This window comes from Mandrillus leucophaeus, unplaced genomic scaffold, assembly GCF_000951045.1.
Source record: "Mandrillus leucophaeus isolate KB7577 unplaced genomic scaffold, Mleu.le_1.0 Scaffold338, whole genome shotgun sequence".
Taxonomy (NCBI): Eukaryota; Metazoa; Chordata; class Mammalia; order Primates; family Cercopithecidae; genus Mandrillus; species Mandrillus leucophaeus.
In genome coordinates, this window is record NW_012103565.1 from 2,865,287 (window position 1) to 2,935,711 (window position 70,425).

The 70,425-nt window shown below is 42.5% G+C and overlaps 2 protein-coding genes across 4 annotated transcripts in view; both read left to right on the forward strand.

Annotated features, from left to right (window-relative positions):
* Positions 1–18,433, forward strand: part of KPNA3 (karyopherin alpha 3 (importin alpha 4)) — a 103,432-nt gene extending 84,999 nt beyond the window's left edge. For both annotated transcript variants that reach the window (XM_011988777.1, XM_011988778.1), the window contains 7 exons: positions 7,205–7,336; positions 8,535–8,663; positions 11,453–11,557; positions 11,658–11,729; positions 12,015–12,177; positions 15,261–15,355; positions 15,829–18,433. In XM_011988777.1, the coding sequence (XP_011844167.1) occupies positions 7,205–7,336; positions 8,535–8,663; positions 11,453–11,557; positions 11,658–11,729; positions 12,015–12,177; positions 15,261–15,355; positions 15,829–15,927 (795 nt within the window). In that variant the 3' untranslated portion in view covers positions 15,928–18,433. The remainder of the gene's footprint in view (positions 1–7,204; positions 7,337–8,534; positions 8,664–11,452; positions 11,558–11,657; positions 11,730–12,014; positions 12,178–15,260; positions 15,356–15,828) is intronic.
* Positions 18,434–26,361: 7,928 nt separating this feature from the next.
* Positions 26,362–56,737, forward strand: EBPL (emopamil binding protein-like). 2 transcript variants are annotated; one of them, XM_011988779.1, is made up of 4 exons: positions 26,362–26,693; positions 47,853–47,922; positions 54,260–54,398; positions 56,252–56,737. In XM_011988779.1, the coding sequence occupies exons 1-4, from the start codon at positions 26,523–26,525 to the stop codon at positions 56,490–56,492; spliced, it is 621 nt and encodes a 206-aa protein (XP_011844169.1). In that variant the 5' UTR covers positions 26,362–26,522; the 3' UTR covers positions 56,493–56,737. The 2 variants fall into 2 exon arrangements, with proteins under 2 accessions (XP_011844169.1, XP_011844170.1); XM_011988780.1 differs by lacking the exon at positions 56,252–56,737 and adding an exon at positions 55,550–55,574 and having other exon boundaries at positions 26,491–26,693.
* Positions 56,738–70,425: the final 13,688 nt, after the last annotated feature.

Here is a 70,425-nt window from a genome sequence, read left to right on the forward strand (position 1 = left end):
TTGTCTCACATCATATAACTAGGATGAATAGGATCTTGACAGGTTGAGAGAAAGTCATTTCAAGAACATGGGGGAAGATACTAAGGACTCAAGAATACATGGAGGTTTAAGAGAATACAGGTAGATAATAACCTAATATATTTGCTAAGGAGTTGATTTGCAGAGTCTTTGATTCTTTTTTTTTTTTTTTTTTCCCCAAGATGGAGTCTCGCTCTATCACCTAGGCTGGAGTGCAGTGGCGCAATCTAGGCTCACTGCAACCTCCGCCTCCCGGGTTCAAGGGATTCTCCTGCCTCAGCCTCTCCAGTAGCTGGGATTACAGTGTACACCACCACTCGCTGCTTATTTTTTATATGAGTTTTTTATTCTATATTAAATAGTTTTAAGTTTATCTTGTAACAAGTACAGAGTCATTGTATATTTTTTAAATTGTGAAATGATATTTCTGTTTTATACAGATAAAATTATCTGTAACAGACAAATAACACATAAAAGGTATGGAAGGTTTGGAGGGGGGTAAGTTTGAATGTAGGTAGATGTATTTTGCTATCATAATAGGTTTAGGGAAATCGATGAAGGCATGGGCTCTTATTAAATTGCAATGGTAGGAATGGTTAGGGGAGAAAAAACTTTGAGTGTTAGGAAATAGAGTAGAACTTGGAACTTGTTCCTCAGTGGTGGTATTTTGCAAAAGCAAAAAACAATACAGATTTTGGATTAGTCAGTATTTAAGGGATTGATGAAAACCTGGGCATTGAATGAGATTGCCTGGGGGAGGCTGTATTTTGGAAGGAGGGCTAAAAATGTAACTGAGGAATTCCCTGCATTTCAGCAATGGCAGCAAGGGAAGAAGAACCAACAAAGGAGTTTTTAAAAGTAGTGTGATGATGGCTGGGCACGGTGGCTTCCGTTTGTAATCCTAGCACTTTGGAAGGCTGAGGCGGGCGGATCACTTGAGGTCAAAAGTTTGAGACCAGCCTGGCCAACATGGCAAAACCCTGTCTCTTCTAAAAATACAAAAATTACCTGGGCATCGTAATGCGTGCCTGTAATCCCAGCTACTCGGGAGGCTGAGGCAGGCGAATCGTTTGAGTCAGGGAGGTGGAGGTTGCAGTGAACCAAGATCTTGCCACTGCATTCCCGCCTGGGCAACAGAGCGAGATGCTGTGTTAAAAATAATAATAATAATTAAATTAAGTAGTGTGATAGAAGCATAAACTATGGAACAAAGAGTGGGGAAAAATAAGGCAGAGATTTAATAGGTTCTAGGTCGTATAGTCTTGTCTAAAGAACTACATATCCTTTTTATGTAGCAGATAAGGAGCCAGAGAATAAATGGTCAAATTTTTATTTTGGGTTGATAGCTCAAAGGCTAATATAGCTCAAAGGCAAGAAAATCGCTTGAGCCCAGGAGTTCAAGTCCAGCCTAGGCAACATACTGGGACCCCATCTCTAAAAATAAAAAATTAGAGACTACAAGTATCTGCAGTTTCAGGGTGCCTAAGACCCAGCTGTAGCTTACCTTCTCCCAGCCTTTGAGATATTGTCATGGAGTCCCCACTGAAAACGGTTAATTGATCTCAGTCTACAATTTCATTATTAGCTAGAAAAAAAATAGTTTTCTGCTAATAATAGTAACCATGTAATAGAGAAATATCTTAAGATACCATGTCGTTTTGCATAGGATTCTGTTTTGTGGACACAGTTTATTTAAACACACTATTATGGATAGGCATTTAGGCTATTTCCTGAATTTTGCAAATGTAAAAGTATTATACCAAAGACTAATACTTATATATGTGTGTTTTCATATATTGGAGGTATATCTTCAGGGTATGTTCTTAGAAGCAGGATTGCTGGGTCAAAGAGTGAATGCATTTGTAATTTCGTTGCATACTGACAAATTCCCTACTGTAAGGGTTGTGCCATATTGCCTTGGTATTTGGGAAGGTTTGTATTCTTGTTCTAGTGGTAACTTTTATTCTTTTATCTTTTCTTTTGTACTGTTTTGACAGTTTTAAACAACCTTTTTCGACTCCTTTATCTATTATGTAGTGTATGCAGTGATGCATAGCTTACTGTGTGCATTCAGAAGTGAAAGTGGCTTTCTCAGTATCCTTGCCAAGAGTGTGTTGTCACATTTAAAATTTTTGATCATCTGATAGGTGAGAAATAGTATCTCAGTTTTACTTTGCATTTTACTTTTTATGAATGAAGTTGAACAATTATTTCATTTGTTTAAGGACCATTTTAGTTTGTATCTTTGCGAACAGACTAGTCATATTTACTGTCCGTTTTTCTGTAGGATTTTTGGTCTTTTTCTTAGGTTTTAAGAGTTCTTTATATATTAAAGATATTCTCTTCCATACTTAAAATACTTCCCTAGTTTGTCTTTTGTCTTTGAGCATGATATTTTGCCATGTGAACTTTTTGTATATAATCAAATTCATCAATCTTTTTTTAATTCTATCTACATTTTGTCTGAACTATAGATGTTTTATGTTAGAGAAATATCTATACATTCCTTTTTTTGGGTGTTCTATCAAGGACACTAAAAAAATGTGATGAATTTTTCAGTGTCTACAGAGAAAATTATATTATTTTTCTCCTTAAATCTACTATTAAAACTTATATTAATGATATTTTTAAAAACTGACCCATCCTTGCATTCTTTGAATAATTTCACTTGATCATTATATGTTAGTTTCTTAATGTAGTACGTGATTCTGTTTAATATTTTATTTCAGATTTTTACATCAGCATTCACGTTAAGTGATACTGGTTTGCAGTTTAGCTTTTGTTCAATTTATTAGGCAATAATTGACATTAATTACAAATACTAATATTAATTTTAATTATATTAATACAGTTAGTTAATGGTGCTATCATCTTGATGTATTAGGTTTTATACTTTTATTGTTTTATTAAAGTTTAGATGTTAATGTTATGGTTCCTTCATTTTCTGTACTCTGGAACAATTTATATAGCATCGAGTCTATCTGACCTTTGAAGATTTGATAGTTTCCCTCTTAAATCCTTTGGGGTTTTGGTACTTTTTTGTGGAATTAGTTTCGTGATAATTTTCTTTATTTTTGATGTGGAAGTTGGCTTGTTTAAGCACTCTTTCTAAAGGAGGTCAGTTTTTATAAACTATTGTTCTAGGAAATTTTTCACTGCATCTACGTTTACTTGCATTAAAGTGTGCAGGGTAGTTTTTATACGGGTTTTGTTCTAATTTATTATTTTAAGAGTTATTATCATTTCTCATTTTGTGTATTTGTGCCCCTTCCCTGCTCTTTTCTAATTAAATTAGGTAGGACTTTTTCTGTGTTTCTTAGTTTTTTGTGTTTTGTTTTGTTTCAGAGAACCAGGGTTTCAGTTTATTAGCTAGATCTGTGATTTTTCTGTTCTTTATCTCATTGTGTATTTTTCATTGACACATCATAATTACCCAAAATCCGTAGTTTGCACTGTGGTTCATTCACTCTTGCTATTGTGCATTCTGTGGGTTCAGACACATTTGTATAAATTTTTAAGGCTGTGAATTTTCCTTTAATCACTGTTTTAAATAAACCTCATAGATTCTGATGTGTGGCATTTTTGTTTTAACTTTTTAGAAATTTTGTTGAGTTTAGTCCAGGCATTTTGGCTCATGCCTGTAATTCCAGCACTTTGGGAGGCTGAGGTGGGCGGATCACCTGAGGTCAGGAGTTTGAGACCAGCCTGGCCAACATGGTAAAACCTCATTTCTACTAAAAACACAAAAATTAGCTGGGTGTGATGGTGCGCGCCTGTAATCCCAGCTACACAGGAGGCTGAGGCAGGAGAATCACTTGAACTCAGGAGGCAGAGGTTGCAGTGAGCCAAGATTGCGCCACTACACCCCAGTCAGGGTGACAGAGTGAGACTGTCTCAAAAAGAAAAAATAGAAATTTTGTTGTTGGGTTTTTTTGTTTTTTTGTGTATTTTTTTTTCACCCAAGAGTTGTTTAATATAAGGCTATTACATTTCTGTATAGAAAAGGCTTTTTTGGTTTTCAGTTTAGTTTAGTTTAGTTTACTTTAGTTTAGTTTAGTTTAGTTTGAGACAGAGTCTGGCTCAGTCACCCAGGCTGGAGTGCAGTGGCACAATCTCGGCTCACTGCAACCTTTGCCTCCCGGGTTCAAGCAGTTCTCTTGCCTCAGCCTCCCGAGTAGGTGGGATCATAGGCACGTGCCACCATGCCCTGCTAATTTATGTTTTTAGTAGAGATGAGTTTCTCCATGTTGGTTAGGTTGGTCTCAAACTCCTGACCTCAGGAGATCCACCTGCCTCAGCCATCCAAAATGCTGGGATTACAGGCGTGAGCCACCACGCCCGGCCGGTTTTCATTTTATTAATGTATAATTTTGTTGCTTTGTGATAGGCTTATAATGTTTCTGACTTAGGTAATTTATTAATGTTTTCTTTGAACCTAATGTGATATTTGTACATGTGCAAGTTGTTGCCATTATTGGGGTATAAAGTTCAATATACATTCATAAGAGTTATATCTTTAGTTTTTGCCAATTTGACTTCTCTCATATGACAGTAGTATGTTAAAACCTATTATTAGTATGTTTTTGCATATATTTGTGTGTGTGTTTATTCTCTGCTTGAAAACAGTGATTGCAAGGTTATTTGATTAATAGATGTTTATAATTGTTGTATTTTCATGATAATTTGTGGGATTTAACTTTGTAAGGTATCTTTTTCCTTTGTAATGCTTTTTAGCTTAAATTCTACTGGTCTTTTTACAGGATTACAACCTCAGCTTTCTTTTTATTGTTTATTTGGTATACTTTTGCTCATCCCTTTATTTTTAGCCTTTCCAAATTCTTTGTTTTATGTGTGTCTCTTGTATACAGCATGGAATTGAGTTTTGTTTTGAGAGCCAGAGCCAATTTGAAAATCTTTTTTTTTTTTTTTTTTTTTAAAATAGGTGAGTAGGCCCATTCACATAAGTTGATAGATTGATTTGAACTGTCACTTTGTGAAATAATTTCTATGTGTTTTTTTTTCTCTGCTTAGCATACTTTTATCTTTTTCAATTTTCTTTTGGTATTTGGGGAGATTTGTATTTTTGTTCTAGTGGTTACCTTTATTCTTACGCCTTTTTGATGCTCCTTTTTTACTATCTGTTTTGACAGTTTAAAATATGTTTTTTAACTTCTATCTCTTACCTGTGCAGTGATGCATGAGCTTATTCTATTTTCTCTTCTCTTGACTCAGCCTCCCATTTTTTAATCTGATTCTAGACTTACCTATTTTGCCAAATTTGGAACATGTTTCTTCACATTTTTTTCAGCTCCTCGTTTCCTTGTAGGGACTCTGAAGACACAAATATTAGATCTATTTTCATTGTGCTGGAAGTTCCTGAGAGTTAATTTCTCTTTAATTTTTTTTTTTTTTTTTTTTTTTTTTTTCTGTTGTTCAGTTTGGATGATTTCTGTTGAAATGTCTTTGGGTTCGTTGATTTCTTTTTCCCCCCTCCATCATGTCAGGTTTTTTTGCTGAGAATTCTCATTTTAAATTTGTTTCAAATGTGTTCATAATTGTTCACCAGTGCATTTTTATGGTAGTTACTTTAAAATCTTATCAAGTCTTTGTCAGATAATTCCAATATCTGTGTCGTCTCAATATTGGCATATGTTGACTGTCTTTTCTCTTTTGAGAAATTCCTGGATCTTGGTATGAAGGGTTATTTTCCATTGTAGCCTACACATACTGGTGTTATGCTTTGAGACCCCTGTTTCTAGATAAATCTAGTTACCTGTTACTGCCAGGCTGGGCAGTAGCCAGACTTTGTTCTCACACACAGCATCTGCAGACACCTCCAGCAGGGAGGCCTCCTCACTTCCAGGATGGGAAATGGGCTGGTAGGTGGGCTCTGCTCTTAGGCCCAGCTTCTATCCTCCAATTTTTGAAGTTGCAGTATTTCTATTTTTCTAAAACCTATAACATTTACAAATTCTTTTTCCACTCTTATCTCGTTTGTGTTAGTCCTTGATATACAATTAACGTATGTTATATACTCATTTATCAATCCTGTTGCTGAAGTTGCCCCAGTCATCTGTTGAATGAAGCTCATGCTCTAGTTAAGGGATCAGTAAAATTTTCTGTAAAAGTTCAGAGAATATCTTAGGCTTTGCAGGCCATATAGTCTCTTCCACTGAAGTGGACTTCCCTCTCCCTTTCTCTGCTCTCTTTTACACAGTCTTGAGGCAAGAGGTCCAGACAAAAGCTAGAATTTAATTTTTTTCTCCTCTTACAGGTAATGGAAATTTTTAGTGTTCTCTGACTCTTAGTGATGCTGAAGGGGTGTGGGTTATATGTGTGGTTTTATTTTATTTATTCATCTATATGCTTTTTTGAAGGGTATGTGAATTCAGGTGCCTGCTATTATTTTAGGGCAAAAAGATGTGATGTCTTCAATTTGGATGACCTAATAGGAAACATCTTGATTTTGCATAAGCTACAACCAGTGCTTATATTCCTCTGTGACAATACCAAGCAGTGCCACATACAAGATCTGTGACTTTGAATGAATCACCAGATCTCTGAGCCTGTTTTCTTCTATGTAGTTGCAAAGTTAGGATGGGCATAGGGCATGGTTTATATTCCAGGCTTTTCAGTTGGGGACACATTTCAGGAGATTTTCAAACAATTTTTTCCCCAGATGAAGTTAAAGTGCCAAGTCATTTCTTTTATTAGTTTACTTTAGTAGTCTGAAAAATTGTATTACTAAATATGTTGGAAAACCAGTAGAGTATATAGAAGACCTTTCTGTTCTCTTCTGAACTTAAAACAGCATGGTGTGTTGGCCTCATTCTTGTAAATAGTGTTTTTCTATGTGATTATTAGGTAGCTAATTTGTGAGGGCAGGGAGAATTACTTTTCTGCCTGTTTTTAAATGCATCTATCTGATACATAAATGCAGAAGTTGGAATAGAAGTTTTCCCAGACTTCTGTGTCTCATTTTTTGTGAAAAATGATCTGAGGTAGGCATTGAGAGACAGATAAGGTACTTTCTACTTAGTAGGTTAATCAGCTAAGCAGATATTTTTGCCGCTAAGCTAAAACATGAAATTTGCTTACTTTTTCTGTCACTACTCCTGAGGCGTGTTGAACATGTAAAGCAGTCAAACAAATATGTAAAATGGTTTTTCTTTTGTGTTTCCTGTAGATTCTTGTAGACACTGTTTGGGCTCTGTCATACTTGACAGATGGAGGTAATGAGCAGATACAGATGGTTATTGATTCAGGAGTTGTGCCATTTCTTGTGCCCCTTCTGAGCCATCAGGAAGTCAAAGTTCAAGTAAGTATTTTTAAATTCTTCTTATTTGTATAGAATTGTTTGCTATAACCAGTTAACTTGTACAACTAGGCTTTAATTCTATCTGTAAGTGCTTATCTTCCAGATTTCTTCTGCTAGTCCCTGAGCCTCATTTTGTTGATTTCCAAATCTTTATCTCACCCAAATTCATTGCTGAGTTCCACCCTGTATAGCCAATTGTTCTTGACCCTTTATACATACCATCTAAGAACTCCTTCAAGCTTTCCATGTTTTACTAGACAGAAATGAAACAATCATCTCCCACATACCTGCTCTTCTTCCTTGTCTGCTTTCAGTGAACAGCATGGCCTAAGCTAGAAATTTTGATTCCTCCTTGCAATTCCCATTCCATTACAAAATAATTTCAATTCTTCTTATATAGGTTCAAATCTGTCTCTCCTTATCTATCTGGAACCACAGATTTAGTTCAAGACTCTGTCTTTCCCCCAAATACTTGGAATAACCTAATTTCATTTCTACTTTCTCTCCCACTCTAATTAGGGGTAGGCACTTGCTAGATCTGTTCATCCTACTTCTACCAAAGTGACTTTCTAGGTGGAAATGTGTGCCCATTCCAGGCCTTTATTAAAATATATATGTATTTTTTTTGAGATGGAGTCTTGCTCTGTCCCCCAAGCTGGAGTATGGTAGTGGGATCTCTGCTCACTGCAGCCTCTGCCTCTTGATTCTCCTGCCTCAGCCTTCAGAGTAGCTGGGATTACAGGCATGCACCATCACACTCGCTAATTTTTGTATTTTTAGTTAGAGATGGAGTTTCACTATGTTGCCCAGGCTGGTCTTAAACTCCTGACCTCAGGTGATCCCCTACCTTGGCCTCCCAAAGTGCTGGGATTACAGGCATGAGCCACCATGCCCAGCCTTAAGAAACTGGACTTCTAGCATTTTAATTTAGATTTATTTTTTTTCATTTAATTTCCTTTTATTTTTTGAATCTTTTTCCAACCAATTTTCACACAATTTTTTTTTCATGAAGTTTCAGTTTTTCACAAGAGACTATTTAAAATTCAGAATTGCTCTCAGACTTCTTGGTGCTTTGTGAAAGGATGAAATAAGTGTTATTCACGCCTTGGCATTTTTACTTTTTCTCAGGATTATGAAAAATATAGAATCAGTCTTATAAGCAAATAAATTTATAGAAAACATTTTATCCCCACCCTAGACAGCAGCCCTCCGAGCAGTTGGCAACATAGTGACTGGCACCGATGAGCAGACCCAGGTTGTTCTCAATTGTGATGTCCTGTCACACTTCCCAAATCTCTTATCACACCCAAAAGAGAAGATAAATAAGGTAAGACATATAATGTCCTCATTATGCTATTTCTCTTTCTATGTCTCATTTTTAACTGTCTCCTTGTTTCTATTGCTGCTTGTGTGTTTTTCTTAAAAACCACTGCAGTGAAGATGAGAATTATTAAATCATCTCTGCAAATGTTTTTCTTCAACTTTTTTTTTTTTTTGAGACAGAGTCTGTCACCCAGGTTGGAGTGCAGTAGCACGATCTCGGCTCACTGCAACCTCTGCCTCCTGGGTTCAAGCAGTTCTCCTGCCTCAGCCTGCCAAGAAGCTGGGACTACAGGCGTCCGCCACCACACCTGGCTAATGTTTGTATTTTTAGTAGAGATGGGGTTTCACCACATTGTCCAGGCTGGTGTCGAACTCCTGACCTTGTGATCCGCCTGCTTCAGCCCCACAAAGTGCTGGGATTACAGGTGTAAGCCACTGCACCCAGCCTTTTTCAACTTTTAATTGCTTCTGGTAGGTGCTGCCCTGATCATCACAGAGTAAAAAACATTTTTAGACTACCTGTGTTTCTATTTAAATAGACTGAGCATAGCAACAATCATTAAATTGTAGCCACTTGAAAGTGCAGACAAAATCTGCCATTTGAATGGGCTGGTATTTTTGTTAAACAAACAGATCATAAAAATTTGATCTCCCAGCAAAATTAGATTGAATCCAAAGACGAGGTGCCTAAATTCAAGGATCATAAAAAATTACTCTTTTTAAGATTTCAAGCTTCATAGACAAGTTTATTATTAATTGTGTAATATGTACTTACTAGTAAAAAGTCTTCATGTCTGGCTTATTTCATCCAGCATGTTTTCAAGGTTCATCCATTTGGCAGCATGTGTCAGAACTTCTTTCTGTGGCTGAATAAATATTCCCTTATATGTATACACCACGTTTTGTTTTTCCATCTTTCTGTTGATGGACACTTGGGTTGTTTCCACCTTTTCACTGTTATGAATAATGCTGCAGTGAACATTGGCATACAAATACCTATTTGAGTTCCCACTTTCAATTTCTTTGGATAGTAACTGAGAGTAGAATTGCTCGATCATATGTTAATTCTGGGTTTAGCTTTTTGAGGAACCACCAAACCGTTTTCTATTGCAGCTGCTTTACATTCCCACCAGCAATGTTACTAGAATTCTAATTTCTCCACATCCTAGCCAACGCTTATTTTCTATTAAAAAAAATTATTGACATCCTAGTAGATGTGAAGTGATGTCTCATTGTGGTTTAAATTTACATTTAGTTTACTGAAGTTTTGTCTGCCTAATACACTACCATCACCCAAACCCAGCAGAACTGATCATTTCTTCTTCGTCGTCATAACTATATTTATGTAGTTGCTTGACTATAATTTGACTATTGAGTTCTTATAGAAAAGTATGGTGTCAAAAAACACATTTTAAAGATACATTTGTTCCAGTGAAGAGAAAGAAGCCAGAGACTTTCAGACTCTGAACCAGTTATTTTTACTATAGAAATTTTTAACAATATAGGTGATTTTTTTTTTTTTAGTTAAATAAATGTATTCCATAACTAGAAACAACTGAGAAGTGAGGAAGCTGAGTAGAAGTCAGCAGAGAAAGGTTTCGGCCTGTGATGCAGTATGTTCTTAAGTGAGGGTATCGAAGGGGTAGAGGAAAATTTCATAGAAATGCTGTCTTGGCTTCAGCAGGCAATTAGTTACTTCAAAAATTTTTTGCCTTGAAAATTTGTTACTTGCATCTTGAGACCATCATGGGACCCCGGAAGTAGAAGTTACCAACTTGATTTTCTTCCCTCAGCATTTTTGTTTGAAACTTTTTAAATCTAACTGTGCAAGAATAGTATAGTGAACACCCATGTACTCTGAACACAGATTCAGCAATTATTAACAACTTACCACAGTTGGATGGCAAAATAAATTCAGTTGTGGAAGAGGAAGATACACATGTGATACTGACCTATAAACAGCTCACAGACGTGTTGATGACTTCTAAATCCTTTAGTTTTAGAATATTTATGTTATGTAGACCCATGCTAGTTAGATGGTTAATTTCTATGGAATACTTGAATGACTATATCTTGTGAGTAAATGTTTTTAAAATAAAAAATTCACCTTTATTAGAAGTAGTTTTTAAGTAGTTTTAGAAATTCAGTTGTATAGTGGCTGGGCGCAGTGGCTCACGCCTGTAATCCCAGCACTTTGGGAGGCTGAGGCGGGTGGATCACGAGGTCAGGAGATTGAGACCATCCTGGGTAACACAGTGAAACCCCGTCTCTGCTAAAAATAGAAAAAAATTAGCCGGGCTTGGCGACAGGCGCCTGTAGTCCCAGCTACTCAGGAGGCTGAGGCAGGAGAATGGTGTGAACCCGGGAGGTGGAGCTTGCAGTGAGCCGAGATCATGCCACTGCACTCCAGCCTGGGCGACAGAGTGAGACTCCGTCTCAAAAAAAAAAAAAAAAAAAAAAAAGAAATTCAGTTGTATATTTATTTGTGTCTTTTAGAGGAAGCTGCTTTGTTCACTTCTGTATCACCATTTCCTAGAATAATGCCTAGCTTATAGTAGGCCTATATACTAATGAATGGATAAATGCCAGGTTATTAGAGCCCAAATATAATTAATGGAAATTTCCTTATTGTTTAAAATGGAAGATTTTGTATACCTAATCAGTTTTTAGATGCAGTCTGTTTAATGTAATTTAGGTGATTTCGTTATTGTCTATATAAAATATATTAAAATAGAAAGGCATTAAAGGTATTATTTTTCAAATAAAGGTGCCCTATATTTTGTTCAATTATAGGAAGCAGTGTGGTTCCTTTCCAACATAACAGCAGGCAACCAGCAACAAGTTCAAGCTGTAATAGATGCTGGATTAATTCCTATGATTATTCATCAGCTTGCTAAGGTTGGTCATATTATGAGTTCACTGAGTCTATTAATCTGTTAATAACCAAGACTTTTTGGATAAAGAGTCCATTTTATGATCTCTTATTTTTAACCTTCAGGGGGACTTTGGAACACAAAAAGAAGCTGCTTGGGCAATCAGCAACTTAACAATAAGTGGCAGAAAAGATCAGGTGAGTTTGAAAACCTGTAACTGTCATGATTGTTAATACTGGAAAGCATGCTACTCTCTTATGTTTAGCAGTTACTGACTGTGTTGTGTTGTTTTTGGGGAAAAGATAGCTGTGTTGCCCAGGCTAGAGTGCAGTTGCTATTCACGGGCGTGACCATAAAGCACTACATCCTCCAACTCCTGGGCTCAAGATACCCTCCTGCCTCAGCCTTCCAGGTAGCACGACACCCTGCTGGGGAATAGATAATTATATAAATAAAAATATGTCTTCTCTTTTGTTGTCTAGGTTGAGTACCTTGTACAGCAGAATGTAATACCACCGTTCTGTAATTTACTGTCAGTGAAAGATTCTCAAGTGGTTCAGGTGGTTCTAGATGGTCTAAAAAACATTCTGATAATGGCCGGTGATGAAGCAAGCACAATAGCTGAAATAATAGAGGAATGTGGAGGTAAGAGTGGATTGATTGAAGAAGAATATTTGAGCACTGGAACTCTGAAACATTAGTTCTTTAAAGTCAACTTAGTAGAAAGAAAATTACTAGGATATGTTGTTTTTAAATGATCACAGTATGTTGCTTTTCTTTATTCACTATGTTTGCATTCCAAGAGGATTTTCCAGAAGACAGTAGTCCATACTTTGCAAAAACTGGTTGTGAAGGTCACTGTGTAACCTTCTAGAGATTGACAACATAGTTTTTTTTTTTGGAGACAGAATCTTGCTCTGTCACCCAGGCTGGAGTGCAGTGGCACAAACTCAGCTCACTGCAACCTCTGCCTCCCGAGTTCAAGCGGTTCTCACACCTCAGCCTCCCAAGTAGCTGGGATTACAGGTGCATACCACCACACCCAGCTGATTCTTGTGTTTTTAGTAGAGACAGGGTTTCACCAAGTTGGTCTCGAACTCCTGACCTCAAGTGATCCACCTGCCTCGGCCTCCCAAAGTGCTGGGATTACAGGCATGGTCCACTGTGCCTGGCCTGACATTGCATTTTAGGAAACACTAATACTTCTCTTGAAGTCACAGTGCATGACAGCAAATTAAGAGCCCTTGCAACCACTACATAAATTTTAAAGCTTTATTTAATCCAGCATTTCTTAAACTCCTTAACAATGAAACACTTTTGTGTGTGTGTTATTACCATGTAATTCTGTGGACCCCACTTTAGGAAATACTATTCATATACTTGGAAAAGGTTACTGACTTCTGAGTCACCTAGATATTTTGTTTCAATCTCGTAATGGTTCTTATGATTGCCACAACTACATGCCGAAGTTATTACCGTGGCAGTTACTTTGAAATTTTAATGAGAAATAATTGTGATTTGACATACTGTATTATTCTTTAGTAATGACATGTGAAACATATGTTAAAATTCTATTTTTAAATGTACATGTTCAATATGTACTAACATGTCTAAACCTTAGTTTATCATAATGTCATGTTTTAGATTTTTCATTGACTACTTTATATGAATATTCTATTGTTTATTTATTTTTTAAGAGAAAACAAATGCAGTAGGATCATAGAATACTCAAACCAGGAGGATTTCTTTTTGTTGTTGTTGTTGTTTTTTGGTTTTTGGTTTTTTTGAGACAGAGTTTTGCTCTTGTTGCCCAGGCTGGAGCGCAATGCCTCGATCTCTGCTCACCGCAACCTCAGCCTCCCAGGTTAAAATTCTCCTACCTCAGCCTTCTGAGTAGCTGGGATTACAGGCATGCGCCACTACGCCGGCTAAGTTTTTATACTTTTAGTAGAGACAGGGTTTCTCCATGTTGGTCAGGTTGGTCTTAAACTCCCGACCTCAGGTGACCTGCCCACCTCGGCCTCCCAGAGTACTGGGATTACAGGCATGAGCCACTGCACCCGGCCGGGAGGATTTCTTGAGAAGTTATTCCAGAGATTTTAAGGAGTTTTGTCCAAGGTCACAGAAGTAGGTTGTGATAGAAGCAAAATTAAAATCCAGATCTTCTTACTATTAATTCACTGCTCATTCTGCTTTTTCAATATTTTAAGATAATTAAAAATTAGCATTGTAGTCAGGTTCATAACCCAGCAAGTTTGAGCAACTTAGAGAATTATTACTCTTCAGCTTTTTATCAATATAGTTACTTCTGTCTATAGGAGTAATAATTAGGATACATATTAATATTTTATAATTGTATAAAGCACTTTGGCAACAATTTCCCCCATTCTTCTGGTTTATTAGTATATAAGGAAAAAAATGCAACTATTTTAAAATAACCTTCAAAAAGACATTTCAAGGAAGAACATTAAAGTTTGAAATTGGTAAACTTGTGTATATGATGTGTGGAGTAAATATATTGGAAATATAAATGAAGCCATTCTATGGTATCTGTTCTGGAAATATTTTCCCCCAGGTTCAGTGTGGCTATAGGACATAAGACCTCTATTCATTTTTTAAAGAAAGTTTTTCAAAATTTAAATCTTTCTCTTTTATACCAATTATAAGGTTCTAAAAACTTATTTTGTGGTTATATAAAAGTACTAACATTTGGAAAACAAAGAGAAAGATACAAATTACTTTATGAGGCAGTAAGATTAGTAAGATTGGCCGGGCGCGGTGGCTCACACCTGTAATCCCAGCACTTTGGGAGGCTGAGGCGGGCAAATCATGAGGTCAGGAGTTCGAGACCAGCCTGGCCAACACGGTGAAACCCTGTCTCTACTAAAAATACAAAAAATTAGCTAGGCGTAGTGGCGAGAGTCTGTAATCCCAGCTACTTGGAAGGCTGAGGCAAGAGAATCACTTGAACCCAGGAGGTGGAGGTTGCAGTGAGCCGAGATCGCGCCACTGCAGTCCAGCCCTGGGGACAGAGTGAGACTCTATCTCCAAAAAAAGCGCCGGGCGCGGTGGCTCATGCCTGTCATCCCAGCACTTTGGGAGGCTGAGGCGGGGGCGGATCACGACGTCAGGAGATCGAGATCATCCTAGCTAACACAGTGAAACCCCATCTCTAAATTATCCAGGCATGGTGGCAGGTGCCTGTAGTCCCAGCTACTCGGGAGGCTGAGGCAAGAGAATGGCGTGAACCCAGGAGGCAGAGCTTGCAGTGAGCCGAGATCTCGCCACTGCACTCCAGCCTGGGTGACAGAGAGAAACTCCATCTCAAAAAGAAAAAAAGGATTAGTAAGATTATATTAAAGCAGTGTGGGGGAGTCAGTTCTAGTACTGTCACAAACTTGCCATATAACTTGAAATAAGTCTCTTTACATATTTATGCCACAGCTTCCCTCTGTCAAATGGATTGTTTGGGTGTTTTTTTAGACTGCCTGCCTCAGGGATCCGGGTACCTCACGGGCTTCTAAGAAGGAAAAAAATTAGTGGGATTCTGGTCCTCCAACTAGAACCAGCCCCGTGTTTTATCTGTATTTTAGACAAACCACCATCTTAAATGGGGGAGCAGTGTGTTCTGAGTTCCTTAGGATTTCTGCATGATCAAAATGAGCATGGTTTTGATTAGTATCTCCTTATCAATTAACCAGTTATTTTGATTATTTTATTCTTACCAGGTTTGGAGAAAATTGAAGTTTTACAGCAACATGAAAATGAAGACATATATAAATTAGCATTTGAAATCATAGATCAGTATTTCTCTGGTGATGATGTAAGTAGATATTAAAATAGGGTGTGTCTTCATGTAAATGAAAACCTATACACAATGTAAATTTACAAAGAGTTTTATTACTAGGATGACCTAAGTTTGTACTGTATTTCTATTAGACATTCCATCAGTCACTTTCTCTTACTTTGAAACTTCATTATAAGGTAAAGTTGTAAAAACAGTTCTTGTTTCATTTGTAATCTGTTAACTAAGAAGAAATAGTAATTATGTAAGTGATGTATGTTCAGATAGGTTAAATAAATCTACAGATACAGAAACTTAAGGATGCAGTTTTGAAACGTGTTAAATTTTAAATTATTAAATTTGTCACTAAAATTATTGATCTATCCGAATATTTTTAGGTGATTAAAGCATTCACATAGAATTATTTGCTAAGAGGTAAAAAGTCAGTTCCACTTACATCATAATGTATGGTATCATAACCTAATAAGGATTTTCTTCTTGTTTTTTTATAGATTGATGAAGATCCCTGCCTCATTCCTGAAGCAACACAAGGAGGTACTTACAATTTTGATCCAACAGCCAACCTTCAAACAAAAGAATTTAATTTTTAAGTTCAGTTGAGTGCAGCATCTTTCCCACATTCAATATGAAGCACCACCAGATGGCTACCAAATGATAAGAACAACAGCAACAAAAGGCTCCAAAACACACATGCCTCTTTGTTTTGATGCTTCTAAAGCAAGCCATGTCTCAGTCACTTTGCAGTTGCCAAAAGTCACTATCACATGGACTGTAAATGCATATGCATGATTTCCTAAACTGTTTTAGAACTCTCCTTAACAATCTCAACTACCCTATTTTTCCCTGTTCCCTGGTGCCACAGGCTGACAACTGCAGTCTCCAATTTAGAATAAATATTCCATAGTGGTGACATGTCAGCTGCCCACTGATACTCCTTTGGAAAATGGTGCGCTGTGGATCAAGACACTTTGGTATGATGCATATACAAGTTGGAAGACTAAAGAGGTGCAGTGTGATCTGAGCCTCCATCATTGTCCTCCACAAACATATTTTCATATTCTTTATGTGGAAGAATAGATTTTAAAGTACAAGCCAAATGATTTTCATTGGTGGAACTGACACAAAAAAAGTAACTTAAAAACAAGGAACTTGGTTATTGAATAAACAGATAAGTTTAAAAAAACAAAACAAAACTGTACTTCATCTACCAGTAATTGATGTGTTTATTATCTGCCTCAGAAGCCAGGGTTGGAGGAAGAACTTTAGATATGGATATTAATGCTTTTGCCATTATACCTAATTTTTGAGAACAGCAAGCCCTATTTGACCACTCTCTTCAGCCTGTGTGTTCCTGCTGTTTTGAAGTAATCAAATGCTGTGCATGGTATTTTACCTGAGCTGCAACCTGTTATGGACTTGAACTTCTGTTTAAGTTGAAAGCAAGAGTCCCTGACTATAAAGGAAAAACAGCAAAACAAAAAACAAGACAAAAAAAAAAAAAAAAAACTACAAAAGTCTAAAATACCCATTGGTGATGTTTTTTAAAAAATCTTGCTTTCAGCTTTCAGGAGTTAATATTCTTTGTTTTAATTTGATAATTGGATATGGTTGATTTATATTGGGTTTAAACTGTGGAGCTTTCATGTTTACTGTAATTTAGTCTTAAAATATTTTTTACTTAGTAACCAGTGCTTTTGATAATGTGGTTGGCAACAAACCAGCAACTATTTAGAAGTGTCATAAGACTTCATTCTTTGAGTATTGGGAAAGTTAATTCAGATCCTACTCTAAAAGCATCTTCATATATTAAAAGATTCAGACAGGGATCTGTGTAGAGGAGTAATTTGCAGTTATTTAACATAAACCTGATTTGCAGTGATCTCTAAGTAATTCTGCAAAATCCTATTACTATGTCAAGTTATTGCTTTTGGTAAATTGTCTGGCCCAGTTATTAATGAAAGAATATGGATTTGAAAATTTTTAAACTAAATAATTTGTGCTGTCACAGAAATGGTATTGTTGCTCTTGTTTACTGGGTATAATTTCCCAATGCATTGATGTGAAGGGATAGAAAATCTAAACTAATTTAGTTATCCATAGGGGGTGTATTTACTGTGATGAAGATGAGACAGATGCCATCAGAGCTTTGTGAATCAGCTGGGGTGTTTTCACTGATAAACAACACATAGCAGGTGTGCATTCATTACAAATATATGTATCTGCCAAGGTGGAGCCACTTTAAAGAGTGAGTTTTGTCTTGTATCTAAAGTGGATACAAGCGTATGTTTAAACTGCAAGATTTTTACTTGCTAGAGAATCTGTTTTAATATAGTGGTTTGGCCTCTGATTATTTATAGGTTTTATAAATTTTAGAATCAATTTCTCTTTAAGGTGGCTCAGATTTTTCAACTCTTGTGCACATAAAATTGAGTTGAAGTTCATTGTGCCTTTTTTTCTTTATCCAAATTTTGAGTTAAAGCTTCATATGGTAACTGCATCCTGTTTGGACACTATAGTCTAAATTTTTGAAACTGCGTGGTGTTCACTAAAAGTAGGAATAACAACGTAAAAGCTAATTAAGGTCACAAACTTCGGTGAAACCCTTAAAAGTCCAAATCTTCTTGATATTGTGAACTGTACCCCTTCCAGTTTAGTTTCTTCTGGACTTTCCTTACTTAACTGACAGTTACCTTTTAAAATTTGCACACATTATGATTAAAATTGGGCCTCTACTGTGATGATTCCTATTTCCTCTCATGTTTTAAAGTGCAAACTAACATTTAAGTGAACATTAGCATCAAGTAGTGCAGACATTTGTATGCATTTCCTTGATTCAATTTGTGACCTCACCAGTTTTGAATTGGAATTGCACCATTTCGTAGATAAAGGAAACTAAGTATATTGCTGCACTTTTAAGTTTTCAAAACAGTGTTTAAAAATTGCATTGTTTTTATTTTTTTTTAAACTCAGTTTAAAAAGACTAAAACGTTCTTTCAAAAGAGGCATCTAAATGTGTTCCTAATTTTGTATATGGGCTTAGGTTTTGTAACCAATAAAAAAAGCTGCTATCAAATACGATAAAACACTGAAAACTTATTTCTGAAAATAACTTGTTTGTTTTCTGTATGGTTAAATTTAAATTTGGAATTATTTTTTAAAAATCACAATGGAGGTAAATCATGAATTACTCTTTTATTGTATTTTAATATCTCCTTCACACCATTTTACTGAACTAAACTGAAGTCTGTTCACCTGGCACAGTTAGCCAAACATTCACAGCAAGGTTTTGCAGCAGGAAAAAGGAGGGCATTTATCTGCAGGCAGGGCACCAAACAAGAAAAATGAGGCAGCTCACGCTTAAGACCTAACCTCCCTCATGGCTTTACAAGCAAGGGTTTTTAAAGGCAGGGGTGAATTTCAGGAAAGCATAAGTTACAGGCAAAATTGTACATCAATACACAATGGTTTGGCCTAAAAAGGTGGCCTGTCTTGAAGCTCGGGGTGGCAGGGGGTGACTTACAGGTCATAGGTGAATTTAAAGATTTTCTTATTTGCAATTGATTAAGGAATCAAAGCTTTGTCAAAAAACTTGGGGTCAGCAGAAAAGAATGCTAAGTCTGCCCCATGGGCGTGACTTCCTATAGGCCCCTCAGGAAGACATTGAGAACAAAGAATGGCAGTCAGAGCTCAGTCCTCAGTTCCCCCTTCCCTGGCCAGTGGATCCATTTGGTGGGGGTCCAGGTTTCTGAAGAACAACTCAGGGACATATGTTAAGATGTTATCTTTAGTTTCTATAAGGAACCAAATATCCTGTGACTTCCTTGCTTATTGTTTTAAGCTACTATTACTCTCTTGCTTATCAAGTTGCTTATTTATTCATAGGACTAGCTAGGTGCCTGGAATTTCCCTTGAAGGAACTCAAAATTTTCCTTTATTTCCATGCTTGGGGGACACCTGGCCCCTTAAGAGGGGTTCCTGCTCCATCTCAACTCTAACAAACCAGGATGATCAATAATAATGCTAGATTTGAGACTATTTTGTGACAAATAAGAATTACCAAAATCTATATTAGTTTCCTAAGCTGTCATTACAAAGTACCACAAACCAGGTGGTTTCAGACAATAGAAATATATTGTCATCCACTTCTGGAGACCGGAAGTCTGAAATCAAGGTGATGGCTGAGCGAGGCTCTCTTTGGGGGCTCTCATGGGGGTGATCCTTCCTTGCCTCTTCCTAGCTTCTGGTGGTTCTTGGCAATCCTTGGGTTTCCTTGGCTTGCAGCTGCATCACTCCAGTCTCTGCCTCCGTCATCACATGGCATTTTCCCTTTGTGTCTCAGGTTTAAATACTATAACTTAGGAAAAGCCCATTTTTTTGAGATGATGGTACGATATGACTTTCATGAAACAAAAACTCTTAAGACCTGGCTAACCCTTGAAAACATGTGACTATGGAAAATAGTAATTAGAGCCAACCTAAAAGTTTTAACCTGTTAGGTAAAGTTATGGCACTAAGTGAAATCTTGCATTAATTAAAAGAACAAACGAGCAGCCACTTTTGAGTGTAGAAATGTTTACTTTTGTATAATGCCACTTCAAATTATTTTTAAAATAAGTTGGTATATAAGTAAATGTGATAGTACTCATAGTCTTGCCATCATTTCTTTCAGAAGGGTCATCCTGAAGGGCGTGGTTGGTGGCAGACACCTGTAGCTCCAGCTACTTGGGAGGCTGAGTCAGAAGGATCACTTGAGCCCAGGAGCTTGGGAGCAGCCTGGGCAACATAGCAAGACCCCATCTTTTAAAAAATTCTATTTTTATATGAAAAGAAAATGTTTAAAGAAGGGTCATTCATCCTTTCGGGATTAGTTAATGCGGATAAACAAGTAAACAAGAGCAACTGACATTCACAAATGTCCGTTGTCTTACAGTGGTGGTTAGTTTTTTAAACGCTAGTTAAACTGGGGAAGTTTACTTAACTCTTTTGGGGGGAAAGGAAATACAATTTCTGTATATGAAGCTGTGGGTATAAATGTTGTACTTGTTTAGATAGCTGAAAAACAGTGATAGAATGATTCTCCAAAAGTGTACTATATACAATGTGTGGGAAAAGGGATGTGGGAATGCAACCTAATCCCACTGTTTGCCCATAAAATCCCTCAACTAACTTAGGCCTAAATTGTTTTTTTGTTTTTTGTTTTTTGAGATGGAGTTTCCCGCTCTTTAGCCCAGGTTGGAGTGCAATGGCATGACCCACTGCGACCTCTGCCTCCCAGGTTCAAGCGATTGTCCTACCTCAGCCTCCTGAGTAGCTGGGATTACAGGCACCTGCCACCACGCCTGGCCAATTTTTGTATTTTTAGTAGAGATGGGGTTTCACCATGTTGGCCAGGCTGGTCTCGAACTCTTGACCTCAAGTGATCTGCCCGCCTCGGCCTCTCAAAATGCTGGGATTACAGGCGTGAGCCACCACACCTGGCCTAAATTGGGATTTTTAAAACCCTGCACTATTAACATTTTCGGCGGGATAATTCTTTGTTGTGTGTCATCTGCCCTGTGCAATGTAGGATGTTTAGTAGTTATCCCTGGGCTCTACTCACTAGATAGCAGTAGCACCTCTCTCCTCTCCCCAAGTTAAGACAACCAAAAATGTCTCCAGAATTGCCAAACATCTGGGGGCCCAAAACCATCCCTGATTGTAAACCACTGTCCTAAATCAATTCCTATAGAAAACTCCACTCAAATGAGACAGCCTAAATCATGACTTTTTTGTGTGAACAGTCCCAGGCTTTCCTCAGATGCGTAAGATGAAAAAAGGAGATACAAATGTGCCTTTTCTTCATTCTGAGTTTTAGGAAAAATTGGAGGCAGGCCTAACCTAATTTCCCAAATCATATGTAGGAAACTCCAGGTAGTACTGAACACCTATTTCAAGGGACTTGGGATAACGAAGTAGAAATATGGAGCAACTAGTTACCTCTTAAATTTATCCTGTGGCTAAAATACAGGGTTGTAAAACAATCAAATGTGTTCATTGCCCAAATCTCAACAAGTGTTTTTGAAACACTTCTAGGTGAAAATTTCAAGTTATCTAGGGAAAACTGGAGTTGGACTAGAAAATCATAGCATAGTTTGAAGATCACTTCTTGAAGCATTGTTGAGAGATTGGCCCCATCAGAAAACTTAAAATCATCTATTAAATTATTAAAAACAGAAACTATGGCTGAGCCATGCTATAAAGAAAGTATTCTCTGCAGGGAATTTCTTCTATAGCATCCCCCTTCCCTACGCTAGCAAATTGCCATACACCTTCTTGAGGAATTCTCTTAAACTGTGGTACCCAAAGATGCATGGGGCCTTGTGCCAAATAATGTGAGAAGCCATGAGATAAGGAACATCTTCGTGGGACAGCAACTTTACTAGGTGGTAAGTAAAAGTTTTATTGGTAATACAAGCCAAAGTGTTATAAAGTATACATTTTACATATTTTAAACATAAAATCAGATTTTTGAGGCAGGGTATTTTATGGAAACATTCCTGCAGGAGTAAGTCAGAAGAGCTTGAGAAACAAGGTACTCATTTTGAGGGAGCTTTGTTATTTATTGCCTAGCTTTGCTTGCTACAAGATCCTTTCTTAACCTGGGTGGATCGCTTGAGCCCAGGAGTTTGACAACAGCTTGGGCAATATATAGTGAGACCTCATCTCTACAAAAAAAATTTAAAACTTAGCTGGGCCTGGTGGCACATGCCTGTAGTCCCAGCTACTTTGGAGGGTGAGGCTGCCATACACCTGAGCAGGGATTGTGCCACTGCACTCCAGCCTGGGCCACAGAGTTGTGAGACCCTGTCTCAAAAGAGAAAGAAACTTAAATATCCATCAGTACAAATTAACTGTTTTTGATTGGGAGTAGACTTTGTTATTTCCAGATAGCAGAGGAGACTTAATCCATTTTTTAAATCAGCTTTCTTCTTCTACCCGAACACACCTTGCATTTCATCCATTTCATAAAAGTCATTGCTGGACCTGGTTCCTGTCAGCTTGATGCACTCCAAGGATTCCAACGATAAGGAATGTGGTGTGACTGGTTTCTGGGTACTTTGGAATGAATGGGAACATTCCATTATCTGGACATTTGATTCTATTAATGTGGAGGGATTCTTTCAGTTATTTTACCAGCTTCATCATAATTAGATTTGTGATCAAGTCACGCCCTCTTTATCATCAGCTCTCTTTGATCCAAATCGTTAGGCATCTGCCCCTTTTCAACTAAATATAAGAATAAATTTCATATTCAGCCTAGTTTTTCTCATGAGATCACATTCTACATATGTATCCTTTTGATGTTTTGAGTCTTATATAAATAAGAATTCTGACTAAGTCTTTAGAAACATTTGAATACTAGGCTGGGCACGGTGGCTCACACCTGTAATCCCAGCACTTTGGAAGGCCAAGGCAGGCAGATCAGGAGGTCAGGAGATTGAGACCATCTTGCCTAACACGGTGAAACACCATCTCTACTAAAAATACAAAAAATTAGCCGGGCGTGGTGGCGGGGAGGTTGAGGCAGGAGAATGGCGTGAACCCAGGAGGCGGAGGTTGCAGTGAGCCAAGATCGCACCACTGCACTCCAGCCTGGGTGACAGTGTGTGAGACTCCGTCTCAAAAAAAAAAAAAAAAAAAAAAAAAACTCGAATACTGAATACTCTGTCCTGTGCCAGGTACTGTGCTATGGCACAGGATACTTGTAAAAATAACAGGAATAAACAAAAATGACAAGTTTTGACAAATGTTAGAAAAAAATGAGGTATACAATGATATACATAGTAGAGGAAATTGTCTACTGAGAAAGGTGATAACCAGGCTAATGTTGAGCCCTTAAAAGTGCCAGCCAAAATTTTCACTGATTGTGGTAAAAAGGGAGGAGTTTACTGGGCAGATTGAATGGAAAAGCTTTCCAGCAGTGGAAGAGTCTGTACAAAGCCTTGTGAGAAGCACCATGGGGCATTTGAGGAAGTGAGAGAGAGCAAGTATAGCTAGATGATGGGAAGAAGGATTAACGGGAATGGGAAAGGGCTAAAGAGACAGGGAGGGGCCAGAGCCCACAGTCTAGTAAGTCATGAAAAGGATTTTGGTATTCTATATGGAAAATCATCAAGCAAGAGGGATAACAGATTAATAAAGATCACTAGTTGGTAAGGCTAAGGACAGGAAATGTCCTTTGGATTTAGTGATGTAGAGGTTGCTGGTCCCATTAAGTGAGTGAAGCACAGAGACGAGATAGTGAATAGGTCCATGAAATGCATGGAATCAAGAAATACTTGGCTGCTGAGGAGGAGCTGGTGATGCCAAGTTTGGGGAGAGAGAAGTATTGGGGATGATTTCTAGGTTTCCAGGTTGTAGTAACTGATGAGTGGAAGTAACATGAGATAGAAAAGAGAATCAGACATTGGGGTGCAAAGTGATGAGCTCAGTTTGGGTTTTGTTGAGACGTCCAAGTGACCGTCAAGTAGGGCAGTTGGAAATAGTGGTCTGGAGTCCAGAGAATAGGACCAGGCTAGAGATTGAGTTCTCTGCTGGTTTTGCTGGTCATTAAAGCAGAGGGTAAGGATGAGACTGCCTGGATCTGGGGTCTGGAGTGAGAACAGCCTAGGACTGTGTTGTGGAGCTGCAGTAATCACTGGGCATTTGTAGTGGAAGATGCACTTGCAGAGGAAACAATGGCTAAGAAGGCCGTGTTCTTAGAAAACCAAAGGAGGCCGGGCGTGGTGGCTCACGCCTGTAATCCCACACTTTGGGAGGCTGAGATGGGTGGATCACGAGGTCAGGAGATCGAGACCATCCTGGCTAACACGGTGAAACCCCGTCTCTACTAAAATACAAAAAAAAAAATTAACCAGGCGTGGTGGCGGGTGCCTGTGGTCCCAGCTACTCGGGAGGCTGAGGCAGGAGAATGGCGTGAACCCGGGAGGCGGAGCTTGCAGTGAGCCGAGATCGCGCCACTGCACTCCAGCCTGGGCGACAGAGCGAGACTCTGTCTCAAAAAAAAAAAAAAAAGAAAGAAAAAGAAAATCAAAGGAAAAATATTTCAGTGCTGTGATGCTGCTCAGAAGTAAACTAAGAAAACGAACTGCTCTTTGGGTTCACTGATGTGGAGGCCAGTAGTCACCTTAGTGAGAGCTGTATCAGTGTGATAAGGCAGGAACTAGAGTAGAAAGGACTGAGGAGCAGGGTCAAGACATGAAGACAGGGGATCTGATCAGTTTTTTCAGTTTCTATTTTGCTCCGAAGAGGAGGTGGGCAGCATGGTCCCCAAAGGGTGATAAGTTAGTTACAGGACAGGATCCAGAGCATAGGTGGCTAGATTGGCCATACTCAGTCGCCAGTTATTTAACTGAGCAGCTAGTATATGCCAAACTCTGTAATAGGTGCCAGGGATACAGCAGTAAAAAGGTAGCCACAACCCCTGGCCTTGAAGACTTACATTGTAGTGGCAAGAGATTAGCGATAAGTGCATAAACAAGGATCATTCTATCTGGTGTTAACTGCTATAAAAAAAAATGGTATAGAAAGTGACCAGGGGAAAAAGTTCTTGTGTTCAGTGCCAGCATTTTTTTTATAATTGTAAAATACACATAAAATTTGCCATCTTAACCATTTTTAGTGTGCAGCTCAGTAAAATATGTTCACGTTGTTGTGCAACCAATCTCCAGAACATCATCTTGCAAATCTGAAACTATCCCAATAAATAACACTCCACTTTTCCCCACGCCCCCCCCTCCCCGCCCTGCCCCTGGTAACCACCATTCTGTTTCTGCAAATCGATTATTTTAGACATTTCCTGTAAGTGGAATCATAAGTATGTTTTTGTGAGTGGCTTGTTTCACTGACCTCATAGGGTTGTGAAGTTAAATAATGTAGGTTTGTTCCCGGACCAAACTGGGGGTTGGGCAGCCCAATTAACAAGGTGCAGATGAACCGCGGAAGAAGAGTTTTTATTTCTGCAACCGGTTACAGGGAGAAGGTCTGGAAATTATTGCCAGACCAACTCATAATTACAAAGTTTTTCCAGCGTGTATATACCTTCTAAGCTGTATCTCTACGTGTAAGAGTGCATTCATCTAAAGACACAAGTGATTAACAACTTCTAATCCTGAAGACCTTCCTCTGGAGCCTCAGTAAATTTACTTATCTAAATGGGTCTGGGTGCTGGGATGATTACCCTTATTTTGTCTCCTGCTAAAATCATGGAGGCTTGTGGAATTCCTTCAGACCCCCAATAAACTTGTTTGTGGAGGCCTGGGGAGTTTCTTCAGATCCCCCAATAAAACTTGTTTAATCCTAAACGGGTCCTGTTAAGAATTCCTTCGTTATCTTGTCATGCTTCAAGGCCCAAGAAAGGCCTAGGCAAAACTTCGTGGGCTTTTGTTACATTCCAGCCTTTGTATATGGACACTGACTCTTTCAGCTTTTAATATTTAACTTAACCAGTCAGTCAGTGCTGAAACAGGTGTGATGGAGGCCTGCGATAGTGAGACCTGGCCTGCCACAGGTGAAACACATCTATCGCCAAGCCAATAGGACTTACCGCTCCTCTCACCCACACTTCTACTTTTCTGGAGAAATGGAAAGATTGTCAAAGTAGGCCACAAGGGCTTTAAGCCGGCTGGTGGCTGAAAACACCCTTAACCCCCCCACCTCCTTGGTAAAGCTTGCAGGAGCCTAATTGAAACCTTTCGCCTCTAAAATTCTGCCCCGGTCTACTGGCAAAATTTCCACTACCTGGGCTTCACTTTGTGGCTTAAAGTTTGAGCCTTGTTAAAAATCAAACAACATCAAAGGGTGTGGCCCTATTACCAATCCTCCAGGCTTGGTTTGGGAACAGGTTTGGTCGAGGGAGTTGAGCAAGTTGGTGAGCACGGTCCTCCTAGGGAACCTCCATGCGCGGGACCTGACAAAACCTCCGGGCTCAGCAGGCTGGCGAGGGTGCGAGGCGGGCAGGGAATACTAGCGCTGGTCCCGACCCTGCCGAGGAGCCCCGTGCCTCCCCGGACCGCCTTGGCCATTCAGCTCCGCTCCTCTTTGGCCATCCGGCTCCGCCCCTTTCCGGCCAGCCCCGCCGCGTCGTTTCTCTCCCGGCTTTCCTCTGCCGCATGGTCTCGGGCCGCTGGCGTCGAGAGCCGGAAGCATGGGCGCTGAGTGGGAGCTGGGGGCCGAGGCTGGCGGGTCGCTGCTGCTGTGCGCCGCGCTGCTGGCGGCGGGCTGCGCTCTGGGCCTGCGCCTGGGCCGCGGGCGGGGAGTGGCCGACCGCGGGGCGCTCATCTGGCTCTGCTACGACGCGCTGGTGCACTTCGCGCTGGTAAGTGCTATCGCCTAGACCCTTCGCTCCCCATTCCAGAGAGTGGGAGTGGGGGGCGGCAAGGCGGGGTGCAGGGGGTCCGGCGGCTTTCTGCAGCAAGCTGACCGCCCCTCCCCCTGGGGCAGGAAGTCTGCGGGGAGCCGAGAGGCGCCCGGAGGCCGCGGCGCCCAGAGTTCTGATTCCCAGGTCTGTGAACAGAACGCCGCTTGCCTTGTGCTGCCGATTCCTCCACCAAACTTAAAAAAATTTCTGTACGTGCTGTGTTAGTTTAGAAGATACCCAAAGGCTAGAACCTCAGTTTCCTCGGCCTTGTAACCTGCACATAAATGTTGAACTGGAAATAATTGAGAGTAGAGTTGAGGTAATTTTTAAATGCCCCAGAGGGTAGGGTGCAAGGAGAGATGCTTGCTCCAGAGGCAGCAAGGCTATTGGCCCAAAACCCAAAGCCTTTGCCAAGACAAACGAAACACCCGCGTCTAATATGTGCCAGGCGCATTACTGAGTTTAAAATTTCAGATCTTTACAGCATCCATAAATGAGTTATTATTGTCTCCCATTTTACAGAGGTGAAGGTAGGCGCTGCAAAGTTAGGTGACTTTCCAGTGCCACACAGCTGGCTTGATTCTGAGGCGGTCTAGTCTGGCTCCCAAGTTTGCACTCTGTGTATCAGTCGAGGTTTTAGGAAATATGTGGCCTTAAAGATTCAACCCATTTTATAAAATAGTCAGGAAGGTTGTGTTTAAGGCATTTATATTGAAATGCCCCACCACACGCGCGCGCGCACACACACTTTTAAGTTTTTTAAAAACTATGCCCAAATATCTTTTTGTAAAGTTGACCTTGTTTAACTCTAGACACACCTGTGGCTAAGTGAAACTAAAGTCAGTAGTATTGAGAAAGCAAGCTGAGTTTTGGGTAATCATCGAGTTCTGTAAATGTTTGCGAGTTGGCTTTGTGCCCATGACTGATGTTGCTGGAATTTTTTTTTATTCTGGTAAGCAACATGTAGAGATAAGGGACAGTGAATGTTTCTCTCAACTCCTTTATAGAATTGATTTGTTTTTGTCTTTTTATTTTTTTATTTTTTATTTTTTATTTTTTTGTTCTTGAGACAGTCTAACTCTGTCCCCAGGCTGGAGTGTGGTGGCACTATCTCGGTGCACTGCCGCCTCCTGGCTTAAAGCGATTCTCCTGCCTCAGCCTCCGGAGTAGCTGGGATTACAGGCGCCTGTCACCACGCCCGGCTAATTTTTGTATTTTTAGTAGAGATGAGGTTTCACTATGTTGGCCAGACTGGTCTCGAACCCCTAACGTCGGATGATCTGCCCGCCTTGGCCTCCTAAAGTGCTGAGATTACAGGCGTGAGCCACCGCGACCAGCCGAGAATTGATTTTTAAGCTATCACTTGAACACGAGGTCTCCCACAGAACAGGGGAGATAAAGCAGGTTGCTAGGCCCAGTTAGAAAAAATGTATAACATAATTTGTTATGTATAACAAAATGTATAACATAAAAATGTATAACATAACAAAAATGTTGCTAGTCCTATTTGGAGAAAAATGTATAACATATTGGCTGGGTATAACTTTATAGCATATCGGAATGTATATGTATAATTATAACATATTGGACACAGTGGCTCATGCCTGTAATCTCAGCATTTTGGGAGGCTGAGGCGGGTGGATCACGAGGTCAGAAATTCAAGACCAGCCTGGCCAACATGGTGAAACCCCATCTCTACTAAAAATACAAAAATTAGCCAGATGTGGTGACAGGTGCCTGTAATCCCAGATGGTTGGGAGGCTGAGGCAGGATAATTGCTTGAACCTGGGAGGTGGAGGTTGTAGTGAGCCATGATCAAGCCACTGCACTCCAGCCTTGGACTTTTCCAAGACTCCAGCTTGGGAAAAAAAAAGAAAAGTATATAACATATCTTAGACATACAAAAAGCTGTAAAAATACTTAAACTATATGCGTGTGTTCACCCCCTAGTTTAAAACTGTTTATTTTTCAAGCACAGGTTTTTACAGGTAACACAACACACACCTCCTTTTATGCCATTACCTACCCCAGCTGCAAAGTAGTCCACTGTGTGAATACACCATACCTTAGTTCTCCAAGTCTAAGACCCACATTTTTTCACATATTAGAACAATCAACTATATCACGTAACTACTGTAGGCCATTTGATTGATATTTTAATGTCTCTGAAATTGGGATGTATCTTATACTTGATGAATGTGATCACTTAACCAGCCCATACTAGTGAACACATTTTTATTGTGTCCACCACAATAAAATGCATCCACCAACGTCTTTGTCCACATGTCTCAGAGATCAGTGGGGAGAGCACTTGAATTAAACAGTTGAGGCTGCAAGAAAATACATGCCCATGTTGTCTTTGCTTGGGAATTTATTGCAAGAACACCCAGAAATGTGGGACAAGCTAAGACTAAGATGTAGAGCTTAGGGAATAACCAAAATTACAACTCACTATTCACTAGAAGATGAGTTGCCTCTCCTTACCCCCTGACACTTCTTAAAGAGAGGAGCTCTGTAGGTTTTTTGGCTGCCATCAAATTGAGAGCTATCCTGTTGGACAGTTTCAAGCCAAGCATTCTCAGGGGCAGTTCATTTTCCAGATGTCCAACCAGAGCACAGTCACCTTGGGCCCCAGCACTGGTCATCAGTTCATCTCATTATGACTACAGCAGAGAGCAGGCTGTCTTCCCATCAGCCTACCCAGAAGGAGCCATGGCAACACACTGGAAGAAGGAAACGGTGGCAGCCTAGGCACTGGTGCTTCATGGGTAAAATTTTATCTCTTCTGCAATCTTAAGTATAGCGTTCAGGCATGTCCAGAAACATGAGGCAGTATATGAATGCCTGTGTATGGAACACATCCTGGGGTTCAGATTGACAGGAGCACAGGGTTTACATAAGGAAGAAGTGAGAGGACCAGCTGGAAAGGTGACAGGTAAGAACTGTATTCTGTAGTGGGAAGCCATTGAAGGATTTCAAGCAGGGAAATCACGTGGCCAAAGCAGATCTTCAGAAAGATAATTTGGTGGTGATGTGTTAAGTCAGAAACTCTAGGGTCCGAGATTTTACCCAACTTAGAAGTTAACAAGGTAGTCCAGTTTGATTCCCCAAGGCCCAAGCCCCACGGGGCAACATAATGAAGGCCAGATGTTACTGCCTGTACATGCAGTGGGATGCATTACAAGAAAGGGACCCCAGAACTACGCGTCCGTCTTGTTGTGAGCTGGTGGTGGCCTGCGCATACTTCTCTCTGGAGAGACCTTATCTTAGGAATGTAAACCTCTGAGGAGGAGAAGGTAAGGTCTTGATCTTTACCACCTAGAACCTCTCTGGAGGGAGCTCTCTCCCACGTTGACTACCCTGGAAAGGCTCATTATAGAAACAGTCTTAAAATCGATGTAAATGTCTTTGCTCAGAGACCCAGACAGTGCAGGATGTGAGATATTCATGGAGAATTGTCTCCCAACATGGTGCAGGTTGGACTGGAAAGGATGGAGTTAAGGGGCAAGAAGATCAACAAAAAGCAACTGCTGTAGTTTGGGGAGTCATTTTTTTAAAAAAAGAGGCCAGCCAAGGTGGTGTTGGAAGGCAAAATGGGGAGGAAAGCTAACTGTGAGAGACTTTCCAGGGGAGAATGTGGTAAGTCAAAGTGGCCACTTGTAGATTGGGGGTGGACGTGATGTTGGGCTTAGGGCCTGAGCAACATGGGTAATGGTGAGCATATTAAGTAAGACAGCAAAATCTGGCTTTAGAACTATGAGTCGGGGGTCCTAGTGTGTGGTTAAGAGAGAATAGTGCCGGGCAGTGGCTCACACCTGTAATCAGCACTTCGGGAGGCTGAGGCAGGATTGCCTGAGGCTAGGAGTTGCGAGACCAGCCTTGCTAACATAGTGAGGCCTCATCTCTGCAGAAAAATTAGCTGAGCGTGGTGCTGCATGCCCGTGATCCCAGCTACTCAGAAGGCTGAAGTGGGAGGATTGCTTGAACCCAGGAGATCGAGGCTGCAGTGAGCTATGATTACGCCACTGCACTCCAGCCTGGGTGACAGAGTGAGACCCCATCTCAAAAAGAAGAGAGAGAGAATGGCCAGAAGGCAATTGAAAATATGAACTGAGTTGGAAAGACAGAGTCAGGGCGGAAGAGAGAGTGCTGGGAATTCTTTTCTGAGTTGGGGGAGATAGCAGGAAGCCCCAGGTATGAGTGCTTTTGCTGAGCTGGAGAGGACAGAAGGGTAAAAGAGCTGAGGAATAAGAGCAGGATCTTTTAAAATATCTATCCTAGGAGAGAGTGGGCAAGACTACGAACCAGGAGGGCGCTGGGGTCCTGGGATCCACGGAATGGAATTTCAAGAACACTGATAAATTGCTGTAGCACCATTAAAAACAAAGAAAGAAAATAAAAGGTGAGGCACCTGGCAACCAGAAAGTCAGTGGTGAGAGTGGGATTGATGGGAGGGAGGCTCCAGAAGCCAAACACTTACAGGCCGGGTAGAGGAGAAGCTGGGCAGTAGATGAAAGTCCTGCAGAAGTTTGGTGGTGGGAGGAGGAAGGGCAGGAGGGTAGCTCCAGAGGCACCTCGGGGCAGGCTGGGGGATCTTGGTTCCTTTGAAGATAAAGGTCTGGGCGAGAGGATGGCCGAGGAAGGGTAAAAGTGCAGGCACGGCGGGCAGCTCTCGCTGTCTGATGTGTGCTTGGCCATGGAGGAGTTTTGAGACGAAGTCTCACTCTCTTGCCCAGGCTGGAGTGCAATAGCATGATCTTGGCTCACTGCAACCTCCGCCTCCCAGGTTCAGGTGATTCTTCTGCTTCAGCCTCCCGAGTAGTTGGTATTACAGGCACGTGCCACCATGCCCGGCTAATTTTCGTATTTTTAGTAGAGACAGGGTTTCACTGTGTTGGTCAGGCTGGTCTCGAACTCCTGACCTCGTGATCTGCCTGCCTGGGCCTCCCAAAGTGCTGAGATTACAGGCGTGAGCCACCATGCCCGGGTGCCTTCAGTTTTCTTGAAGGAGGACTGCTTTGCTGTTTTGGTGCTAGGCTTTGGGACGAGATTCTGGGGCGTAGATCTTGGGATCCTCCTTCTATAAGCCTGTTTTTCAATGGGGATGTTTGTCTTTTCCTTAATGATCTATAAGAGGTGTTCATGTATTAGTACAGTTTCACCCACACTTTATTATGCTTTTGGGGAGAAAGGGCAAGAAAGTGTTGTCAACCCCCTTTATTGACTAATCCATTCTTTCCCCACTTATTTGAAATGCCACCTTTATCATATACTGTAGTATTTTATATGCATAGATATGTTTGGGGATTTTTGAATTTAGTTCTGTTTTATGAATCTTTTGGTTCCAGTTCTAGCCACTGTTTTATCAGATATTGAAAATTTCAGCACTATAATGTAGTTCAATATCTGATAAAGCAAATTTCTCCCTACTATTCTTTTTTAAACACTTTAAAACTTATGATATATCCTTCCAAATGTACTTTTAAATTCACTTTGCTGACTGGGTGTGTACCAAAATTAGCCAGGCGTGCGGTAGCCTGCACCTGCAATCCCAGCTATTTGGGAGGCTGAGGTAGGAGAACCGCTTGAGCCTGGGAGGCAGAGGTTGCAGTGAGCCGAGATCGTGCCACTGCACTCTAGCCTGGGGAACAGAGTGAGATCCTGTCTCAAAAATAAAAAATAATTTCACTTTGCCAAGTTCTAATACTTGGTATTTTGATTGTGGTTTTCTTAGCTTTACAGATTAGTTTGAGATTAAATGATATTTTTATAATACAGTCTGCCTTCTAAGAACTGGGTAGATTGCAATTTGTTTAAATCTTCTGTTATAGTCTCTTAAAGTTTATTTCAAAACATTTTATATTTTCATTGCTACTGTATTTCTCCTTTGTATTTTGTTTTATTTAATTTAATTTAATTTTTTGAGACAGAGTCTCCCTCTGTCGCCCAGGCTGGAGTGCAGTGGCACGATCTCAGCTCATCGTAGTCCCTGCCTCCTGGGTTCAAGCAGTTCTCCTGCCTCAGCCTCCCAAGTAGCTGGGATGATAGGCATGTGCCACCATGCCCAGCTAATTTTAGTGTGTGTTTCTAGTAGAGAAGGGGTTTTGCCATGTTGCCCAGGCTGGTCTCAAACTCCTGGCCTCAAGTGATCCACCCGCCTGGGCCTCCCAGAGTGCTGGAATTACAGGCATGAGCCACTACGCCTGGCCTTTCCTTTGTGTTTAGACTGATTATTGTTACTATAGTGAAAGCTGTTGAGATATACCTGTGTTTATATAGTTACCAGCCACTTGTGTAAATTCCCCTTTTCCTCCCTCCAGCTTTATTGTTATAATTTAAGTATAATAAAACTCACCCATTCTGTGTACAGTTTGGTGAATTTGAGTGATTGTGTAGAGTTGTGTAACCACCCTTGCAATCACAGTACAGAACGTTTCCATCACGCTTCTAGTAAAAGTTTTCTCATGTCCCTTTGAAGAGGATCCCAGTCCCCATCACCAGCCCCAACAAACACCCATCTGCCTTCTGTCTTTAAAGTTTTGCTGTTCCTGTAATTTTATAAAAATGAAATCATACATACAAAGTCTTTATTTAACATAAGTTGCTGTGTAGTGTTCCAGTCTGTGGATGTATCTCAATTCATTTATCAGTTAACGAACAAATGGGTTGTTCCTAGTTTTTGACTATTACAAATAATGCTGCTAATAGATACCTGCATCCAAGTCTGTGTGGGCATATTTTCCTTTCTCCTAGGCCAAGGCCTTGGAGTGGGATTCTTTCATTTTAGTAGAAACTGCCAACCTGCTTTCTGTGGTGGCCGTACCATTGTGCGTTCCCACTAGCAGTGTGTGAGAGTTCCTGTTGCCTCACTAGCACTTAGCATTTTTGTGGTTTTTACTTTTGTTTTTAGTCATTCTGATAGACATATATGACTGAAACTTACCACTCACCCTCATACATGCCACAGGTTGCATTTTCAAATGCAGTACCAGGCCTGGTGCGGTGGCTCAGGCTTGTTTTTTGTTCTTTGTTTTTGTTTTTGAGATGGAGTCTCATTCCGTCACCCAGGCTGGAGCGCAGTGGTGTGATCTCAGCTCACTGCAAGCTCCGCTTCCCAGGTTCATGCCATTCTCCTGCCTCAGCCTCCTGAGTAGCTGGGACTACAGGTGCCTGCCACCATGCCCCGCTAATTTTTTTTTTGTATTTTTAGTAGAGACAGGGTTTCACCATGTTGGCCAGGATGGTCTCGATCTCCTGACCTCGTGATCCACCCTCCTCGGCCTCCCAAGGTGCTGGGAATCCAGGTGTGAGCTCAGGCTTGTAATCCCAGCACTTTGGGAGGCTGAGGTGGGCGGATCACCTTAGGTCGGGAGTTCAAGACCAGCCTGGCCAACATGATGAAACCCCGTCTCTACTAAAAATACAAAAACTTAGCCAGGTGTGGCAGTGCACACCTGTAATCCCAGCTACTTGGGAGGCTGAGGCATGATAATTGGTTGCACCTGGGAGGTGGAAGTTGCAGTAAGCCGAGATGATAACCACTGCACTCCAGCCTGGGTGACAGAGCAAGACTCTAGCTCAATAAATAAATGGATGAATGGATGAATGCGGGCATGCAGCACCAGTTCCTAAACACGGTTCTAGGTGGAGTCTGACCATCATTCAAGGAGCCTGGGGCGGTGGGGGAAGGTGGAAAGAGCACAGGCCTTTGGGTGCAGTAGGTGCACCCTTGAATGCCAGCTTTCCCGATAACCAACTCAGAAACTTGGGCATGCCCCTTTCCCCTGCAAATCCTTTCTGTAATGAGGAGGAAAAGAAGGAAGGAAACTTTCTGTCTTAGTTTTCTTACCTGTGAAGTATGTAAATAATGTTTTCTTCAAAGGACTGTGAGAATTAAATAAAACCTTATAACTTAGCGCGGTGCTTCTCAAGCTTGACCATGCACACAAATCATCCGGGGATCATCCGAGATTCTGCAGTGGTAACCAGCTCCCAAGTGATTGCCAGGCTGTGATTCATTGACTGTATTTGAATGGCAAGGATGTAAGGCACCTGGCACTTGCTAGAGTTCAGTAAATGTAATTCTCTCCTCCATCCTCTTAGTGATTCCTCCTTGCCATATTCCATACCTGGATTAGCTTTTGTCATCCAATCCCTGTGTACTAAAGTGATGATGTATTTGTCCAATTAAGATGAGCCTTGGAAGGTTTCCTTTCACATCTTTAATCTGAGAAGTAACAACCTTCTGGCAGAGAAGGGTATATTCTTGAAAAGAGAGAAAAGTGTTTCAAGTCCTAAATCAAACAGTATACTGCTATGTTGTAGGAACCATAGAACTCGTGTAACTCTTTGATCCTGGTAGTTCTGAAAGAGACCAGCGTGGTCTCCTGTGAATGTTAGGGGACAACTGGCTGCTGAGCAGGTTCCCTCAAGTGGAAATGGTCGTCTCATTAAGCAGGCAGCAGCTGGGCAGCATACATTTATGGAGTCATTAAAGCCTTGTCACCAAAGGACCGTAGGAGGCTGCTGCAGCTGATCCCTCCAGAAACAATGATGTATGCTGTTGCCATGACGTGCAAAAATCCAGTCTGATTAGGCTGAGGTTTTGTGAGTCCGATTTGCAAATGCTAATAAATGTTGACAGGATTTATATACTGATTCTATTCCTGCTCTACTTCATTCTCCCACTCTTGAAAGTGAATGTTGCCCTGTTTTCTCTAGGTCTTCATTCAAACATACTGACAACAAAAAACAGATACATTCAAATACATACTCAGCCTCAGTATGTGTTCTTTTTATTTCTGTAAGAACTTTTTCAGCTAAATTTTTCCTTAAGGATTAGAATGAGTAAATTGAGCATGCTCTTTAAATTGGATATTTAATTATCAATGGAAGTAGCTGGCATAACTTAATGATTTGTTTGATCTGAGCTTTGGCTTATAGCTGTCTTTAAGTCTATAAAATATGTTGTTAAAATCCTTATATGCCTGGGCCGGGCGTGGTGGCTCACCCCTGTAATCCCTGCATTTTGGGAGGCCGAGGCAGGCAGATCACCTGAGGTCAGGAGTTTGAGACCAGTCTGGCCAACATGGTGAAAACCTGTCTCTACTAAAAATATCAAAATTAGCCAGGCGTGGTGGCGTGTGCCTATAATCCCAGCTACTTGGGAGGCTGAGGCAGAAGAATTGCTTGAACCCAGGAGGCAGAGGTTGTAGTGAGCCGAGATCACGCCACTGCACTCCAGCCTGGGCAACAGAACGAGACCATCTTAAAAAAAAAAAAAAAATTACATGCCTGGACATCTTAAGAGAAAAATGAGACTGGCCTTTCTTTATTTGCTGTAATACATTTTAATTTTTAAGCTGATTTTGTTAGCTCAACTAAGTATAGTTCAGTTATGTTATATAACATATGTCCAGTAGGAACTTTCCTGTATTTTTTAAACCACATTTTTTGATATGTGGAACTTAAATAAGTATTATGAAATTTTCCTCATCACCCTCTGGGTTAATAGTGGGAAAATTCATAGCAGGGAGAAAATATTTTAAATATTTATAAGTGCTTATTAATATAAACCTGAAATATGTCTTGAAGGCTACCATGGAATTTAACAGTGGTCATCTCTGGGAAATGTGATTGGGAGTCAGGAGGGAGAGAGGCTTTTATTCTTTGCTTTGTACCTTTTTATAGTTTTTTGGGTTTTTTTAAACATGTATCATAGATATTTTTACTTGTTTGTCTTGTGGGATTGTTTTGTTTTGTTTTGTTTTGTGTTTTGAGATGGAGTCTCGCTCTGTTGCCAGGCTGGAGTGTGGTGGCGCGATCTCGGCTCACTGCAACCTCCGCCTCCCGGATTCAAGCAATTCTCCTGCCTCAGCCTCCCGAGTAGCTGGGACTACAGGTGCATGCTACCATGCCTGGCTAATTTTTGTATTTTTAGTAGAGACAGGGTTTCACCATGTTGGCCAGGATGGTCTCCATCTCCTGACATTGTGATCTACCCACCTGGGCCTCCCAAAGTGCTGGGGTTACAGGCATGAGCCACTGCACCCAGTCATATGTTGTTGTTGTTGTTGTTTTTTTAACAGGGTCTTGCTTTGTTGCCCAGGCTGGAGTTCGGTGGCACAGTCTCATCTCACTGCAGCCTCGACCTCCTGGGCTCAAGTGGTCCTTCCACCTTACCCACCTGGGACTACAGGCGCACGCCACCACACCCAGCTAATTTTGTATTTTTTGTAGAGATGGGGTTTCACATGTTGCCCAGGCCCATCTTGAATTCCTGGGCTTATATAATTTTTTTTTTAAGGTAAAATTTTAAAAGGTATACCACCAGAAGAAATATCAGAAGAGTAAAGAAAAATCCACTGAAATATCTTCGTGCCATAGGCGTTGTGGGCACTGCAGACATTGGTTTAGGGAGGAGAAAAGGCCTCTGATCAGAGGGAGCAAAAGCCTGATTCTGGGCAGCTCCTCTGCAGTCCTAAATGGACAAGAAAGAATTTGCTCAGCATGTATCATCCAGAGCTGGCATTTTGATGCCTGGTCCTTTACCAAGAGGGCACAAGAAAATATGTGAATAGTGGGAGTTTTTTCCTTTCTATTCTGGTCACGGCCATCAACTCTCCTCACTCTTCATCCTTTTTGTGCTACTGTTTATTTTAACCCTCAACACGGCGCCAAACTTATATGAACATTCCCATTGGTTCCTGTGAGGAGGTACATTGAGTTTCAGCACCTCTCACCAGGTTGAAGTCCACCTCCCCTGGTTAGCGTGCGTGCATGCATGTGTGTGTGCGCGCGCCTGTGCACGGGCGTGTGTGTCCGTGCACGTGTGTGTGGGGGGTGGGGAGGGAGGGCATTCTGAGTCTCCTGTGGCTGGGAACCGAGGTGCAGTGTTATTCAAGTATCTTTTGCCTGCAGGAGAGCAGAAGATGGAGAGAGAAGTAAGCAGGTTTGCACTGTGGTTTATTGAGACCTGAATAATCAGGCAACTCAAGTACTGTTGAGTGCTGAAACACCAGTGTGTCTGATACAAATGCGCATCTGCGGGGAAGGAGGTGGCAAACTGCTTGCTTTTGAGGTGTGCCCTGCCTGACACATGCTGCAGATCTCTGTTGCTTTTTGCCTGTGCTCATTTAGGCTGATCCAGACCAGGACACCCAGGACGCTTTGGGTCTGGAGAGGGTCCTGGAGGAGCTAAGCCTCAGGCTGTCTGGAACCTCAGGTGCTGTGTTTCTTGTAACCACTGTGGTCTGAGTCCTCTGCTCGCCTGTTTCTAGCATGAAGGCAGGGAGCCCCTGCAACTGCAGGATCCTGAGTCTGGAGTCCAGAAATGCAAGGAGTGCCCTTCTCTGATCCCTTACAGGTGTAGCACCAAGCGCTGAGACTGGCTTTCTCTAGTGGTACCATATTGGAATTTGACAAGTTGCTATGTATCCCCCCAACCATTTTTTTTTTAAGAAGCAGGGTCTCTCTCTGTCCTCCAGGCCCGAGTACAGTGGTGCAATCATGGTTCACTGCAGCCTTGAACTGCTGGGCCCAACTGATCCTCCCACCTCAGTCTCCTGAGTAGCTGGGACTACAGGTACACACCACTGCACCCAACTAATGTTTTTGATGTTGTTTTGTTTGTTTGTTTGTTTTTGTGACAGAGTCTCGCTCTGTCACCCAGCCTGGAGTGCAGTGGCACCATCTCTACTCACTGTAACCTCTGTCTCCTGGGTTCAAGCGATTTTCCTGCCTCAGCCTCCCAAGTAACTGGGATTACAGGTGCGTGCCACCACGCCCAGCTAGTTTTTGTATTTTTAGTAGAGATGGGGTTTCACCATGTTGGTCAGGCTAGTCTTGAACTCTTGACCTTGTGAGCCACCTGCCTCAGTCTCCCAAAGTGCTGGGATTACAGGTGTAAACCTATGTATCTTTTTAAAATTAAGTTTTACTGTGAACAGTTTCAAGCTTTCACAGATGTAGAGAGACTAGTACAGTATCAGTGAGCAGATTCTACATTTTCAAGTTTTGCTGCACTTGCCCATCTGTCACTTTTTCTTCTCTTTTTCTCCTTCCCTCCCTCCCTTTTTCATTGTTATTGCTGAAGTACTGGAAAGTGATCTGGACCTCATGTCACTTTACCTTTATGTAGTAAGTCTGTCTCTAAATAAAGTCAGGTCTTCTTCAGGGACAGGTGCCTGCCGTTCGTGTTATCATAGAAATGACAGAAAAAGAAAAAAAGAAAGAAATAGTCTGTTGTACTTTTTGCTCAAGCTTAACCATATCTCGCCTAACACCTAGTGGAGCCCTGCCTTCCCAATTACAGCAACATCCTGCATGTGGTCCTTTGCTGTTGACTAGGCACCTTTCATCTGATCCTTAGATCCTCAGTGCTTATGGAGCTCAAACGTGAATCTTAGTTCCAGATGGCTGGATCTCGATCATACATTGTGGTTAAAGACTTTGAAGCTGATAACTTTCCATGTTTATTTGGTTATTTAACATAAAAACAATTTTAAGGGAGAAGAAAAAAGCACTGTACAGTTCATTTAATATAAAGCATGAATTCACAGGAGGAACTATATCTGTCTCCATTCTCTACAATTCTACAGATAATTTTGGTGCCTGGCAAATAGTAGTGTTTTCAGTGGCTTTGATCTTAGGTCTTTGTGTGGTTAGAGCAGATTTCATTCAAAAGCCCCTGAATGGTCTTTTTTTTTTTTTTTTAAGACGGAGTCTCACTCTGTCACCCAGGCACAGGCACACACGATCTTGGCTCACTGCAACCTCCACCTCCCGGGTTCAGGCGATTCTTGTGCCTCAGCCTCCTGAGTAGCTGGGACTACAGGCATGTGCCACCATGCCTGACTAATTTTTTTGTATTTTTTAATATTTGTATTTTGTATTTTTAGTAGAGACGGAGTTTCACTATGTTGGCCAGGCTGATCTTGAACTCCTGACCTCAGGTGATCTGACCGCCTCAGCCTCCCAAAGTGCTGGGATTACAGGTGTGAGCCACCATGCCCGGCCTTTATAATCTTTAACACCATAATAGCAGGTCTCATTCTGAAGCTGGGGCCTCTGCCTCCCACACCTAGTTTGTTTGTTTTTGCATGGAATCTGTTATTGATGAGAGTCAGCTGTGGATGGTACAGCCTAAAGTGGTGAGCCTGTGTTTGCTGATTTATATTTGTGAGTTCTGTTAGGGTAAGAGCCAGCCAGTCTCAGAATCACGGAACCTTCAGAGATGTCACCTGGAACTCTGATATGGACACGCTCACCCCTTTTCACCATGTGCTTTTTCTGACTTTCATCTGATTGACCTTCCTGGGGTGGGATGCAGCAGGATTGGCATGGGCTGCAGTGGGAGCGGACAGTGTGATGATATAGGGAAGGGATACCACCTCCTAGAGTTGTTTGAGGGAAGAATCAGAGAGTTGCTACTGGTGTATGACCTACTTCATGAAGAAAAGCCAAGTGTTTGTTGGTCTGTTTGGCTCCCTTTTTACCTAAAACACAAGGGCAATGTCCTCGTGTAGAACCACTGCCCCTTCCCGGCAAAGCATGACCTGCTATTTAGACAGTGCCAGTGCACACTGACCCACCAGACCTGCCCATGTCTGCAGTGGGTCCTATTTTTTAAATCACATGAGAGCATTTTCTTTATATACTGAATGTTTCAGCCAAGGACTTTTGCAAGTCACACCTCTGGACCCATGTCATCTCTGCTATCACTGAAAAATAAGAAGAACTAAGGAATTAGGTGGCCCAGCTAATACTACATGATTCAGGGATAGCTGTGGAAAGTCTGGAGAATCAGCCTGGGATTGTATGTGTATTTGGTGTGTATTGCATGTAATCAACCTTGGCCCACCCTTAAGGAGCTTTACTAGTGGGGAAAGTAGAGAGGGAAACAAGTCATTGTCATGCAGTCTGGTGAGTGATAAGACTCTGTCCAGGCCTAGAGGGGGCACCGAGGAGGGAACTGGGGTTTCACTGGGTTTTTAAAGACCGAAGAGGAGGTTACCAGGCAGCAGGGGAGGGGGGACTTAAGATTCACTTCAGACCCTTTGCCCTCATGATGGGTGCGCAGATCTTCTTCTCAGATTCTTATGAAAATGGCCCCTCCTCTGCTTTACCAAATGCTTTGACTTAAGCAGAATTATTGGTTAATCTTGCCCATGGGGCAGTCTAGCCCACTGGTTTCAAATTCCAAGTGATGATATCTCCATTTTAAAACTTACATTCTTAACAATGAAAAAAACCTCAAAGGCAGACAAAGGATTTGAATAGAAATTCCTCCAAAGAGGTCAATATGTACATGAAAATATGTTTAGCATCACTAGGCAGTCATTGGGGGAAATGCAAATCAAAACCACGGTGAGATACTCCTTCACACCCATTAGGATGACTACTGTTAAAAACAATAACAACAAAGGAAAATAACAAGTGTTGGCCAAGAATGTGGAGAATTGTTGGTGGGAATGCAAAACGGTGCCAGCGCTGCAGAAAGCTGTGTGGGAGCTCCTCAGAAAGCTAAACATTTACCTTAAGTTCCAGCAATTCTACTTCTACATATACACCCAAAGGAATTGAAACCAGGCACTCGAACAGATACTTGCAAACCAGTGTTCATAGCAGCAGACTTATGAGCCACAATAACTCCAAAATGGAAACAACCTAAAGGTCCATCAGCAAATGAATAAACACAATGCAGTGCCTACATACAGTGGAATATGATTCAGTCTTAAAAAGGAACAAAATTCTGACACATGCTACAACATGGGTGAACCTAGAAGACGCTATGCTAAGTAAAATAAGCCAGACATGAAAGGACAAATACAGTCATCACTGCGTAAAGACGTTTCAGTCAATAAGGGACGGAATATACCACGGTTGTCCCTTAAGATTATGATGGAGCTGAAAAATTCCTAATGCCTAGAGACGTCATAGCTGTCATAATGTTGTAGTGCAATGCATTACCTTTTCTATGTTTAGATGCACAAATACTTACCATTGTGTTATAATTTGCTACAGTATTCAGTACAGTAATGCTGTACAGGTTTGTAACCCAGGAGCAAAAGGCTATCCATATAGCCTACATGTGAGGTAAGCGTTACACAACCTAGGTTTGTGTGAATACACTCTATGATGTCCACACAATGACAAAACTGTCTAATGATGCTTTTCTCAGAGCATATCACCGTTGTAAGGCTAAGCATGAATGTTTGGTCTCATTTCATTTATACGAGTTATCTAAAATAGTCAGAGTCATAGATGCACAAAGTACAGTGCTGGGTGTTGGGCTGAGAGAGGGAAGAAATGGAGAATTCGTGTTTAGTGGGCACATTGTTTTAGTTTTGGAAGATGAAGAGTCCTAGAAATGGTGGCGATGGCTGCACACATTGTTAATGTACACAGTACCCCTGAGCACCACTGTTTGTGCCACAGGGCTGAGCAGGGCAAAAGCTGGACCCACGGGCCTCATACCGTCCTCTGGGCTCCATCCCTGTGCTTCACCTCTCAGCCTGCCCACCCAGGCCCAGCTCTAGGCCTGCCTCCCTCTGGAATCTTTCCTCACTGTCCCAACTACAGCTCCCTCACCTTCCTCCAACCTTTATTGAATTGGAAGTCATTGTTAATCCAACTAGACAATAAGCCCTCTGAGGCCAAAACCTGGCCTATTATAAATTTTTTTTTTAAGTCCTAACAGTTGCCAAAAAAAAAAGCCCATTCACTTAGTCATGGTACTCTTTATCCCATGTCTTTCTCTGTTTCTTTAATTAACTTTTTTTGAGGTATTGTAGATTCACATGCAGTTGTAAGAAATAATACAGAGGTCCCTTGTTTACTTTTCCCAGGTTTCCACGATGGTAACATTTTGGTGGGTTTTTAAAAAATTATCTTTGGCCGGGTGCAGTGGCTCACACCTGTAATCCCAGCACTTTGGGAGGCCAAGGCAGGTGGATCACCTGAGGTCAGGAGTTCGAGACCAGCCTGGCCAACATGGCGAAACTCCGTCTCTACTAAAAATACAAAAAATTAGCCAGGCATGGTGGTGGGCACCTGTAATCTCAGCTACTTAGGAGGCTAAGGCAGGAGAATTGCTTGAACCCAGAAGGCGGAGGTTGCAGTGAGCCAAGGTCATACCACTGCACTCCTGCCTAGGGAGCAAGACTCTGTCTAAAAAAAGAAAAAGTTATTTTCTATTTTGATAATTTTGGTACCAAACATTTTGTAAAACTATAGTATAATATAACCATCGTATGGACATTGATAGAGTCCACTGATCTTTTTCAGACTTCTCAGTTTTTTTGTGTGTGGAGGTGTGTGTGTGTGTATTAAGTTCTATATAATTTTATCAACTGGGTAGATTCGCATATCAACCACAACAGTCCAGGTACTGAATAGTTCCAGCACTACAAGGATCCCTAGTGTTTTCCTTTTATAACTACACATCCCCCCACCCCACACCTCCATCCCCTAACCCCTGGCAACCACTAATAATGTCCTCCATTTCTAAAATCTATCATTTCAGAAAATTGTTACATAAATGTAACCACAGAGCCGGGCATGGTGGCTCAAGCCTGTAATCCCAGCACTTGGGGAGGCTGAGGCAGGTGGATCACTTGAGGTCAAGAGTTCGAGATCAGCCTGGCCAACATGCTGAAACCCCATCTCTACTAAAAATACAAAAATTAAGGAGGGCGTGGTGGTGCATGCCTGTAATCCCAGCTACTCAGGAGGCTAAGGCACGAGAATCCCTTAACATGGGAGGTGGAGGTTGCAGTGAGCCAAGATCAAGCCACTGCACTCTTGCCTGAGCAACAGAGCGAAACTGTGTCTCATAAAATAAATACAGAAATAAAAATGAATGTAATCACTATGTAATCTTTTGGGATCGGCTTTTTGAAGAACATCAGTTTTTAGTTACCACAAATAAAGCTGCTATGAACATTCGTGTACCTGTTTTTGTATAAACATAAGTTTTTATTTTTCTGGGAGAAATACCCAAATGTGGAATTGCTGGGTCATATGGTCATTGCATATTTAGTTTTAGAAGAAACTGCCAAACTCTAGTTTTTTTTAGTGACTGTACCGCTTCTATCTCTTCAGAAATGTGTGTTTGTTTCCGTTTTTCTACATCCTTACCACTATTTGATGTTGCCACTATTTTTTATTTTTGCCTTCCTTCCTTCCCTTCCTTCCTTTTCTCCCTTCCTTTTCTCCCTTCCTTTCCTTTCCTTCCTTTCCTTCCTTCCCTTCCTTCCTTCCTCCCTCCTTCCCTCCCTCCCTTCTTTCCTCCCTTCCTCCCTTTCCCTTTCCTTTTCCCTTTCCCTTTCCTTTTCCCTTTCCCTTTCTTTTTTTGACACAGTTTTACTCTGTCGCAAAGGCTGGAGTGCATTGGCACAATCACAGCTCACTGCAACCTCCGCCTCCCAGTTCAAGCAGTTCTCCTGCCTCAGCCTCCTAAGTAGCTGGGACTACAGGCACACACCACCACACCCAGCTAATTTTTTTGTATTATTAGCAGAGGTGGGGTTTCACCGTGTTGGCCAGGCTGGTCTCGAACTCCTGACCTCATGATTCGCCCGCCTAGGCCTCCGAAAGTGCTGGGATTACAGGTGTGGACCACCGCACCCAGCCTTATTTTCGCCATTCTGATAGTTTATGCAGTGATACCTCCCTGTGGTTTGAAGGTGTGTTTCCTTGGTGGCTAACGAGGTTGAACATCTTTCCATGTGCTTATTTGCCATCTTTATGTACTTTCCAGTGAGATATCTATTCATTTCTTTTACCCATTTTCTAATCAGATTACCATTTTTAACTGTCTTGTTTTCTATTCTCCTTTTTATTTCTTTTAGGAAATGATTATTAGCATGTACTGTGTGTTAGCCGTTTGGAATATAGAGATACAAGACAAAGAATTGGCACTCAGAGAACTGGCAGTTTTGGGAAGAGACAAGTGAGCAGGTTTCTGTGTAGGAGGGCACCGACCTCCCAGCAGGAGAATAGTACAATCTTGCTTCCTGGAGGAGGTGACATCTGATCAGCATTTGAAGGCATGAATATTCGTTACACTTGATTTGTATTATGCTATCTTTACATTTAGGACATTAATACAGTAAAAAATAGGGTATTCTAAAAGCCTCATCAGGGCATCCTTTATAAGTAATTTGTTGTATGAACTTAATTCAAGGTTAGCAAACACTGAACACAAATGCCATGTTTCTTGGGGATTCTGAGATAGAAATGACAGTACTCCAGATCCCAATGATGTGTGATCCAATGGGAGCTGGGGATTCATAGCGAGCAGATAGCTGCTGGTTACAGAAACAAACTTAGTCACATGGGAGTTTCAGGAGAGTGAGACATTAATTCTCACTAGGAGGTCAAAGAAGGTTTCTTGAAGCAGGGAGTTGGGGCTGGGATTTGAAAAATGAGTAGAACTTCAACAGGTAGATGTAAAAGGAAACGAACTTGTTATAGACTCATAGGTTCCTGCATGTTACCGATTTCCAGTTCCCCATCTTGCTCTTACCCAGAGTTGCTTCTGGGGAAAGGTCTGCAATCTAGTGTCAGACTCCACGTCTTACTAATGGGTCCAGTAGAAGAGGTCGCCAGTGGAGGTTGCATTTAGTTTTAGGATGAGATTCACAATCTATAGGAAGGAGTCCTTCATCTTACAGATAGATGGCCTGAGGCCTAGAGAGGGTCAAATTCAGCCCAGCCCCATTGCCCCACTGGCCAGCCCAGTGGATGTGCTTTGTCTAGAAAATTCTCAAGCCAAAGCAAGGAAGTGGTATGGATTTCACCCTATGGTTCTGCTAAAAATAAAAAAATTGGATGGTAAGAATAAAGTGTTGCAAAGTAAGTGGACTGGGGAGTACTTATTTGTTTATAAACACAGCTATTTGTCTCATATGATTTTTTAAAATGTCCTTTAAAGGATATGATTTTTGGAGCCTGGCACAGTGACTCACACCGTAATCCCAGCACTTTGGGAGGCCGAGGCAGGCAAATCACTTGAGGCCATGAGTTTGAAACCAGCCTGGCTAACATGGTGAAATCCCATCTGTACCAAAAATGACAAAAATTAGCTGAGTGTAGTGTCACATGCCTGTGGTCCCAGCTACTTGAGAGGCTGAGGCACTGGAATCGCTTGAACCCAGGAGGCGGAGGTTGCAGTGAACCAAGTCCAAGATCACACCACTGCACTCTACCCTGGGCGACAGAGCGAGATTCTGTCTCAAAAAGAAAAAAAAAACCGACTTTTACATATACTCAGATAAACCACATTTACCAATTAAGCGACTTGCAAAGAGTGCCAAAACAAGACAAAATAAACCAACCTCAAAGCCTCTGTTCAGAGATTAAAATCAGTAAAAAGCTGGAAGATTTCATGAGATGGGGAGAAAGGTCTCTTCTGAATCAGAAAAAAAAAGGTAATTATAAACTGTAGAATAAACATAAGAAAGTCATGGCCCAAATATGAAGCAAACTAAAATGTAGCATGATTTTGAGAAATTCATGAAGAAAGGATATTTTGGGCTAGGCGCGGTGGCCAACGCCTGTAATCCCAGCAATTTGGGAGACCGAGGAGGGCAGATCACCTGAGGTCAGGAGTTCGAGACCAGCCTGGCCAACATGGGGAAACCGCATCCTTACTAAAAACACAAAAATTAGCCAGGCATGATTGCGGGCACTTGTAATCTCAGCTACTCAGGAGGCTGAGGTAGGAGAGTTGCTTGAACTCAGGACGTGGAGGTTGCAGTGAGCAGAGATCGCACCACCGCACTCCAGCCTATGCTTCAGAATGAGACTATCTCAGGAAAAAAAAAAAAAAAAAAAGGATTTTTCATTTGTAGCATTATCCTTAAATGACACAGGAGTCAGGATGTGGGATCCCTAAGGAAAGAAATTGTGGCCTATTACAGTGAACGCTGTTTCCATAATCACAACATTGTACTGTTAATTGGCTTTTCAGCTTGTAGAATCCAGTTACAGATAAAACAGGGAAGACAAATATGTTTAGAGAACAAGAAAGGACATGTAATCAGTCTTAACAATGCACAAGCAAACTGGACAGAAATTGAGAGTTGGAAACAGGGTGCGGGGAACCTGGTAGAGGCTGTCATACTCTTACGTGGTTAAGAAGCCCAGAGACTGCACAACATTGATGAGTGAGTGAGCTGAGGTTTTCAGGTTTTAAGTTACAAATTTGGGTAAGTAATAAAATAATACATCAGGAACTCGAAGGACTGGAAACGGGAGGGGAAGGAGTATCTATGAAACAATAGCTTTTCCCACTAGCAGTCGAAGGAAATAGTGTAAGTATATTATGAAATCACTGCGGGAACTGCAAAGAGACGTGATTGAGAGTGGTGACCTCTGGGGAGGCAGGACCCAGTTTTAATGTCATACAAATGATTGTTTTGTTTAAAAGGAATGAGGAAAAAGTTCTATTGACCAGCAGCAAAATGTGTTCAAAGGAGCAACATGACCATTAGATATCCCAGTGGCTTCTAGCTGTTTTGTTTTAGAAATCTTAGGCAAAGAAGCACTTCAGTGATGGGAAAATACTAAGTGTAATTGCAGATATTTTATTACCTGAATGTTAAATGTAGACTGTAACTGTTTTAAATCTTCCTAAACTTGCCCATATATAGGAGAGGGGGGAGGATTGCTCAATGCTGGTATAAACTCGATTGCCTTTCTCTTTAAGATCTTAGATTTTTTTGAGGTAAAAAAAAAAGTGAACTTCTGTGAGGTTCTACTCAAAGACTTAAGATCCCTGGAATAATCTAGAGCTTACTCTATTTAATACAATAAACTCCTATGCAAAAATTTCACTTTTTCCGCAAAAGAACACATCTCTGCTTTTACAATGCCAGTCACTGAAAAGCAACATTAATTGTACATTAGGGTGAGACATACCCATTTCCAAGGTCCGGGTAACCAGGCCCCAGGATCGCATCCCACAAGGTTGTGTGGATGTTTCCAGGCTCTGGCCAGGATGTGAGCCATGGAGAAGGGTGGGGGATGGAGCCAGGCAATGCCATGTGTCTACGGTGCCATCCTGTGGTTGTGATGCTGTATTAGAGCATGTCTTCATTTTCTCCTCTCTAGGAAGGCCCTTTTGTCTACTTGTCTTTAGTAGGAAACGTTGCAAATTCCGATGGCTTGATTGCTTCTTTATGTAAGTAATTAAAAATGTTTGCATTTGAAATGTTGGAGGAGGTTTATTGCAAGTGTGACTGTCAAATAAATGCCTCTATCACATATTGTATGATTTCATTTATATGAAATGTCCAGAAGAGGTGAATCTGTAGAGACATTGTAGATTACTGGTTGCCTGGGAATGAGGGTAGGGGTGGGAGTGTTGGGGGGAAATGAGGAGTGACTGCTAATGGGCACAGGTTTCTTTTTGGGGTAATGAAATGTTCTAAAATTAGATTGTGGTGATTCAAACCTGTGATTATACTAAAACCAATTCTGTAAATAGGTAGATTGTGTGGCATGTGAATTACATCTTAATAAAGCTGTATGTTAAACTATTTGAGCCTGGGCAACACAGCAAGACCCTATCTTTAAAAAAAGATTTTTAAATGAGCCAGGTGTGGTGGTGCATACCTGTAGTCCTAGCTACTCAGGAGGCTGAGGCGGGAGAATCTTTTGAGTCCAGGAGTTCAAGGTTGCATTGAGCCACAGTTGCACCACTGCACTCCAGCCCAGGTGACAGAGGAAGAGTCCATCTCTAAAAAACAATACATAAAATAAAAAATGTTACTAGTGAGTGGCTGGGTGCGGTGGCTCACGCCTGTAAACCCAGCACTTTGGGAGGCCGAGGCAGGCAGATCACAAGGTCAGGAGATGGAGACCATCCTGGCTAACACAGTGAAACCCCATCTTTACTAAAAATACAAAAAATTAGCCAGGCATGGTGGCAGGCACCTGTAGTCCCAGCTACTCGGGAGGCTAAGGCAGGAGAATGGTGTGAACCTGGGAGGCGGAACTTGCAGTGAGCCAAGATCGCACCTCTGCACTCCAGCCTGGGCAATAGAGCAAGACTCCCTTTCAAAAAAAAAAAAATGTTGGTAGTGAGTGCAGATGGAAGAACTCGTAGCATTTAAACTGGGTGCTTTTCCCATACTTTTAATATCAACTTTCTTTTTATTGTACATACTTTTTTGTGGTCTTATAGATCCTTTCCAAAAGTCTTCTTGCTCATTGTCAATTAGCATCGATGTCCTACCATGTACTGTGTCAGTACCGACAGTTATTTTTTTTTTTGCCACTTTATAACACTGCCTTTCTCAGGATAACTGCTTTCAGGTTTTGCTTCTGAAACTTTGCATCATTTCTTTTTTTTTTTTTTTTGAAATGGAGTCTCGCTCTGTCGCCCAGGCTGAAGTGCAGTGGCACGATCTTGGCTCACTGCAAGCTCCACCTCCCGGGTTCATGCCATCATTCTCCTGTCTCAGCCTCCCGAGTAGCTGGGACTACAGGTGCCCGCCACCACGCCCGGCTAATTTTTTGTGTTTTCAGTAGAGACAGGGTTTCACCATGTTAGCCAGGACGGTCTCAATCTCCTGACCTTGTGATCTGCCCGCCTCGGCCTCCCAAAGTGCTGGGATTACAGGTGTGAGACACCGCACCCATCCTGTTTATCTCATTTCTTTTCGTGACTCAGAAATCATTTCCAGCTAGGATCTGTGTGGGGGACTCCTGTTTACCACTAGTGTTAGGAAACATCTAGAGAATTGAGTAGGCTCATTAGTACTTCCCAAAGGAAAAGGTGTCATCTTTGATGCCTCAAGTCCTAGCCAAGGAGTCTGAGTCCCCTTGACCAGAGTTGAGCCATTTCAGATCCAGGGGCCCAGCTGAATGCAGCTATGCACTTTTGATCGGCTGCATTAAACTTTGCTGGAGGATTGCTAGTGAAGCCCAGAGGCTGACAACGCCAGCCTGAGTCATGGCTCCTCCTGCTGAGCATCCTCTTCTCTTTGCCAGATGCTGTGCTGACATCTCCTCCTCTGGCTGTCCTGCCTGACATGAGAGAAAGCAAACAGCCCAGATTTGGCTCAATCCCATGAAATGCGAATGTCTAACACAGGCTTTCTCCATCATCTTCACGTTTACATTACGCACCTTAAAGAAGTGAAAACTAGCTGGGTGCAGTGGCTCGAGCCTGGAGCCCTAGCTACTTGGGAGGCTGAGGCAGGAGGATTATTTGAGCCCAGGAGTTTGAGTTTAGCCAGGGCAACACGGTGATACCCTATTTCTAAAAACCAAACGCAGTAAAAACTCATTTAATGAAGGTGTCCTTTATTTTCATGAAAGTAAAAATCCAGTAGAAAATGTAAAGCAAGTAGTAGTTCCCAGACTCCAAAGTGCCCCAAATCACCTGGGCATCTTACTCAAATGCAGATTCTGATACTGTGTGTCTAGAGCAGGACCTTCTGAGGATGACCTGTGTTCTGACCTTGGCTTCACTGGAATGCAGGGCCGGCCATAAACGTCATGAATACTCGGTGTGTCCTGGTCTCCACTCTCTGGTTGAGGACACAACAATGGCTCTGGTTGAGGAAATCTACCCTGATCCTTAGTTTGCATCTTTTCCCTGTAAACCTCACCTAAGCCCCGTTATCAGTCACAGAATCAATGGAAATGATCACATCATCAGGCTCTCTAATGCTCCTGTTTGCCTTTTAATTGTTTCAGTGTTTAATAAGCAAAGAGATGGTCAAAGTTTAGCAGCAGAGGAGATACCAGGGGGACTGCCACAGGGAGATGCACAGGGACTGGTGGATTCCAGGGCCCCTTACTGTCTGTCCCCTACCTTCCTCTCAGGCATTAACCTTCCCCACCGGCAGCTCTGCTAAACTGTCTGTAGATTCAGACACATTATATTCTCAGCTCAAGGCCTTTTTACATGCTCCTCCCTGAAACACCCTTATTTTTCACTCAGATTTGGAGTCACCTCTTGTGGTATAAGGCCTGAAATTAGGATTCAGTATTATGTCTGCTTTTTTCTTCTTCTTCTTCTTCTTCTCCTTCTTATTTTAAACAGAGTCTCGCTCTGTCTCCCAGGCTGGGGTACAGTGGCTCAATGTCGGCTCACTGCAACCTCTGCCTCCCAGTTCAAGTGATTCTCCTGCCTCAGCCTCCCTAGTAGCTAGAACTACACGTGTGCACCACCATGCCCGGCTAGTTTTTGTATTTTAATAGAGACAGGGTTTCACCTTGTTAGCCAAGCCAGTCTCAACTCCTGACCTCAAGTGATCCACCCACCTCGGCCTCTCAGAATGCCGGGAGTACAGGTGTGAGCCATCCTGCCTGGCCAGGATTCAGTATTATGTCTGTTTTGATATCTGGTGAGATCCAGGGGGGGCCTCAAATGACCAAACTGCAAGTCTCCCTCCCCACTCTGCTTCCACATATAAGGTTCCCTAACCAGATAGCTCCCCCTGTCAAGGGGAGCAGGCGCAGTGCCTGCTTGTCCCCTCAGTAGCAGGCTTCAGTTCCCACCAGTCTGCCCGTAGAATTATCCAAACAAGCCAATCACATCCTTTCTCGGGAACCAGGGCTCAACCCACCCCCTCCTCTTGTTACTGCAAAGCCTGCCTCTGTGGCCCCTGCCCGATCACTGTTCCCAGGTACGACCCCTATGTGGCCCTGCATGGCGAGATGTCCTCCTTCCCTAGGCCATGAGTGTATGTGACTAATAAACCTCCTCCATCTCATCTGCCCAGTGTCGGGTGTTGTGTGTTCGGCCATCACCATGGCCCTCAGGCAGAAGTCCATCCCTCACCAACAGGGAAGAGAGGCAGTGACCAAAACACCTCCTCCAGGAAGTCTTCCCTGATGTTCGTAGTCTGGCTTCAGTGCTACTTCCCTGCCATCGTATTCTCTAGCCACCACTGCCTGGTTTTCAGCCTCACTAAAATGTGGGCCACTAAGGGCCGACATTTGGTCCTACTTGCAGCTGCATTCTTGGGGCCTACCACAGCACTTCCAAATGCTAAAACAAAGACTTGTTGAAGGCTGGGCACGGTGGCCCACGCTTGTAATCCCAGCATTTTGGGAGGCCGAGACAGATGGATCACTTGAGGTTAGGAGTTTGAGACCAGCCTGGCCAACATTGTGAAACCCTGTCTCTACTAAAAATACAAAAATTAGGCCAGGTGCAGTGGCTCAAGCCTGTAATCCCAGCATTTTGGTAGGTAGATCACTTGAGGTCGGGAGTTTGAGACCAGCCTGACCAACATGGTGAAACCCCATCTCTATTGAAAATACAAAATTAGCCAGGCATGGTGGCACGTGCCTGTAATCCTAGCTACTGGGAGGCTGAGGCAGGAGAATCACTTGAACGCAGGAGGTGGAGGTTGCAGCGAGCTGAGATCTGACCATTGCACTCTAGCCTGGGCGACAGAGTGAGACTCCGTCTCGGTCAATCAATATTAGCTGGGTGTGGTGGTGGGTTCCTGTAGTCCCAGCTACTTGGGAGGCTGAGGCTGGAGGATCACTTGAACCTGGGAGGCGGAGGTTGCAGCGAGCCGAGATCGTGCCATTGCACTCCTGGCTAGGCAACAGTGAGACTCCTTTTCAAAAAAAAAAAAAGACTTGGTCAATATCTCTTTTTATTCCTGAAGAACTGACATTTTACTTAAGTGATATTTTATTAGATTTTAAGTGCACTAACTGGTGTATTTCACCTTTTGTATGTATATTTAAATTTAGGGGAGAAACGTTTCAATATGACAGTGCTTTCCAGTTAGTTATTGAAGGGCACAGGAGACTGCAGACGGTTGGCTAAGGACAGGTTGCTGACTCTCGGTGGCCTCTCACAGAACATCCCCTCAGCACGTGCCTTGTGTGTTACTCCATTAAATAGCTAATCCTCTTACTGTCCTTTGTCTTAGGACAGCCTTTCGTTAGAAACCTTTGTCCCAGGCCCCGAGGGATCCTTCCTCTGACCTTTATGAGACAAGAGCTGTGTGCTGCTCAGTAGCAGATCAAGGGCTCCTCTGTGGCCATCACACCTCTTCTGGATAATGCGAGATAGTATTAAAGGGGGAGACAAGGTCATCACTTCCATTTTTTTCACTGTAGTCATTTGAGGTCTTAGGACCAGCATGTATTACTTTTACACATTAAGAAAATAATTAAATAATTTTTAATGGCCTCTACAATACCTGGCCATCATTCCAGCCCTAAAAAGACTCTGAGTCATGGTGTTCCCGAGAAGAAACCATTCTGATAATGGGTCTGGATGGATCTCTAAGAGCACACTGGCTCCCCAAGCAGCACAGCTGAGACTGTGTGAGGGCCATTGTGAGTCCCCTATCCCTGTGGGCGGAGACCCTCTCTGCCCACTCTGATTCATTCTGCAGTCCGGGCTCTCTCCTCCCCCCGCTGCCCGCTGTCCCTTCAGCACCTAGTTTCTCTTCTGTTATTAATAAACGTGTTGTTGTTTTGAGACAGGGTCTAGCTCTTGTTGCCCAGGCTGGAGTGCAGTGGTGCAATCTCAGCTCACTGCAACCTTCGCCTCCCAGGTTCTAGTGATTCTCTTGCCTCAGCCTCCCAAGTAACTGAGACTACTGGCATGTGCCAGCACGCCCAGCTAAATTTTGTATTTTTAGTGGAGACAGGGTTTTACCACATTGGCTGGGCTGGTCCCAAACTCCTGACCTCAAGTGATCCACCCACCTTGGCCTCCCAAAGTGCTGGGATTACAGGTGTGAGCCACTGTGCCTGGCCAACAAACATGGTTTTTTTTGTTTTGTTTTGTTTTGAGACGGAGTCTCGCTCTGTTGCCCAGGCTGGAGTGCAGTGGCGCGATCTTGGCTCACTGCAAGCTCCGCCTCCTTGTTTTACGCCATTCTCCTGTCTCAGCCTCTGGAGTAGCTGGGACTACAGGCGCCCGCCACCACGCCCGGCTAATTTTTTGTATTTTTAGTAGAGACGGTGTTTCACTGTGTTAGTCAGGGTAGTCTTGATCTCCTGACCTCGTGATCTGCCCGCCTCGGCTTCCCAAAGTGCTGGGATTACAGGCATGAGCCACCATACCTGGCCATAAACGTGTCATTTATAAACATGTCCTTCATAGCAAATTTCCCACATCTCCATTATACTTACAGAATTTATATGGAAATTTTGAAGTAAGGAATTACAATGTATTTACCAAGATCATGACTGGAGATTGTCTTTGCAAAATCTGACCATGTTGAATTCTTTTAAAATTCTGCTACTTACATTGAAGAGGGTGGGGCTGAGGAGGGCGCGTATGTGAAAGCATGCTGGAAACTGAATGATTGGACACCTGTAACCGGCTGCTGTTCTTAGTGCTTGTGTCAGGTGGTGAATGCATTTTGGTCCCAGGGCTTCTCCTGCCTTCCGCTAAGGCATCGTGAAGAACGCAGAGAGAGTGGCGATAACTCATTTTATCTCCACCTTAAAGCAAAAAAGGTCATTTCCATGGACTGTCATAAAAACTGTTGCCATTTGAGTAACAACGTGGATTTTGTCTTTAGGGAAAGAATATGGCAAAGCTGATGCAAGATGGGTTTATTTCGATCCAACCATTGTGTCTGTGGAAATTCTGACAGTCGCGCTGGATGGGTCTCTGGCATTGTTCCTCATTTATGCCATAGTCAAAGAAAAACATTACCGGTAGGTGCCCTTCTTCCGTCCTGATGGAAGGAGGGGAAGCATTATGTGTCCCAACACTTAGGTGACCTTTGGAGTAGGTTGTGACCACATGTATTTGTTAGATAAAAGATAGAAGAATAGAGGCCTGGCACGGTGGCTTACACCTGTAATCGCAGCACTTTGAGAGGCTGAGGTGGGAGGATCACCTGATCTCAGGAGTTTGAGACCAGCCTAGGCAACACAGTGAGACCCTGTCTCTACAGGGAATAAAAAATTTAAAAATTAGGCATGGTGGCACGTGCCTGTAGTCCCAGATACTTAGGAAGCAGAGGTAGGAGGATCACCTGAACCTGGGAGGTCAAGGCTGCAGGAAGCCATGATCACGCCACTGCACTCCAACCTGGTTGACATAGTAAGACCCTGTCTCCAAAAAAAAACCAGAATAGAAATGAAAATTATTTGATGTGAGATAAGTGTGATGGTGCTACTAGGATCATTTCAGACTTTTCCGAATCAAAAATATGATAAATATTATTCTAATAACAACCTAGACTCTGTAGAGACAAAAATGGTGCTAACACTCTTGGATGATTTGCCACCAATACTTTAGAGAATAAATTGGTAATACGTCCATCCTTTTTCCCCCCAAATCATTTAAGAAAACTCCTGTCCCACTTGACAAAAAGTAAATTATCTTACATAATTCGGAGTCAGACTTGCAAGATAAATAAGAAATCTTCTCAGAAGCAGATTGTGAAGGGTATGGGGTGGGCAGAGTGCAGAGAGGCCAGGTGCAGTGGCTCATGCCTATAATCCCAGCACTTTGGGAGGCCGAGGCAGACAGATCACGAGATCAGAAGTTCGAGACCAGCCTGGCCAACATGGTGAAACTCCATCTCTACTCAAAATACAAAAATTAGCTAGCCAGGCATGGATGGTGGTGGGCGCCTGTAGCCCTAGCTACTCAGGAGGCTGAGGCAGGAGAATTGCTTGAACCTGGGAGGTGGAGGTTGCAGTGAGCCGTATTGGTTCCACCGCACCCAACCTGGGTGACAGAGTGAGACTCTGTGTCAAAAAAAAAAAAAAAGAAAAGAAAAAAAGATTAAAAAGGTATCCATCCTATCAGACTCTGAGAGACTATAAACTCTCCTCCCTTCCTTTTCTTTCCTTAGGGACAAAGTGGCCTGGGGTGAATAGATTGCTATCCTGAGATGTCAAGTAGGCACAGCTGCATTCAATTTTCCACCATCTTGTAATGAAGAAGTCTTATTTAAAGCTTCCTTCCCCACCCAGTTTTAGAGAGATAGTTGGCAATAAAAATTAAATTTTTCCTTGGTACCTTGACATATTTTTCACTCCATGACTATGGTTGCAAACTTACTACATGTACCCATGTGTTTATTATTTCAAACATTTGTACTATTTGCATTATTGAGCATTTACTTGCCCAGTGCTGGGCTCTTTATCCTCATATCTCATCTAGTCTGCGCTACACTGTTTGAGGAAGGGGTTATTACTCACTCTTCCCTTTTATAATGGCTCTTGGTGAGATTCACAGTCAGGCCTCTGTGCTAAGTCAGGTGTGATCTCACTAAATTTCCCTAAGAATGGGTCAGGATCCCTGAGGGTCCTTACTTAACTCTGAGAATAATCTAGAAAGGGCAGTGTTGCTCCCCTAAGGAAAGAATGAGCGCACTTCATTAATTAGATTGACTTGCCCTCATCAAAATAGCACCACCCAACACCTGAGGCCCAACTTAGGGAGGTTTTCATAGCGAAGACTGTTGATGCTGCCATTACAGACAAGATATCATGACTCTGATGCCAAACTGTGCCAAGCTGGTGGTTCATCCGGGCTTCTTTCTCTCCAACAGGCATTTCCTGCAGATCACCCTGTGCGTGTGCGAGTTGTATGGCTGCTGGATGACCTTCCTCCCAGAGTGGCTCACCAGAAGCCCCAACCTCAACACCAGCAACTGGCTCTACTGTTGGGTTTACCTGGTTTTTTTTAACGGTGTGTGGGTTCTGATCCCAGGACTGCTACTGTGGCAGTCGTGGGTAGAACTCAAGAAAATGCATCAGAAAGAAACCAGTTCAGTGAAAAAGTTTCAGTGAACTTTCAAAACCATAAACACCATTATCTAACTTGATGAGCCAAAATGAATCAAATCTTTTTGTTTGGCCAAAATGTGACACATTCCAGTCTACACTTCGATTTTGTATTGGTGCTCCTGAGCAACCTTTTTCAAATTGGTTTTAAGGTGACCAGTTTTCGTTGTGTTGTTGTTCAATTAAATGGTGATATAGGGAAAAGAGAACAGATTTGAATTTGTAATAATAAAATGTTTAATTATGCATTTTATGGCTCGTATTAATTGTTCCACATTAGTAAAACCAATTATTGTAGAATACTATAGTGTTATATTAATTTTTTATTCCACAGGACATGTTCTTGCATCATCTTTTAATCTTCTCACTAGTCTTTTTTGATTACCAATGTGAAACCAGAAATGAATTGAAAGCTTCTGTTTTTTTATTTATACTATTTAAAATTTGTGAACCCAACAAAACATGAAGATAGGAGCTGGTGAGTGAGCTGACTCCTCCTGAGTAAATGGGTAAGCACTGGGGGCCCACGCAGATAGAGGATTGATTTATGTCTGTCCTTTTTCAAGGAGGAAGATTGAAGATGCCTTGCAGAAATACGTAATACATTATAATGAAAAGTAATCAGGAAATAGGAACACAGGGAAAGTGAGAGTGAGAAATAATAAGATGAACATGACATAAATATGCAAAATGCATGCCCTAACCTTCTACAGAATTGAGAGAAGGAAAGCACCAATTTGGCACTTACCCTCAGCACCAAGAGGGATGTGTGATTACATTGTGTTTCAGAAAACATTTGTCTGGGAGATGAATTAGCAGTTCTGTGGTGGCTGGGGAGCAGGTACTTACATTAACTTGTTCAGCGCTTGCCTTTCTTACTGGACTCTTAAGCTCACAGATCTGATCTCTGCCTTGCCCAGCACATAGACCAGGCCCTTGGTATGTTGTGGCGGATGCTGTACCTCTGATAGCTCAGTCTATGTTCCACTCTCCTTCTAGGTTGGCTTCCTACCCTGCAGAGGCTGCAGGCCCTGGTCCCAGATGCCAGATTGGTTTTACCTTTCAGAAGTACTTGAGAGATTTGGAGGGTGAAAATACAGAGGCCACTTTCTACTGTTTCCTTTCTCTCTCTCTCTTTCTCTGTCTCTCTCTCTCCTGTCTTCTTCCCTCCCTCTCTCTCCCCACCACCCCCACTGTCTCTCCCTCTTTTCTGTTTTGTGCAGACAAGTAAGGTCATGGAAATGTGAGAGTTTGGCATTAGTATACAAAGTGTCCAACTCCCTGGGTGTCAAGAGGCAGTCAAGGCTGGAGCAGCAGGAATAAAGGGTCTGTGGGCTGAGTAGCCCCAGTGGTGGCCTCATTGGTAGTGCTGCCCTTGGGGGTGGTCCATTCTGTGGTCATCCCGTAGTCATCCCCAGAGCTTAGCCAACCATCTATATCCTATAACCCAGCAATTTGACTCCTAGGTATGTACCTCACAGAAATGCTTAATATATACACCAAAATGGCAGCATTATTCGTAATAATCCCAAACTGGAAACAATCTAAATGAGTAAGTTATATATACATAAATGGATTACTGTACAGCACGCTCAACAACCAGCTGGGCATGATGGTTCATGCCTATAATCCCAGTGCTTTGGGAGGCCAAGGCGGGAGGATCACTTGAGCCCAGGAGTTCAAGACTAACCTTGAGCAACATAGTGAGACCCTCACTCCACAAATGAAAAAAATTAGCTAGGTTTGGTGGCTACTCAGGCGGTTGTCCCAGCTACTCAGGAGGTTGAGTGGGGAGGATTGCCTGAACCTGGGAAGTCAAGGCTGCAGTGAGCCGTGATTACTCCACTGCACTCCAGCTGGGGCGACTGAGCAAGACCCTGTCTCGAAGAACAACCTTCTGCTACTCATAATAACCTGGAGAAATTTTGCAGACATAATGAGGAGCAAAAGGAGCCACCAAAAGAATACATATTCTGTGATTCTATTGATGTAAAATTTAAAAACACATAAAACGAATCGATGATGTTAGAAATGAGGATGGCCAGGCACAATGGCTCACACTTGTAATCCCAGCACTTTGGGAGGGTGAAGAGGGAGGATTGTTTGAGTCCAGGAATTCGAGGCCAGCCTGGGCAATATAGTGAGACCTTGTCTCTATAAAACCAAAAATAAAAAAAATGAAAAATCAAGAAATCAGGATGGAAATTGCCTTTGGGGACAAAATGGGTACAGTGCTGGGAGAAGTCATAGGGGCTTCTGGTAATGTCCTGTTTTTTTTCATTTGGGGTAGTTATAATTTGTGATAATTCATTTGGCTCTACATTTATAAATTGTGTACTTTTCTGTATATATGTTATACTTTTTTATTTATATTGAGACAGGGTCTTGCTCTATCACTGGAGTGCAGTGGTGACATCATGGCTCACTGCAGTCTCAACCTCTCAGGCTCAAGCGAACCTCCCACCTCAACCTCTCAAGCAGCTGGAACTATAGGCATGTGCCACCAAGCCCAGCTAATTTAAATTTTTGATAGAAACAAGGTCTCACTATGTTGCTCAGGGTGTACTTTATTTTTGTTCATAATATCATTTTATTTGGTAATTTATTCAGTCAGATTTTCTGGTTCATTATCAGTAGTTATTTTTTCCTTCCCCATGGGCTGAACTCAGGCTGATGTGTTTTAACCATAGTCAGAAACCTTTATGAGGAAGTGAATTTTACATCACCTGACACGGTTGTGTGTCACCACCCAGATCCCATGTTGAATTGTAATTCCCAGTGTTGGAGGAGGGGCCTGGTGGGAGGCGATTAGATCAGGAGGGTGGTTTCTCATGGTTTAGCACCATCCCCCAGTGCTGTCCCATGATAGAGCTCTCACGAGATATGTTGTAAAGTGTGTAGCACCGTCCCCTTCACACTCTCTTTTGCTCAGGCCACGTAGGAAGCACCGGCTTCACCTTGCCTTCCGCCATGATTGTAAGTTTCCTGAGGCTTCCCCCAGCCATGCCTCCTATACAGCCTGCAGAACCCTAAGCCAATTAAAACAAACCTCTTTTCTTATAAATTACCCAGTCTCGGGTAGTTATTTGTTTATAAATTACCCAGTCACAGGTAGTCATTTGTAGCAATGTGACAGTGAACTAATACATCATCCATGCACAACTTTTTATGATTATAACAACTGCATTAAGAAAAACACCTTCATAGTTATTTAATTTGTTCACATTTATGGGATACATGAGAAAATTTGCTGCCTGTATGTAACGCGGAGTGATCATATCCTCCATTTCTTAAAGTTTATTTTTTTTAATTTCTGGTATGAAGACGTGAAAAATGTCTCCAGCGGTCCTCATGAAGACCCACTGCTGTGCCCTTGACAGCAAATTCAGGACACCTCGGGCTGCTTCTAACGGCCTCCCTGGCGTGGGCGGACAGCGCACCAGCAGGAGCGTCTGCGCGGGCCTTCCCATGAGGGATTACCCAGCATGGTTCCAGGGCTTTGCTCTCTGCTGATCTGGCTCAATCCAAGGGTAAACAGAGTAGAGCAAAATGGATGGGCTGCCAATCCTGCCGGCAGTACTGCAAGCATGATTTCTCTCCATTGAGTTTTTGCTGAGTATCGAATGGGAGAGAAATGGGGATTATACTCTGACAGGAACTTGGAGTACAGATCCACTCTACTGCCAAGTAAGGACATCTAAATGACTTCACAATGAAGTGAGCTGGGAGGAGGGTTGGTGTCCCCGTGTAGCAGTTAAGGAGCCACAGGCACTGTGAGTAGAATCCCGTCAAGCCCTGACACAGGCAGGTGGGAGCAAGCAGACTGAGGGAATGCTGTAGTTCATTGATCCAAGATGGTACTTTCCCCACATTTTAACATCCTCACATTTTCCCCACATCATAATTTTAAAAATTAGGATGCATTTTACAGTTTATGTGTCATAGTTTAGTTGGCAGTGGTTTTTGTTTTGTTTTGTTTTTTCTTTTGAGACAGGGTCTTGCTCTGTTGCCCAGGCTGGAGTGCAGTGGCCTGATCTTGGCTTACTGCAACCTCTGCCTCCCAGGCTCAAGTGATCCTCCCTCCTCAGCCTCCAGAGTTGCTGGGACCACAGGTGTGCACCACCACGCCCAGCTAATTTTTGTAATTTTGGGTTTTTGTTTGTTTTGAAGAGACGGGGTTTTGCCATGTTGCCCAGGCTGGTCTTGAACTTCTGGGCTCAAGCAATCTGCTTGCCTCAGCCTCCCAAAGTGTGGGATTACAGGTGTGAGCCACCACACCCTGCCAGTTTTTTCTTTCCAAAGTACAGTACATCTTACGCTTGACAGCATCTTAGATTCAATGAACAAGGCACTGCCTCAATATTGCTTCCCTCTTCAAGCCTCAATATCTCTAACTACTTGATAAACAGTTGGAATGTATTTTCTTTCCTTTTTTTTTCTTTTGAGACAGAGACAGCCTCTCTCTGTCACCCCAGGCTGGAGTGCAGTGGCACAATCACAACTCACTGCAGCTTTGACTTCCCAGGCTCAAGCAATCCTCCCACTTCAGCTTCCCAGGTACCTGGAACCACAGGCACAGCCACCATGCCTGGCTTTTTTTTTTTTTTTGGTGGCAATGGGGTCTCATTATGTTTCCCAGGCTGGTCTCAAACTTGTGGGCTCTGGCAGTCCTCCCGCCTTGGCCTCCCAAAGTGCTGGAATTACAAGGCATGAGCCACTGCACCTGGCAGAATTTATTTGAAAAGTCTACATTTTGCTTGCGACCTTTAGAGATCTGTTACTCTGGTACCTTCCATCCTCTCCCCATCACATTGGTTGCCTGGGAGCCAGCCATAGAAGGCATGCTTTAATGAATATATAAAATGATTCACAATGGGTTATGAATAGCTTATATTGTAGGGAGTGATTTGTGCAAAGAATCCATCCCTCCTGCTGTGGTTTGGATGTGTCTCCCAAAAAGGATGTATCGGACACTTAATCCCTAGTGCAACAATGTTGAGAGGTAGGACCTTTAAGAGGTGAGGGCTGTGCTCTCATGAATGGATTAATGCCATTATTGCTGAGTGGGTTAGTTATCACAGCAGAGCCTGATGAAAGGATGAGTTTGGCACCCTCTTTCTGTCTCTCTTTCAGTCTGTCTCTCTGTCTCTCTGTCTCACGTGCTTGTGCCCTTTTGCCTTTGCACCCTTCTGCCATGAGATGACACAAGTTTTCTGTTACAGCAGCACAAAATGGACTAAGATACCTTCCCAGTGTTGTTTATACTGTGAATTTCCTTTGCAAACTCTTTCTTTCTAGATAATACTGGGGCAAAAGTCGGCATAACCTATTTAAAAGTGTTTAAATGATGATGTTTGCTTGTATTTAATTATGTGAGCTCTATAACTCCTGAAGTATTTATACTGGAGCTTCAAGAAAAGTCTATAGGTTCCAGTATGGAAACTGTAAAAGAAAACCTCAAAGAAAGTTTTGATGGAAATCAAAATGAAAAAGTTTGGAGAAGAATCCTTTGTTCTTCATTATTTTAAAATTATTAAAATCCATGTGCTCTTTTTCTTGTTTGTTATGAATTCTTGAGTTTGACTCTAAAGAGAAGTTATTTATAAAGAGAATAATTGAGCAAAGCCTTGCATGAGAAAAGGTTAACTGTTGCTATCCTTAATTTTTATTAAATGCCTTCTGGCCAGGAGCAGTGGTTCACACCTATTATCCCAGCACTTTGGGAGGCCAAGGCAGGAGGATCACATGAGGCTGGAAGTTCAAGACCAGCCTGGGCAACACAGTGGGACCCCATTGCTACAAAAACTAAAAACAAATACTTTTTAAAATAAAAATAAATAAATGCCCTCAAGGTTATAGACAGCAGCTGGCCGGCCTAAGGTGTGAGCCAACCTTCTCCACCCACTTCCCTTTTGAGGGCTCTCCACCTTCTCTCTTCCCTTTCTACTGCCTCAAGTACCACCTTGAGATCTACAGACCCCAGACCTAACAAAATCCACTTCTTATCACTGTAGGAAACAAATCACACCCATTCACTAACATCAAGGAGTTAGTAACTGATAATGATTTGATGTATTACCCTTCCTGCATGTATTTGCATTAAAAAAAAATTATTACGCAAATTGACATGTTCATTGCTGAAAAATGAAAAATTCAGATAAGCAAAAAATAAAAATGATTACCTCCAGTACCATCGGAGAGAAGCACAGTTACCTGTTACAAAATTAGTTTCTTTTTTTTTTCTTTTTCTTTTTTTTTTTTCTTTTTTTGAGACAGGGTCTCACTCTGTCACCCAGGTTGGAGTACAGTGGCGTGGTATCAGCTCACTGCCGCCTCTACCTCCTGGGCTCAAACGACCCTCCCACCTCAGCCTCCCAAGTGCCTGGGACGACAGGCAAGCACCACCAAACCGGGCTAATTTTTGTATTTTTTTATATAGACAGGGCTTCATTATGTTGCCTAACCTGGTCTCAAACCCTGGGTTCATGCAATAGGCCTCCCAAAGTGCTGGGATGACAGGTGTGAGCCGCTGCTCCTGGCCACTTCTTCTATTTTTCAAACCTTTTTCTGTGCGTATATTAACATCCTGGTGAGACTCCTGAAGAAAGATTTTAACTCCCCCTTCCTTCTTCCCCTCTCTCTTCCTTGCCCTAAACTTACCGTTCAGGAAGCAGCAGTTCTACGTGTACACACAAAACCAGCTGTGAAAAGTATGACGGAAAAGGCCCCATTCTTGAGAATTTCATGTGCTTACAGAGACTGATAGATAGCAGTGATCATTTGTTTTTGGAAACAAAATGTTTCCTTAGATGCTGATAATGATACAGATCAAGTTGACATCTTAAAATATCTGCCTGGCCACCTCCCAGCTCTTAAAAAGAGATCAAGTATTTTGATCATGCTACAGCCTTAGGTCGTAGGGGTGTAATCCCTTGTCTTCCAGAAGCCTTCCCTGGGTCCCCGAGGAGTTAGGAGGAAGGCATTCTGAATTCTCAGTCTTTGTCTATGTTACTAAAGTGGCCCTGGGTGGCATTCCATTGGAATTTTTGTACATTCACCTTCCCAACTCCACAGGAACGTCTCAAAGTCACACTTAGAATCCTAGAATCTTACATTACTTAAAGGTGCTTTGGCGAGGTCCAGTTTATAGACAAAGAAACTGAGGCACATGGGTCAGATTACCTCCCCAAGGCCACAGAGCTTTTATTATTTTTTTTTTTTTTTTGAGACAGGATCTCACTATATTGCCCAGGCTGAAGGGCAGTAGTGCAATCACAGCTCACTGCAGCCTCAATCCTAGGCTCAAGGGATCCTCCCACCACAGCCTCCTGAGTAGTTAAGACATATGCCACCATACCTGGCTAATTTTTAAATTTTTTGTAGAGATGGGGTCTCACTCTGTTGTGTCAGCTGGTCTCAAACTCCTAGGCTCAAGCAATCCATCCACCTTGGCCTCCCAAATTTTGTGGATTTTTTAATGCTCTAAAAAAATCAGCATAAACACATTTCTGATCACTTGGGTCTATTCATTATACTTGAGTAACCACTGAATTTTATTCTTTGCTTTTTTGTCTATGAATGGTCCTGTTTGTATTTTTCACTGCTTGGACCAAGTCACTCACAATGCAGTGCTTTTTCTAGAGAGAGAGGTAACAAAACAAAGGAGACTCTCAGGGGTCCCTGCTTTTCCACATTTGAGCAACACTACACTACAACACATTGCTTCATGTTCCCCGCTATGGTGTGTTTGTCGATGATGCATTTTAATAAGTAAGTTAGAAATTCTGCCTTTGCCTCTCATTTCTGATACATGGTGTTGTGCTGCGAGTGAAGGTGAACAGATCTTTGGCATTTCGTGGTTACCTTTTTGGAGTCAGACTGATTTCAGTCCCCGGGGGTAGGATATAATTTGTAAGAACTGGAAGCAGGAAATGGATTTCATGGGTTTGCCCCTGAGCACCCCTGGTTTGAACAGTTTCTCCATAAATTCAGTCCCTGTCCTGACATCTGACCACCAATATCCATGCGCCCTGTAACACTGACATCTGGTGGCCCTGGAGTAGTAGGACAGAAGTTGGGCGGCTGAGCTGTGGTTTTGATGAGATGATCTTATTCTATATAATAAAACAGATGGCTGTCGCTGCACAGGGGCCACCGCCCTTTCCCCAGGACCCCCTCCAGTGACTCACTCCCCTCCGCTCACCCCCCATCCACTTAGCACTTCTGACCCCAGAAGCCTCTGAGCAGGTCCTGTGTCCTCTGAACACACTCCCTCACCCCCTCCCCCACCCTCCCCCACTCCCAGCAGCAGGCAGGCTCTTGATGGTGGCCTGGGTGGAAGGGAACTGATCCCTTGGGTCTGTGTCCGCTGCCATGTTGGCCCGGATTCTGGTGCTGGATGGCCAATGATTTATTGCCTCCCAGGGCAGCAGGTGGCTGGGGTATTTTTAGTGTCTAAAGCATTTAGGGGAAGGGTTGGGAGGGGGTGGGGGCCGCCGTGAGGTCTGAGGGAGTTCACTCTTCCAAGGTTTCTGTTCAAAGCCTCTAGGCGGTGGGTCTCCACCCTTACCTCCTTCATGCCTTCCAGCTCTGGGTAAAGGGGTACCCACGTTCAAAATCACACTTCTGTCTTCCTGCGTCTATGTGCCTTTTTCTTTTTTCTAGTCAGTTCAGAAACACACGCTAGAGACGGTGATCCCTTTGGGATGCCAAATTGTTGGGTATCTAGGAAAAGGACTGGCTGTGACTGGCACCCTGTGTACATAGTCACTCCACTCCAAAGCACTTTTCTGCTCATTGCATTATCTGATCCTCACTATAATCTCATGAATCCTATGGACAGGGATTATCGAAGAACCTGCAGCAACAAAAGGTGAGCAGCCTGCCCAGTGCCATGGGGAACAGTGGCAGCCAGGCCGCCTGCGAAGGGTGGGGCGGGCCCCAGAGCCCAGGCTGGGCCACCAGGCAGTGCTGAGTTACAACTGCCCCTTGCCAGGGGGAGACTTGACAAGATGTGTAACTGCCCTCATCCTCAGGCTCCGCACCCTAAAAACTGCGACTCCTAGTGCTTAGCACATAACGTTGTGAGGACAAGCACGTAGTAAACACTCAATAAACTGTTCTTGTCTATTCCAGCTCACATATTTAGTGGCTTTGCATCTGTCCATGGTATAGGCCCTGAATATAGGACAGTCTCAGAACTGTAAAACATGCCAGGGTGCTCAGGGCTAGAGCAGAACAACTGGCCGAAAGCTGCAGCTCCTAAGCCAGGCACATCACAGAGAATAAAATGTAAAAATGTACAAGCCGTGCATCCAGAAGCTTCGTCAATCAGACAGCCTGAGACTGGATTTGCGTTCCATTCACTCTGGAATGACTTGGTGGTGTTAAGTCTGTGATGCCTTGGCCTTGGCAACCCTGTGTTTTCTTTCTTTCCTTCCTTCCTTCTTTCCTCCCTCCCTTCCTTCCTTCCTTTCTTTCTTCTTTCTTTTGTTTTTTTTTTTTTTTTTGGAATCTCCCTGTGTCCCCCAGGCTGGAGTGCAGTGGCACAATCTTGGCTCACTGCAACGCCCGCCTCCCGGGTTCAAGCGATTCTCCTGCCTCAGCCTCCCGAGTAGCTGGGATTATAGGCGCATGCCATGATGGCCGGCTAATTTTTGTATTTTTGGTAGAGATGGGGTTTCACCATGTTGGCCAGGCTGGTCTCGGCCTCCTGATCTCAGGTGATCCACCCATCTCAACCTTCCAAAGTGCTGGGATTACAGGTGTGAGCCACCATGCCTGGCCCCCGGCTTCCGTTCTAAGGACACATTCTGCCTGTGCTTCAGAGAAGAGGGGTTTTCATCAGCTCCTGGATGGAATGGTGTCGGCACCAGGGAACCCCCACTAGAGACCTAGAGAAATCGGGGAAATGAAATGACCAAGCCTACTGTAGCAGGTGAGTGGGGACGGGCTGTGATTGTAAACTGTCAGCTCCTGCATTTGCCCCAAACCAGCTGGGCCAGAACCCCTGGGGTTCACCTTCCCACAGCAGCTGCCTCTACCATTTCCAGAGCCTGACCAAGGAATGCAACCCAGGGTGCTGGGCTGATGGAGAAGGGCTGCTGTAGGTTGGATCTTGGCTTTGCGTGGGCCTGTCAGCACACTACAGGTCTGGGGGCCACTGAGTCCTGCCCCCTGTTGGGTGCCTCTGTATCTTAAAACTGGGCCTCTGCCTACATTTCTGTCTTGTTAACACTTCAGTTTTTCATGAGAGCAGAGCCTGTCTCAAACCTCAGTTCATTTGCCTGTTGGCCCTGACACTCTAACTAGACCTAGCCAGTGGAAAGGGGTTGGCAGTGGTGGGAAAGATGTGAAGATACAAGGAACCTGGTGCTTTTCCTGTTAGTGCCAGCCCTGACTGACGCCGACCCCTACTCTGGAAAGGGTTGTCAGTAGGTCTCTAGTCCATTGTTAAGTTCTGTGTGGAAAGGGTTCCATGATCATGATCAAACACTCTGTCACCATCTCCCCTACATGCCATGCCTTAGAGATTGGACATTCCCATAATCATATTAAGGTTTTGAGATGAGATGTCCTGAAGTGGAGAAACTTGTTTAGTGTCATTGAATCCAGCATTTCTCAAGCATGTTGGACCAAGGAACCCTCTTTTCAGATCAGTTCTTTACATCCTTCAGAACTAGTGTTTCACAGAACCTACCTTGAAAACAAGGCCTAAACCAGGCCACAGCCACCTCGTGACAGCTATCAGCTGCTTTGACTTGTGGCTGCACTCCACCCCACATGGCAGGCATCTCCTTGGATGCTGAACCCTGCTGAAATAGAACCTGAGGTCATCTCATCACAAGCCAGCACAGCCTGACCCGTCTTCCTAGCCCTAATCCCACTCAGCTTTGGCTTCCTTCCATTAGCCACCAGTTTGCCTAGGACAGCAGAAGAGAGGATTCCCCTGTGTGTTCACATCTGCCACACCACCCTCACTATTCCCACCCAGATAATGACACCTAAAAGGTGCAGCTTGCCTGGGGGCTGGGAGCCCATTGGACAGAGATTTTCTTGCTTCTCACCTTTGAAAATGAGAATTTAATTCTTATTCCCCAAACGCCACTCACACACATATTTCCCTTTTTCCCTCCTCCCAATATATTTAGTTAAATGAGTATTTAGTATTTACATTATCGTGACTATGGAAAAAGTATTCACAAGTGAGTCATTTAGGATACTGTGATTACATTTCTTTTCAGGGCAACATTTTGTTTTCCCGAGAGCTGATCATTGCCTTTTTTTCTTTTTTTTCTGTTTGCTTAGTTTTCTACATACTTATCAATAATTCAATCCCATCCTCTGTCAAAATGGAAAACTTCCCCGATATAATCAACTAGATAGGTAAACTGTTGGTGGTGATTGGTTGGTTGGCTGGTTGATTTGCAACATCCTTCCTCTAGGAACAGTTAGTCCCCTGGCTCCCATCTATTCTGGTTGCTCTGGAAGCCTCTGCATAGCCATGGTTCTGGAAATTCCTTTGCTTCCCTCTAGTGCTGAATTCCACATTGCCTAGATGTCATGTCTGCATCTTGGTTCATTCTTTTAAGGGAGCAAAACTACAGTCGCTTCCTAACAGAAAGTCAATGAGCCCTTGCGTGTCCGAGAAATGTCATTATGCTAAGATCACAATTATAGTTTAGGTATAAAATTCTAGGTTGGAAATCATTCTTTCTCTGAATTTTGTTTTCCTTTCTATTTTTAAATAATTTTAGACTTACAGAAAAGCTGCAAAGACACTGCAGAGTTCTACGTAATGTCTTTATGCAGGTCACATAGCCATAGTACAATGATCAAAACTAGGAAAACAACTTTGGTACACTACTACTTACTAAACTCAGACTTCACATATAACCAGTGTTTCCAATAATGTCGTTTTATTTTTCCATGATCCAATCTGGGATTCCACTTTGCTTTGGTTGCTAAGTCTTCTCAGTCCCTTCAAATCTGGGGCAGTCTTTCTTTGTCTTTCACGACTTTAACAGTTTTGAAAAAGACTGGTCAGCTATTTTTTTGGAATGTCCCTCAATTTGGATTTGTTTGATGTTTTCCTGATGATTAGACAGTTATGGGTTTGGGGCAAGAATACCACAGAGGTAATGTGCCCTTCTCAGTACATCGTGTTGGGTGCTTGATGTTGGTCAGATTTATTACCGGTGATGCTAACCTTGATTATGTGGTGAAAGTGGTTTCTGCTAGTTTCTCCATCATAAAGTTTTTTCCTTTTGCAGGTAATAAATACATTAGTGGATATACTTTGAGACTATGTAAATATCCTGTTAATCCTCAAACTTTTACCAACTAATTATAGCATTCATTGATGAATCCTGCCTGCAACAATTATTACCGTAATGTTCTAATAGTGATTTTCTTTTTTCCTCATTTCTTTTACATTTATTAATTGGAATTCTCTTGTAGGGTAGAGCTATTTCTTTTCCACTTATTTAGTCATTCAATTATTTATTTTTATTAGCACTGACTCATAGATATTTATTTTATCCTATGGGTCACTGGACAATTTTGTGGTTCAAATTGCCCTCGGAAATTAGAAGGCTTTGCTCCATTATCCTTTATTTATTTATTTATTTATTGAGAAAGAGCCTCGCTGTTGCCCAGGCTGGAGTGCAGTGGCCGGATCTCAGCTCACTGCAAGCTCCGCCTCCCAGGTTCACGCCATTCTCCTGCCTCAGCCTCCCGAGTAGCTGGGACTACAGGCGCCCTCCACCATGTCCAGCTAGTTTTTTGTATTTTTAGTAGAGATGGAGTTTCACCATGTTAGCCAGGATGGTCTCGATCTCCTGACCTTGTGATCCGCCTGCCTCGGCCTCCCAAAGTGCTGGGATTACAGCCGTAAGCCACCGCACCCAGCCCTATTTATTTATTATCTCACTCTGTCACCCAGTTTGGAGTGCAGTGGCACTGTCATAGCTCACTGCAGCCTCGAACTCCTGAGCTCAAGCCATCCTCCTGCCTCAGCCTCCCAAGTAGCTGGGACTACATAGGTGCATGACACCAGGCCTGGCTAATTATTTTATATTTTATAGAGACAAGGTCTCGCTTTGTTGCCCAAGCTGGTCTCAAACTCCTGGCCTCAAGTGTTCCTTCTGCTTCAGCCTCCCAAAGTGCTGTGATTACCGGTGTGAGCCACGGCACCTGGCTCCATTACCCATTTTGTTTTGTTTTGAGACAGAGTCTTGTTCTGTTGCCCAGGCTGGAGTGCAATGGCGCGATCTTCGCTCACTGCAACCTCCGCCTCTCGGGTTCAAGCTGATTCTCCTGCCTCAGCCTCCCGAGTAGCTGGGATTACAAGCGTGTGCCACCACACCCAGCTGATTTTTGTATTTTGGGTAAAAACGGGGTTTTACCATGTTGACCTGGCTGGTCTCGAACTCCTGACCTCAGGTGATCCACTTACCTCGGCCTCCCAAAGTGCTGGAATTACAGGTGTGAGCCACTGCGCCTGGCCCTGGCACCATTATCCTTTAGATTTTAGTGTTGCTATTAAAAAGTTTAATGCCATTCTGATTCCTGATCTTTTGTATGTGACCTGCTTTTCTCTTTTATGATGTTCAGAAAGTTCACAATATTGTGCTTTTGTGTTTGTTTTTTGAAAGGTATTTTTTAAATTGTATGTAATTTTATATTTATACTGTATATTCAAGGTACACAAAATAATATTTTGCTATACTTATCTTGATGTACATAGTGAAGTGATTACTAGAGTCACGCAAATTAAGATACCCATCATCTCACATACTATAGTTTCTTTCTTTCTTATATTTCTTTCTCTTTTTTTTTTTTTTTTTTTTTTTTTTTCTTTTTTAAGTCTCTTTCCTTTTTTTTTTTTTTGAGACAGTTTCACTGTCATCAGAAACGCAAATGTTGAGTCGGCTCCTCG

Excerpts from the sequence above, each read along its gene's own strand:
- EBPL (XM_011988779.1), top strand. The coding sequence starts at position 26,523 with ATGGGCGCTGAGTGGGAGCTGGGGGCCGAGGCTGGCGGGTCGCTGCTG. Across the intron at positions 26,694-47,852 it reads CGCTGGTGCACTTCGCGCTG|GAAGGCCCTTTTGTCTACTT; the intron begins GTAAGTGCTATC and ends TCTCCTCTCTAG. Across the intron at positions 47,923-54,259 it reads TGGCTTGATTGCTTCTTTAT|GGAAAGAATATGGCAAAGCT; the intron begins GTAAGTAATTAA and ends TTTTGTCTTTAG.